The following is a 72,089-nucleotide window of genomic DNA, read 5'->3' on the forward strand; positions in this document are numbered from 1 at the left end:
TGTGAAAGCCGACTTCGGAGTCGGCTTTCCTGCCCCCGCACAACATCAGCTGATAACCTCAGTTAGCAGGCGGGTGTGAAAGCCGACTTCGGAGTCGGCTTTCCTGCCCCCGCACAACATCAGCTGATAACCTCAATTAGCAGTCGGGTGTGAAAGCCGACTTCGGAGTCGGCTTTCCTGTCCCCGCACAATATCAGCTGATAACCTCAATTAGCAGGCGGGTGTGAAAGCCGACTTCGGAGTCGGCTTTCCTTACCCAGCACAACATCAGCTGATAACCTCAATTAGCAGGCGGCTGTGAAAGCAGACTTCGGAGTCAGCTTTCCTGCACCCGCACAACATCAGCTGATAACCTCAATTAGCAGGGGGGGGTGAAAGCCGACTTCGGCGTCGGCTTTCCTGCCCCCACACAACATCAGCTGATAACCTCAGTTAGCAGGCGGCTGTGAAAGCCGACTTCGGAGTCGGCTTTCCTGCCCCCGCACAACATCAGCTGATAACCTCAGTTAGCAGGCGGGTGTGAAAGCCGACTTCGGAGTCGGCTTTCCTGCCCCCCACAACATCAGCTGATAACCTCAGTTAGCAGGCGGGTGTGAAAGCCAACTTCGGCGTCGGCTTTCCTGCCCCCACACAACATCAGCTGATAACCTCAATTAGCAGTCGGGTGTGAAAGCCGACATCGGCGTCGGCTTTTCTGCCCCCGCACAACATCAGATGATAACCTCAATTAGAAGGCGGATGTGAAAGCCAACTTCGGCGTCAGCTTTCCTGTCCCCGCACAACATCAGCTGATAACCTCAATTAGCCGGCGGGTGTGAAAGCCGACTTCGGAGTCGGCTTTCCTGCCCCCGCACAACATCAGCTGATAACCTCAATTAGCCGGCGGGTGTGAAAGCCAACTTCGGAGTCGGCTTTCCTGCCCCCGCACAACATCAGCTGATAACCTCAATTAGCAGGCGGGTGTGAAGGCCAACTTCGGCGTCGGCTTTCCTGCCCCCGCACAACATCAGCTGGTAACCTCAATTAGCAGGTGGGTGTGAAAGCCGAGTTCGGAGTCGGCTATCCTGCCCCCGCACAACATCAGCTGATAACCTCAGTTAGCAGGCGGGTGTGAAAGCCGACTTCGGAGTCGGCTATCCTGCCCCCGCACAACATCAGCTGATAACCTCAGTTAGCAGGCGGGTGTGAAAGCCGCCTTCGGAGTCGGCTTTCCTGCCCCCGCACAACATCAGTTGATAACCTCAGCTAGAAGGCGGGTGTGAAAGCCGACTTCGGAGTCGGCTTTCCTGCCCCAGCACAACATCAGCTGATAACCTCAATTAGCAGGCGGCTGTGAAAGCCGACTTCGAAGTCGGCTTTCCTGTCCCCGCACAATATCAGCTGATAACCTCAGTTAGCAGGCGGGTGTGAAAGCCGACTTCGGCATCGGCTTTCCTGCCCCAGCACAACATCAGCTGATAACCTCAATTAGAAGGCGGATGCGAAAGCCAACTTCGGCGTCGGCTTTCCTGTCCCCGCACAACATCAGCTGATAACCTCAATTAGCAGGCGGGTGTGAATGCCGACTTCGGAGTCGGCTTTCCTGCCCCCGCACAACATCAGCTGATAACCTCAGTTAGCAGGCAGCTGTGAAAGCCGACTTCGGAGTCAGCTTTCCTGCCCCCGCACAACATCAGCTGATAACCTCAATTAGTCGGCGGGTGTGAAAGCCGACTTCGGAGTCGGCTTTCCTGCCCCCGCACAACATCAGCTGATAACCTCAATTAGCCGGCGGGTGTGAAAGCCGACTTCGGAGTCGGCTTTCCTGCCCCCGCACAACATCAGCTGATAACCTCAATTAGCAGGCGGGTGTGAAGGCCGAGATCGGCGTCGGCTTTCCTGCCCCCACACAACATCAGCTGATTACCTCAATTAGCCGGCGGCTGTGAAAGCCGACTTCAGAGTCGGCTTTCCTGCCCCCACACAACTTCAGATGATTACCTCAATTAGCAGGCGGCTGTGAAAGCCGACTTCGGAGTCGGCTTTCCTGCCACCGCACAACATCAGCTGATTACCTCAATTAGCAGGCGGCTGTGAAAGCCGACTTCGGAGTCGGCTTTCCTGCCCCCGCACAACATCAGCTGATTACCTCATTTAGCAAGCGGGTGTGAAAGCCGACTTCAGAGTCGGCTGTCCTGCACCTGCACAACATCAGCTGATAACCTCAGTTAGCAAGCGGGTGTGAAAGTCGACTTCGGAGTCGGCTTTCCTTTCCCCCACAACATCAGCTGATAACCTCAATTAGCAGGCGGCTGTGAAAGCCGACTTCGGAGTCGGCTTTCCTGCACCCGCACAACATCAGCTGATAACCTCAATTAGCAGGCGGGTGTGAAAGCCGACTTCGGCGTCGGCTTTCCTGCCCCCGCACAACATCAGCTGATAACCTCAATTAGCAGGCGGCAGTGAAAGCCGACTTCGGAGTCGGCTTTCCTGCCCCCGCACAACATCAGCTGATAACCTCAATTAGCACGCGGGTGTGAAAGCCGACTTCGGCGTCGGCTTTCCTGCCCCCGTACAACATCAGCTGATAACCTCAATTAGCAGGCGGGTGTGAAAGCCGACTTCAGCGTCGGTTTTCCTGCCCCCGCACAACATCAGCTGATAACCTCAATTAGCAGGCGGTGTGAAAGCCGACTTCGGAGTCGGCTTTCCTGCCCCCGCACAACATCAGCTGATAACCTCAATTAGCAGTCGGGTGTGAAAGCCGACTTCGGAGTCGGCTTTCCTGTCCCCGCACAATATCAGCTGATAACCTCAATTAGCAGGCGGGTGTGAAAGCCGACTTCGGAGTCGGCTTTCCTTACCCAGCACAACATCAGCTGATAACCTCAATTAGCAGGCGGCTGTGAAAGCAGACTTCGGAGTCAGCTTTCCTGCACCCGCACAACATCAGCTGATAACCTCAATTAGCAGGGGGGGGTGAAAGCCGACTTCGGCGTCGGCTTTCCTGCCCCCACACAACATCAGCTGATAACCTCAGTTAGCAGGCGGCTGTGAAAGCCGACTTCGGAGGCGGCTTTCCTGCCCCTGCACAACATCAGCTGATAACCTCAGTTAGCAAGCCGGTGTGAATGCCGACTTCGGAGTCGGCTTTCCTGCCCCCGCACAACATCAGCTGATAACCTCAGTTAGCAGGCGGGTGTGAAAGCCGACTTCGGAGTCGGCTTTCCTGCCCCCGCACAACATCAGCTGATAACCTCAGTTAGCAGGCGGGTGTGAAAGCCGACTTCGGCGTCGGCTTTCCTGCCCCCGCACAACATCAGCTGATAACCTAAATTAGCAGGCGGGTGTGAAAGCCGACTTCGGCGTCGGCTTTCCTGCCCCCGCACAACATCAGCTGATAACCTCAATTAGAAGGCGGATGTGAAAGCTGACTTCGGCGTCGGCTTTCCTGTCCCCGCACAACATCAGCTGATAACCTCAATTAGCAGGCGGGTGTGAAAGCCGACTTCGGCGTCGGCTTTCCTGCCCCCGCACAACATCAGCTGATAACCTCAATTAGCAGGCGGCTGTGAAAGCCGACTTCGGAGTCGGCTTTCCTGCCCCCGCACAACATCAGCTGATAACCTCAGTTAGCAGGCGGCTGTGATAGCCGACTTCGGAGTCAGCTTTCCTGCCCCCGCACAACATCAGCTGATAACCTCAGTTAGCAGGCGGGTGTGAAAGTCGACTTCGGAGTCGGCTTTCCTTTCCCCCACAACATCATCTGATAACCTCAATTAGAAGGCGGGTGTGAAAGCCGACTTCGGAGTCGGCTTTCCTGCCCCCGCACAACATCAGCTGATAACCTCAATTAGCAGGCGGCAGTGAAAGCCGACTTCGGAGTCGGCTTTCCTGCCCCCGCACAACATCATCTGATAACCTCAGTTAGCAGGCGGGTGTGAAAGCCGACTTCGGAATCGGCTTTCCTGCCCCCGTACAACATCAGCTGATAACCTCAATTATCAGGCTGGTGTGAAAGCCGACTTCGGAGTCGGCTTTCCTGCCCCCGCACAACATCAGCTGATAACCTCATTTAGCAAGCGGGTGTGAAAGCCAACTTTGGAGTCGGCTATCCTGCCCCCGCACAACATCAGCTGATAACCTCAGTTAGCAGGCGGGTGTGAAAGCCGACTTCGGTGTCGGCTTTCCTGCCCCAGCACAACATCATCTGATAACCTCAGTTATCAGGCCGGTGTGAAAGCCGACTTCGGAGTCGGCTTTCCTGCCCCCGCACAACATCAGCTGATAACCTCAGTTAGCAGTCGGCTGTGAAAGCCGACTTCGGAGTCGGCTTTCCTGTCCCCGCACAATATCAGCTGATAACCTCAATTAGCAGGCGGGTGTGAAAGCCGACTTCGGAGTCGGCTTTCCTTACCCAGCACAACATCAGCTGATAACCTCAATTAACAGGCGGCTGTGAAAGCCGACTTCGGAGTCAGCTTTCCTGCCCCCGCTCAACATCAGCTGATAACCTCAATAAGCAGGTAGGTGTGAAAACCGACTTCGGAGTCGGCTTTCCTGCCCCTGCACAACATCAGCTGATAACCTCAGTTAGCAAGCGGGTGTGAAAACCGACTTCGGAGTCGGCTTTCCTGCCCCCGCACAACATCAGCTGATAACCTAAGTTAGCAGGCGGGTGTGAAAGCCGACTTCGGAGTCGGCTTTCCTGCCCCCCACAACATCAGCTGATAACCTCAGTTAGCAGGCGGGTGTGAAAGCCAACTTCGGCGTCGGCTTTCCTGCCCCCACACAACATCAGCTGATAACCTCAATTAGCAGTCGGGTGTGAAAGCCGACTTCGGCGTCGGCTTTTCTGCCCCCGCACAACATCAGATGATAACCTCAATTAGAAGGCGGATGTGAAAGCCAACTTCGGCGTCGGCTTTCCTGTCCCCGCACAACATCAGCTGATAACCTCATTTAGCAGGCGGGTGTGAAAGTCGACTTCGGAGTCGGCTTTCCTGCCCCCGCACAACATCAGCTGATAACCTCAGTTAGCAGGCAGCTGTGAAAGCCGACTTCGGAGTTAGCTTTCCTGCCCCCGCACAACATCAGCTGATAACCTCAATTAGCCGGCGGGTGTGAAAGCCGACTTCGGAGTCGGCTTTCCTGCCCCCGCACAACATCAGCTGATAACCTCAATTAGCCGGCGGGTGTGAAAGCCGACTTCGGAGTCGGCTTTCCTGCCCCCGCACAACATCAGCTGATAACCTCAATTAGCAGGCGGGTGTGAAGGCCAACTTCGGCGTCGGCTTTCCTGCCCCCGCACAACATCATCTGGTAACCTCAATTAGCAGGCGGGTGTGAAAGCCGAGTTCGGAGTCGGCTATCCTGCCCCCGCACAACATCAGCTGATAACCTCAGTTAGCAGGCGGGTGTGAAAGCCGACTTCGGAGTCGGCTATCCTGCCCCCGCACAACATCAGCTGATAACCTCAGTTAGCAGGCGGGTGTGAAAGCCCCTTCGGAGTCGGCTTTCCTGCCCCCGCACAACATCAGCTGATAACCTCAGCTAGAAGGCGGGTGTGAAAGCCGACTTCGGAGTCGGCTTTCCTGCCCCAGCACAACATCAGCTGATAACCTCAATTAGCAGGCGGCTGTGAAAGCCGACTTCGGAGTCGGCTTTCCTGTCCCCGCACAATATCAGCTGATAACCTCAGTTAGCAGGCGGGTGTGAAAGCCGACTTCGGCATCGGCTTTCCTGCCCCAGCACAACATCAGCTGATAACCTCAATTAGAAGGCGGATGTGAAAGCCAACTTCGGCGTCGGCTTTCCTGTCCCCGCACAACATCAGCTGATAACCTCAATTAGCAGGCGGGTGTGAATGCCGACTTCGGAGTCGGCTTTCCTGCCCCCGCACAACATCAGCTGATAACCTCAGTTAGCAGGCAGCTGTGAAAGCCGACTTCGGAGTCAGCTTTCCTGCCCCCGCACAACATCAGCTGATAACCTCAATTAGTTGGCGGGTGTGAAAGCCGACTTCGGAGTCGGCTTTCCTGCCCCCGCACAACATCAGCTGATAACCTCAATTAGCCGGCGGGTGTGAAAGCCGACTTCGGAGTCGGCTTTCCTGCCCCCGCACAACATCAGCTGATAACCTCAATTAGCCGGCGGCTGTGAAAGCCGACTTCGGAGTCGGCTTTCCTGCCCCCACACAACTTCAGATGATTACCTCAATTAGCAGGCGGCTGTGAAAGCCGACTTCGGAGTCGGCTTTCCTGCCCCCGCACAACATCAGCTGATAACCTCAGTTAGCAGGCGGGTGTGAAAGCCGACTTCGGAGTCGGCTTTCCTGCCCCCCACAACATCAGCTGATAACCTCAGTTAGCAGGCGGGTGTGAAAGCCAACTTCGGCGTCGGCTTTCCTGCCCCCACACAACATCAGCTGATAACCTCAATTAGCAGTCGGGTGTGAAAGCCGACTTCGGCGTCGGCTTTTCTGCCCCCGCACAACATCAGATGATAACCTCAATTAGAAGGCGGATGTGAAAGCCAACTTCTGCGTCGGCTTTCCTGTCCCCGCACAACATCAGCTGATAACCTCAATTAGCAGGCGGGTGTGAAAGTCGACTTCGGAGTCGGCTTTCCTGCCCCCGTACAACATCAGCTGATAACCTCAGTTAGCAGGCAGCTGTGAAAGCCGACTTCGGAGTTAGCTTTCCTGCCCCCGCACAACATCAGCTGATAACCTCAATTAGCCGGCGGGTGTGAAAGCCGACTTCGGAGTCGGCTTTCCTGCCCCCGCACAACATCAGCTGATAACCTCAATTAGCCGGCGGGTGTGAAAGCCGACTTCGGAGTCGGCTTTCCTGCCCCTGCACAAGATCAGCTGATAACCTCAATTAGCAGGCGGGTGTGAAGGCCAACTTCGGCGTCGGCTTTCCTGCCCCCGCACAACAACAGCTGGTAACCTCAGTTAGCAGGCGGGTGTGAAAGTCGACTTCGGAGTCGGCTTTCCTTTCCCCCACAACATCATCTGATAACCTCAATTAGCAGGCGGGTGTGAAAGCCGACTTCGGAGTCGGCTTTCCTTTCCCCCACAACATCATCTGATAACCTCAATTAGCAGGCGGGTGTGAAAGCCGACTTCGGAGTCGGCTTTCCTGCCCCCGCACAACATCAGCTGATAACCTCAATTAGCAGGCGGCAGTGAAAGCCGACTTCGGAGTCGGCTTTCCTGCCCCCGCACAACATCATCTGATAACTTCAGTTAGCAGGCGGGTGTGAAAGCCGACTTCGGAATCGGCTTTCCTGCCCCCGTACAACATCAGCTGATAACCTCAATTATCAGGCTGGTGTGAAAGCCGACTTCGGAGTCGGCTTTCCTGCCCCCGCACAACATCAGCTGATAACCTCATTTAGCAAGCGGGTGTGAAAGCCAACTTTGGAGTCGGCTATCCTGCCCCCGCACAACATCAGCTGATAACCTCAGTTAGCAGGCGGGTGTGAAAGCCGACTTCGGTGTCGGCTTTCCTGCCCCAGCACAACATCATCTGATAACCTCAGTTATCAGGCCGGTGTGAAAGCCGTCTTCGGAGTCGGCTTTCCTGCCCCCGCACAACATCAGCTGATAACCTCAGTTAGCAGTCGGCTGTGAAAGCCGACTTCGGAGTCGGCTTTCCTGTCCCCGCACAATATCAGCTGATAACCTCAATTAGCAGGCGGGTGTGAAAGCCGACTTCGGAGTCGGCTTTCCTTACCCAGCACAACATCAGCTGATAACCTCAATTAACAGGCGGCTGTGAAAGCCGACTTCGGAGTCAGCTTTCCTGCCCCCGCACAACATCAGCTGATAACCTCAATAAGCAGGGGGGTGTGAAAACCGACTTCGGAGTCGGCTTTCCTGCCCCTGCACAACATCAGCTGATAACCTCAGTTAGCAAGCGGGTGTGAAAACCGACTTCGGAGTCGGCTTTCCTGCCCCCGCACAACATCAGCTGATAACCTCAATTAGCCGGCGGGTGTGAAAGCCGACTTCGGAGTCGGCTTTCCTGCCCCCGCACAACATCAGCTGATAACCTCAATTAGCCGGCGGGTGTGAAAGCCGACTTCGGAGTCGGCTTTCCTGCCCCCGCACAACATTAGCTGATAACCTCAATTAGCAGGCGGGTGTGAAGGCCAACTTCGGCGTCGGCTTTCCTGCCCCCGCACAACATCAGCTGGTAACCTCAATTAGCAGGCGGGTGTGAAAGCCGAGTTCGGAGTCGGCTATCCTGCCCCCGCACAACATCAGCTGATAACCTCAGTTAGCAGGCGGGTGTGAAAGCCGACTTCGGAGTCGGCTATCCTGCCCCCGCACAACATCAGCTGATAACCTCAGTTAGCAGGCGGGTGTGAAAACCGCCTTCGGAGTCGAGTCGGCTTTCCTGTCCCAGCACAACATCAGCTGATAACCTCAAATAGAAGGCGGATGTGAAAGCCAACTTCGGCGTCGGCTTTCCTGTCCCCGCACAACATCAGCTGATAACCTCAATTAGCAGGCGGGTGTGAATGCCGACTTCGGAGTCGGCTTTCCTGCCCCCGCACAACATCAGCTGATAACCTCAGTTAGCAGGCAGCTGTGAAAGCCGACTTCGGAGTCAGCTTTCCTGCCCCCGCACAACATCAGCTGATAACCTCAATTAGTTGGCGGGTGTGAAAGCCGACTTCGGAGTCGGCTTTCCTGCCCCCGCACAACATCAGCTGATAACCTCAATTAGCCGGCGGGTGTGAAAGCCGACTTCGGAGTCGGCTTTCCTGCCCCCGCACAACATCAGCTGATAACCTCAATTAGCAGGCGGGTGTGAAGGCCAACTTCGGCGTCGGCTTTCCTGCCCCCGCACAACATCAGCTGGTAACCTCAATTAGCAGGAGGGTGTGAAAGCCGAGATCGGAGTCGGCTTTCCTGCCCCCGCACAACATCAGCTGATAACCTCAATTAGCAGGCGGCTGTGAAAGCCGACTTCAGCGTCGGTTTTCCTGCCCCCGCACAACATCAGCTGATAACCTCAATTAGCAGGCGGTGTGAAAGCCGACTTCGGAGTCGGCTTTCCTGCCCCCGCACAACATCAGCTGATAACCTCAGTTAGCAGGCGGGTGTGAAAGCCGACTTCGAAGTCGGCTTTCCTGCCCCCGTACAACATCAGCTGATAACCTCAATTATCAGGCAGGTGTGAAAGCCGACTTCGGAGTCGGCTTTCCTGCCCCCGCACAACATCAGCTGATAACCTCATTTAGCAAGCGGGTGTGAAAGCCGACTTCGGAGTCGGCCATCCTGCCCCCGCACAACATCAGCTGATAACCTCAGTTAGCAGGCGGGTGTGAAAGCCGACTTCGGAGTCGGCTATCCTGCCCCCGCACAACATCAGCTGATAACCTCAGTTAGCAGGCCCGTGTGAAAGCCGACTTCGGAGTCGGCTTTCCTGCCCCCGCACAACATCAGCTGATAACCTCAGCTAGCAGGCGGGTGTGAAAGCCGACTTCGGAGTCGGCTTTCCTGCCCCCGCACAACATCAGCTGATAACCTCAGTTAGCAGTCGGCTGTGAAAGCCGGCTTCGGAGTCGGCGTTCCTGCCCCCGCACAACATCAGCTGATAACCTCAGTTAGCAGGCAGCTGTGAAAGCCGACTTCGGAGTCGGCTTTCCTGCCCCCGCACAACATCAGCTGATAACCTCAATTAGCAGGCGGCTGTGAAAGCCGACTTCGGAGTCAGCTTTCCTGCCCCCGCACAACATCAGCTGATAACCTCAATTAGCAGGGGGGTGTGAAAGCCGACTTCGGCGTCGGCTTTCCTGCCCCCACACAACATCAGCTGATAACCTCAGTTAGCAGGCGGCTGTGAAAGCCGACTTCGGAGTCGGCTTTCCTGCCACTGCACAACATCAGCTGATAACCTCAGTTAGCAAGCGGGTGTGAAAACCGACTTCGGAGTCGGCTTTCCTGCCCCCGCACAACATCAGCTGATAACCTCAGTTAGCAGGCGGGTGTGAAAGCCGACTTCGGCGTCGGCTTTCCTGCCCCCGCCCAACATCAGCTGATAACCTCAATTAGCAGTCGGGTGTGAAAGCCGACTTCGGCGTCGGCTTTCCTGCCCCCGCACAACATCAGCTGATAACCTCAATTAGAAGGCGGATGTGAAAGCCAACTTCGGCGTCGGCTTTCCTGTCCCCGCACAACATCAGCTGATAACCTCAATTAGCAGGCGGGTGTGAAAGCCGACTTCGGAGTCAGCTTTCCTGCCCCCGCACAACATCAGCTGATAACCTCAGTTAGCAGGCAGCTGTGAAAGCCGACTTCGGAGTCGGCTTTCCTGCCCCCGCACAACATCAGCTGATAACCTCAATTAGCCGGCGGGTGTGAAAGCCGACTTCGGAGTCGGCTTTCCTGCCCCCGCACAACATCAGCTGATAACCTCAATTAGCCGGCGGGTGTGAAAGTCGACTTCGGAGTCGGCTTTCCTGCCCCCGCACAACATCAGCTGATAACCTCAATTAGCAGGCGGGTGTGAAGGCCAACTTCGGCGTCGGCTTTCCTGCCCCCGCACAACATCAGCTGGTAACCTCAATTAGCAGGCGGGTGTGAAAGCCGAGTTCGGAGTCGGCTATCCTGCCCCCGCACAACATCAGCTGATAACCTCAGTTAGCAGGCGGGTGTGAAAGCCGACTTCGGAGTCGGCTATCCTGCCCCCGCACAACATCAGCTGATAACCTCAGTTAGCAGGCGGGTGTGAAAGCCGACTTCGGAGTCGGCTTTCCTGCCCCCGCACAACATCAGCTGATAACCTGAGCTAGCAGGCGGGTGTGAAAGACGACTTCGGAGTCGGCTTTCCTGCCCCAGCACAACATCATCTGATAACCTCAGTTAGCAGGCCGGTGTGAAAGCCGACTTCGGAGTCGGCTTTCCTGCCCCCGCACAACATCAGCTGATAACCTCAGTTAGCAGGCCGCTGTGAAAGCCGGCTTCGGAGTCAGGTTTCCTGCCCCCACACAACATCAGCTGATAACCTCAGTTAGCAGGCGGCAGTGAAAGCCGACTTCGGAGTCGGCTTTCCTGCCCCCGCACAACATCAGCTGATAACCTCAATTAGCAGTCGGGTGTGAAATCCGACTTCGGAGTCGGCTTTCCTGTCCCCGCACAATAACAGCTGATAACCTCAATTAGCAGGCGGGTGTGAAAGCCGACTTCGGAGTCGGCTTTCCTTACCCAGCACAACATCAGCTGATAACCTCAATTAGCAGGCGGCTGTGAAAGCCGACTTCGGAGTCAGCTTTTCTGCCCCCGCACAACATCTGCTGATAACCTCAATTAGCAGGGGGGTGTGAAAGCCGACTTCGGCGTCGGCTTTCCTGCCCCCACACAACATCAGCTGATAACCTCAGTTAGCAGGCGGCTGTGAAAGCCGACTTCGGAGTCGGCTTTCCTGCACCTGCACAACATCAGCTGATAACCTCAGTTAGCAAGCGGGTGTGAAAGTCGACTTCGGAGTCGACTTTCCTGCCCCCGCACAACATCAGCTGATAACCTCAATTAGCAGACGGCTGTGAAAGCTGACTTCGGCGTCGGCTTTCCTGCCCCCGCACAACATCAGCTGATAACCTCAATTAGCAGGCGGGTGTGAAAGCCGACTTCGGCGTCGGCTTTCCTTCCCCCCGCACAACATCAGCTGATAACCTCAATTAGAAGGCGGATGTGAAAGCCGACTTCGGCATCGGCTTTCCTGCCCCCGCACAACATCAGCTGATAACCTCAATTAGCAGGCGGGTTTGAAAGCCGACTTCGGCGTCGGCTTTCCTGCCCCCGCACAACATCAGATGATAACCTCAATTAGCAGGCGGCAGTGAAAGCCGACTTCGGAGTCGACTTTCCTGCCCCCGCACAACTTCAGCTGATAACCTCAATTAGCAGGCGGCTGTGAAAGCCGACTTCGGAGTCGGCTTTCCTGCCCCCGCACAACATCAGCTGATAACCTCAGTTTGCAGGCAGCTGTGAAAGCCGACTTCGGAGTCGGCTTTCCTGTCCCCGCACAACATCAGCTAATAACCTCAATTAGCCGGCGGGTGTGAAAGCCGACTTCGGAGTCGGCTTTCCTGCCCCCGCACAATATCAGCTGATAACCTCAATTAGCCGGCGGGTGTGAAAGCCGACTTCGGAGTCGGCTTTCCTGCCCCCGCACAACATCAGCTGATAACCTCAATTAGCAGGCGGGTGTGAAAGCCGACTTCGGCGTCGGCTTTCCTTCCCCCCGCACAACATCAGCTGATAACCTCAATTAGAAGGCGGATGTGAAAGCCGACTTCGGCATCGGCTTTCCTGCCCCCGCACAACATCAGCTGATAACCTCAATTAGCCGGCGGCTGTGAAAGCCGACTTCGGAGTCGGCTTTCCTGCCCCCGCACAACTTCAGCTAATTACCTCAATTAGCAGGCGGCAGTGAAAGCCGACTTCGGAGTCGGTTTTCCTGCCCCCACACAACATCAGCTGATTACCTCAATTGGCAGGCGGCTGTGAAAGCCGACTTCGGAGTCGGCTTTGCTGCCCCCGCACAACATCAGCTGATAACCTCAATTATCCGCCATAGGCGGATTATAATGAGGGCAATCCGGGCTACCGCCCGGGGCCCTGGAGGCCCAAAGGGCCCATGGCCAGACTGCCCTCATTATAATGTTTTGTACGGAGGCAGGGGCAGGTTTGGCAGGGGGACCACACAGTACCTGACGCCGGCCGCATCACAGGGAGGCAGACACGCCCCCTGCACGCTGTGTGCTGCGTCTCCAGGACTGACGTCACACAGCAGCGCCTAGAGCTGCATCATCCTGCCAGAGAGGAGCTCATGCAGCAGCCCTCAGTGATTGGCGGTAAATACGGTGTCTGGGGAGTATGTCTGGAGTGAGGAGGGGGCTGAAGGACACTGCTCCCCTCCTGATGATTGCACACAGGATTCCATAGTGCCAGTTCAGTGGCCACTCTGCTGGGCTCTGTATAAGTTATTGCAGGACTTTGACCTTTGCTGCAGATCAGGCCACTCTGGGTCATGCCAGCATCACCAGATCTGCAGGAAAATTCAGAGTCCTGCAATAAATCAGACTGAGCCCAGCAGAGCGACCACAGACATCACATACAGGATCCTATACTGTCTGATCAACCCTGAACCTGCAGGACATCACATACTATACTGCTCCATATATAATATGTGAGGTCCTGTGTGCAGGTCCAGGTGTGATCAGTACGGTGTATATCCATGTACAAAATGTCACATCCAGTATACAGATTAGTATATGGTATACTGTGGTACAGACATCAGATGGATATAACAATGTGTATAGTATATGACGCGCCCCCTGGGCCATGGAGTACCCAGTGCCGGGCCTTGTAATTGCTGGGGGATCTGTAGTCACTGTGGCGGTGACCCGGTACGTGACCCAGGGCGGTCAAACCAGTGGCGGATCTGTTTATGGGCTTTTATGATTATTTAAATGTCCGACTACGCCACCTGTGGATTGCGGTCATGAGGAACCGCCGCTGCGGGGCAGGCCACTGAGGCTGATGAGGTGTGCAGCTAGATGTTGTGACTCCCCACTGGAGGAGTATAGCCTCAGGGCAGCATGAGTGTAGATGGTGGGGGTTATGGTGGTGCGAGGCGACAGTAATGACACGAGGCTTTGAGGTGCACCCAGGATCTACTCTCCCCACCCACACACTACCGGGTTCCCCCTTTCTAGGTGTTCCCTCCCCTTACTCTAGCCAGGGATTAGGGACAGTTGTTCTCACTAGTGGGAGCATTGTCGCCCTGTCCCCCGTAAATGTGGTGTAGTGCATGTGGATGTTAGGGTCCTGAGCCATACTCCTTCCTTACCTGAGAGTGAGATATCACACCTCTGGGTGAGATGCAATAGCTCTGCAGCGACCGAACCCTCAGGGCACTACATATATATCGTCCAATGTCTGTATCACAGTATATCATACTAGCTATTGAATCTGTTCTACACCTGGGACACTAGCATTTTTAGTGGTACATTTCTTAGGCCATTTTTTTTTTAAGACACTGTGTCTGCGAATTCTGATATACAGTGTCTTCAATAAAATGGCGCCGGATAGCGTGGTATGTGCATGCACTGACTCTGGCACCATTTCATTGAAGTATTGATCTACAAAATTAAAGGGATCCTTTAATCAGAAATAATGCTATTAACCTGCAGGTTAAAAGCGTTATTATACTTCCCAGCAGCTGAGTGCAGTGAGGAGAAAATGAACTTTATTCTCCTCGCCAGCATTCGGTTTCAGTCATGGGGGCAGTGCCGGTTTGGTCACCGCTCTGTGTATACAGAGCGTCCGCTGTAACCAAGCCCCCTGCACTGACTGACACTGGCTCTACATTGAGGCCGGCTGTCAGTCAGGGCCAGGATTACAGCGGTTGCTCTCTATACTCAAAGTAATGACTGAAACTGTACCGGGCCAGACCCCATAACTAAAACCGAATGCTCCCCCATCCTGGTACATGCTCTCTCTCCATCCTGGTATATGCTCTCTCCCCATCCTGGTATATGGTCCACCATCCTAGTTCCCCATTCTGGTACATGCTCCCAGTCCCCCCCATCCTTGTATATGCTCTACCATCCTGGTATACAGGGCTGTGGAGTCGGTAAGCCAAACTGCCGACTCTGACTCCTCAATTTCCATGACTCCGACTCCCTCATACATGGCTCATGTGTAAGGGATAAATTTCCTGTAGCACAGATTCATCTCAGCTAAAAGTCCAGACTCTTAGATCAGGAATAGGACAGACATTTATAGGACATTTCATAACTTTCCAAAATTCTTATTAAAAAATATTCCCCACAAACTGCATTGAACTATTGTACCCAATTTATTATATATTTTACGAGTCGGTCCATTTTATACCGATTCCACTAAAATAAGCACCTACTCTAACTCCACAGCCCTGCTGGTATATATTCCCCCATCCTGCTATATGCTTCCCCATCCTGGTATATATTCCCCATCCTGCCTGTTCTGCTGTTCTTCTATCCATACAAAAAAAAACAAAAGCAAAAAAACACTCCTACTCGCCTTTTCCCCTCTCCCTTGCAGCGCATCCTCGAACTGGCTGGAGGAGTGTGGCGCTGGAGTTCGCACCTGCGCATGCATGAACTGGGACGCCACAATTATTCAACCTCACCAGAGATCATGGTATGTGTCCTTTTTTTCAGCATTCTCTGTCTATAGATGTGATCAGAACACACCTAATGAACTGCCCGGGGCCCTGACTACTCTTAATCCACTTCTGATGGGTGCATCTATACAGATGCATAGATATAATGGGTGTGAGTGATGAAACATGTTATTTGTTTTTAACAAAGCGTACACAACAGCGGATATAAACTTTAACATTTTTTTATAACAAGAAAACAAATATAACAACATAAAAAAAAAAAATTAGTGGCTGCCGTGTCACTGTTGGGCCCCCACATACGTTGCCAGCATCACTTCGTGCTGTTTGACAGTTTTAGTCAGTGACGCCATCATCCTCCTGTGTGACGCCAGCATCCTCTTGTGTGACGCCATCATCCTCCTGTGTGACGCCAGGAGGTCGTCTAATGTAGGGATTTCTACGGAGGGAATGGTAAAACTTAAGACTAATAATTCTGTACATTCATCTAATTAACAGGTACATGTTTGTTATTTAACACTTACGGTTTTCGTTTTGCTCGGGTGATGACGAGCTTAAGGACCACCCGGATCCTCTGGCATCACCGGCTAGGGAAAGACACAACACTTCATAGTACATGACAGCCCTATACTTTCCAAGTCGTATGCACCTTATTTTATGTGAAAGAATTACCGGAAGACAAAGCTGCACCCATTTCAAGGAGTGATGCTGTAGGTGACTCCTGCTGGGGCTCCGGGTCACCAGGTGACTCCTGCTGGGGCTCTGGGTCTGCAGGTGCTGGAGAAAAAATAAGTTATTACATACCAAAGGTACTGCACTGTAATTACAGTTGTAACCAATGTGCCGCCATATACTGTGCTAACCTATGTTAACACCTGTGGCGGCAGACCACGGGACTGCTATGGGGCCCGTGAGCTGGGGGGGACCCATGGTATTCGCCCCCCTCCTAGCTCCGCAGCTTGATTGCCACCCACAGGCACTGTCTTCCGGCACGGCCACGCGCAGTGCGCTGTGCGGCTGTGTGTTGTAGTAATGAAACGGCAGGGGTGACACTGCGTCTTTAATTGTGCTTGTCGGCCCTGCCGTCATTACTAGCAGACACAGCCTTATAGCGCACTGCGCGCGGTCATGCCCGAAGATCGTGCCGGCGGTGGCAATCAAGCTGTGGAGCGGGGGGGTGCAGGAGGGGACCCCGATGAAGGGAGGCCCCGAGAGGGGCCCTGATGAAGGGAGGTCCTGATGAAGGGAGGCCCCGGATTTTACATGCGGTTTTCTCGCCAGGTAGAAGCTTTTGTGAGGTGTCTTTGCATGCATTTCTGCATGCGGGTTGACAAGCGCTTTCCACGCGATTTTAGCATCACTTGGAAAGTGCTTGACAACTAGGTCACACTATATAAATCCATGCAACCGGCATGGATTTATATAGTGTGACCGAAAGAATGTTAATAAATAAACAACAAACTAGACTTACCCCGCAGTCTTGCCGCGCTCCTGTCCTGGCTGCCAGCTGATCGCGGGACACTGCACTAAGACCTGCCGTCACATGACTGTGACGTCAGCGCAGGTCCTACAGAGCAACGCGATGTGCCGGCAAAGGAGGAGAAGCGCTGCGGGGACTGCCGGAAGATAAATATAATCTTTATTTGTTATTTTATTCATTTTTTCACAGGTACAATGGTACCCAGGTCTGGATGAGAGTCTTCTCTCCTCCAGACCTGGGTACCATCTGCACATTGAAATGCATATAATCCGCGTGTACCAATGTACTGACACGGATTATATGCGTCTAAATGCAAGTCAATGGCGGCGATTACGCCGCGCTTAAGCAAAATTATTGAACAAGCTGGGGATTTTTGAGCGCAGCATAAATGCTGCGGAAATATCCGCAGCATGGGCATTGAGAGTGCGGCTTGTCATTGAGGACCATGGGGGGGCGGATTACCGCAGCATAAATGCTGGAAAAACGCTACGTGGGCACACAGCCTAACAACTGTGAGTAAAGACCCTGGGACTGCGTAGCACGGACTCTGTGTCGTTACTGCCGCTCCCGCGCACAAACACCACCATCATCTACATACGCTGCCCTGAAGCTATACGTCTCCTGTGGGGAGTCACATCACCTAGCTGCACACATACCATCAGCTTCAGCGGTCTGTTCCGCAGCGGCGGAAGCACACACACACGCACACACATACGCACACACACACACGCCATGTCTGGAAAGTGACAGCACGGGGCCTGATTGGTGGAGCAGCAGCAGCACAACGACCGGACACTGCTGCTGCTGCTGCTGCATGAAGGAGGGCAGGGCTCAGACAGCATCGGCGGACCTGCACAGATGCCGGGGAAGCTGCACGGGCCATGATAACGAGTGGGCCCCAGTGATGGTCCAGGGCCCCGGCACTTACCCGGGTACGCCGGGTGCTGATGCCTGGGAGTTGAGGTGGGGTACATTAGGGTCATCATACTGTGCATGTGGATGAATTCACCATGGGGGTATCATACTGTGTTTGGGGGCACTTTTATTGGCATCATACTTTATGGGGCAATGCAAAAGGAATCTCGGACTTCAGCAGGAGGAAAATTACTATGTAAAGGCTGTAAAGTTGAGAGATCTGCTCTTCTGTGACCCCAACAATTATTTACATTTTTTTTGGAGGGGGGCCCAATTAGAACTTCTGCTTTGTGGCCCCATGATTCCTATGTACGCCCCTGATTAACACCACTCACCACAATGGGACTGGGTCTGTGACCGGATGCTGGAGAGGCGGTCACTCGATCTGTACCTCAGATCCGCCAGCTTTTTTCAGATGTGGGTTTCTCGAACCTTCGGGCCAGGCCCCGACTGATCCTCTGCAGCACCGCCTGTTTATGGAGCACTGGGTGTTCTGAGTGCTCAAGGCACTCATAATCCCGGGAATCCAGCTGTGCTATGAGGTAGCGCACCTCAACATCCCCCCATGGAGTTGCTCTCCTCCTTGCTGCCATTTTGCCACCTCTCCTGATAAGCTAGGCCGCAACTACGTCGTAAACCACGCCCACGACGCATTATCGACATAAAGAACGCCCACGACGCATCAACGTCTCCATAATGGCGCGCGGCTTATTAGAGGACGCTACTGCGCGCGCGTAGGCAGTGGCATGAATTATAGTATCTCCGTCAAACTGGAGACGCTGCTGCGTTTTACAAATGACGCATTATTGATGCAGCGTCTCCAGTCACACGGGAAGACTGGTCTGTTGGTGGTTTTAGGTATGGATATATGTCTATATTTTTAGATAGGTATGCATACTTGTGTGTCTGTGACTATGTATGTGTATATGTAGGTATCTGTATATATATGTGTGTATATGGGTGTAGATTTTTATGTATATGAATATGTATGTGTATATGGATGTATCTGTATACATATGAGTACACCAGTGGCGTACCGCCATTGGCGGCAGACCACGCAACTGCTATGGGGCCCGTGAGCTGCTGGACCCCATAGCAGTCGCCCCCCTTCTGCACCCCCGCTCCGTTGTTTGATTGCCGCTGCCCAGCGCCACTGTGTTCAGACATGGCCGCACGCTGTGTGGCTGTGTCTTGTAGTAATGAAGGCAGGGGCGACACTGCACCTCTAATTGTGCTTGTGTCGCCCCTGCTGCGTCATCACTACAAGACACAGCCACACAGCGCACTGCGTGCGGCCATCCCTGAGTACAGTGCCGGCAGGCAGCGATTAATCAAACAGTGGAGCGGACGATTAATAATAAACACTTATAAACAAATATACTGCCACTGGTTTGACTACCCTGGGCACGGACCGGGTCACCGCCACGGTGACTACAACCCCCCCCATCCTACAAAAGCCCTGTTCCGGGTTCCCCGCGCACACCGCCCAGGGGGCGCATCATGTTCAAATATGTACGTATCTGTGTATGTGCGTGTCTGCATACTGTGTTTGTGTGTGTACGTGCATGTCTGCATATGTGAAGGATGAGTGGACAGCCTGGGCCCTGTGCTGTATACCTACATTTCTCCGCCGTATCTGTGCATCATGAATGGTGTATGTATTAAAGGGGCCACTGAGATTCTTTCGCCCGGGACCCACGAAAACCTGGAGTCGGCCCTGGTTGAAAGCAATGATGGAGGAGGGAACGTCATGTGACACTCCATCTCCCATCATTGCTCCTCAGCTTCTGACTCAGTGGCGTGATGACGCGCCACGCTGTGTCAGACAGTGGAGCTGGCAGCTGCTGTGGTGTTGAGAGAGACGCGCTGCAGAGACTGAAGCAGCGGGGAACGAGGAGCAGTAACTATTTATTTATTTATTTTTGTAAATCAGTGAGTACTGATAATACTGGAGGACTGGGGCTGCCTTTTACCCTATGCTGGGGGCTGCCTTTTACCCTATGGGGGGCTTCATTATACTGCGTGGAGGACCATAGCGAGTGCATTATACTGTATGGAGGACCATGGGGAGTGCATTATACTCAGTGGAGTGTGGAGAGGTGTGGGGGCCATTATACTGTATGTAGGCCCACTATACTGCATGGAAGGCTGTGTGGAGGTCACAGTTGGTGGATTATACTGTGTTGGGGTCACCATACTTTGCCCTGGGAGTTGAGGTGGGGTACAGTAGGCAGGGCTGTGGAGTCAGTAAGCCAAACCTCCGACTCCTCCATTTCCCTGACACCAGCTCCCTCTTACACGGCTCATGTGTAAGTGCAAAATTTACTGCAGCACAGATTCTTCTTCGCTAATAGTCCAGACCCGATCAGGAATAGAACATTTATAGGACATTTCATAACTTTCCCTAATTCTTTTGAAAAAAATATTCCACACAAACTGCTTTGAACTACTGTACCCAATTTATTATATATTTTAGGAGTCGGTCCATTTTATACCGAGTCCCACTCCGACACCACAGCCCTGAGACTAGGGTCATTACACTGTGCATGTGGAGGCTAATGAGGAGGAATTCACCATCAGGGTATCATACTGTGTTAAGGGGGACACTTTTGTTGGCATCACATTTTATGGGGCTATGAAAGAGAAATCTAGGAGTTCAGCAAGGAAGAAAATTGCTATGCAAAGGCTGGAAAGTTGTGAAATCTGCTCTTCTGTGCCCCCAACAATTATTTTCAGTTTTTTTTTTTGGGGGGAGGGGTCCTCAATTAGAACTTCTGCTATGGGGTCCCATGATTCCTATGTACGCCCCTGGAGTACACGTATGTATATACGGGCCATTACTACTGAAACAATGAGAAACAAAGGTTTTGCAAAGAAAAACACAGTTTATTAGACAAATCATTGCAAAACTGAAAGTAGTATATAATTGTCAGTAGTTGCCCACTATAAGTTCTGATGCTGCCAAGGAACAGCACGAGGACCGTTAAAATACTGGCAGTAGTTGTCGCGGCAGGTCTTCGCATCATGGGTGTTTCTGCCATATCCCACTGGTTGAAGGCCTGCAATTGCAGGATCGTTTGCACGCCATTCACCAAGCTCTACTTCCCCATTGGCTAGGTCCACAGAGTCCACGAAGCCAGGCGGACAGTACGTAATTGCATCACGTTGACGAAGAAAGTTGTGAAGCGTGCAACAGGCCAAAACAACAGAGTCTATTGATGTAAGCTTCATGTTAATTGGCGTATGAAAAACTCTGAAGCGGTTGGCCATGATACCGAAGGTATTTTCTACAACACGACGTGCCCTTGACAAACGATAATTGAAAATTCTTCTTTCCTGTGTAAGACTTTTTGGGGGAACGGTTTAATAAGATTGGGATGAAGTGGGAAGGCTTCATCGCCGACAAAAACAAAATTAAGGTTACCTGTAGTCTCTGAGTTGGGAGGCAAGTGTAGGTCACAGTTGTCCAATCGCTCTCCAAAAAGTGTGTGCTCTAAAACACCACCATCAGAAACCCTGCCGTTCATGCCAACATCTACATTTATAAATTCGTAATTGGCGTTAACAAGGGCCATCATGATGATGCTGAAATAGCCCTTATAATTATAAAAATATGATCCGCTATTTGGTGGCTGAGTGATTCGGACATGTTTCCCGTCCAAAGCCCCACCACAGTTAGGGAACTGCCACGGCTGCTCAAAATCAGAGGCAATCTTTTTCCATTCCTCCTCCGTGTTGGGAAACTGTATTTAACTACGTAGACTGTGGTAAATCGCATTACATGTCTCCGGAATTAGAACGCTGAGCATGGGCCTTGAAATGGCTGAAGAAAAATGCAAGTCTTGGAGGGAGCGTCCGGTGGCCAGGAATCTCAGTGTGACTGCCAATCTTTCATCTGCCGGAATGGCAGCACGCATCGCTGTATCCTTCCGTTGAATACGTGGCGTAACTCTTTCCAGTAACAATTTAAATGATTCCTCTGACATCCTCAAATAGTTGCGGAAATCATGAGGATTCTTCTCCTGAAACTCTCTTACAAGTTGCATGTGGGATAATTCAGACCTCTTCTGCAGCCACTCTGGTCCACATGCGACGCTTTCGTTTGGAACGCCTCTGTAGCTCCCTTGCCACATCTTGACGCCGAGCATCCTCAATCAGCAATGCAGCAACCACAATAGCACACTGCCCGTCGTCCATGATGTGCAAACTGCAAACATAAAATGAAAAGATGAGAACACTTTCAACAAAACAATTAACGCAAGTATTTAAACTGTACATGAAAAATATCATGGAAAACCATGTTCCATTCTGTTAGTGAGCGTGCCAAAAAACTCTGAAGCAGTTGGCCAGGACAGCGTGTCAGAAAACGTGCTGTGTGAGTGTGTGTGCACGAGACCCCTAAAATATGTGCCCATGCAAAAGCATATATATACAGACAGAAGCCAAGCCCCCCCTCCCTGAAAAGCAATGATAGCAGATAATTGGTAGATGTCCTATAAATGAATAAAAAATGGAAACTCATTTGAGACCCCAAATAATACCTACCTCGCTAAAGATGCCTGATTTCTTCAAAGTGGAGTCACAGCCGGAGAACGCTACAATGATCCGCAAAAATCAGGACTAGTCGAATGAACGAATATTAACAGCCCGGAGAATTCTGCTAGGATCTGCAATCCAGCACGAGGTCAGAAGCAAAGGATGGAATCGCTATTATGATGTCTTCTTTATGCGCGGGGGGCACGGAAAAGTCCAATTTATGCACGCCTACGTTTCTCAGCTCTGAATCGCTAACGAGGTCGTTGGTTAGGTGTCAAATACTGCGATGCACACTGCCCAGCGGGAGCGCAACGACCCAGGAATGGTCCAGGAAGCTTTGTAACGATCAACGATCTCACAGCAGGGGCCTGATCGTTGCTACCTGTCAAACGTAACGAGATCGCTAGCGATGTCGCTATTGCGTCACAAAACCCGTGACGTATCAACGATCTCGCTAGCGATCTCGTTATGTGTGACAGGGCCTTTAGACTCCAGCACCAATTGGCCACATTGAGTAATTAACCAATTAGCACAAGGCCAGAGCAGGCATTACTATGCTGAATAAACAAACCCATGTTGAACAGAGAGGCCATAAAACAGTGAAAGAGAGCTTTGAACACTATAAAACAGAAAAAAAACCACAGCAACAATGAATAAATACCATGTAATGTAAAAATCTTTATCTTGATTTCTGCAATCTGATGTCCTGTTTCAGAAAAAAAAAAAAATCACATTTTTCTTGTATGTAAATGAGCTGCTAAGATCTATAGGCAGGACATAGATCTCCCTTGGAATCTTCCTCTATATCTTATTTTAAATGAAAGGGGGTATTACTAGTACTAAACATGCAGATCAGGAGAGCAGACAGTCAGTACATGTCTCATACTGCTAATGTTCATTTAAAATAAGCTCTGTAAGCTCTGGAGGAAGATTGTCAGGGAAATTAGTGCCCGGCCCATAGATATCAACAGCTCATTTACGCATAAAATTCTCTGGAATAACACTTCGGATCACAGATATCAAGGTATCATTTTATTCAGTTTCCTATGACCTATATACCCATATGAATGGCTTAGAAGAGTTGATCCTACTGACAGATTCCCTTTAAAGTCTTGTTCTAGGGAATATGGTGTGGAAGGAATGCAGCTCAAAAACATAGCTATAGAGTAAAGTTGGTGTAATTGCTGTATAGGGCAGAAAAAAAAGACTTTTGTCATAATTTATGACAACTTTACTTTTTTTGAGTTTCCCAAGAATTCACCTCACAATCCAAAATTCCTCCATAGAAGCTGTCAGCTAATTTACCTGTAGCTCATTTATAATATGTCATGGCTTTCTGTTCACCTGCCTGGGGATACAAGACAGAAGACTTTCTGTCTGCGATACTTCTCTCTCTTGAAAGTTGCAAATTTTGAAGAAGCAATTATTATCCTTATATACCTTCTCTGCTAAAAATTTGGAAAGAAACATAATGACAGCAGATAGAGTGATGTGTGATGACAGCAACATCTGACTTTACACTGTAATAATCAATTAATGTTGGATTAAGAAATGATAGGTAGTGTACACTGCACTGGTCCACTGGGGCCGAGGAAGCCAAAAAGATCCTCCTGATCAAGGATGCCGTGCTGGGAATTGTAATTGGTCCTCCGTGAGAACACCCAGTGCATTCTTGGATACCCAAACGAGTCTTCATCAGGGGGCAGAGGCTGCGGTTAATTAAAAAATATATTGCACAGTGACAATATCCTACTGAGCATACGCTGGAAGTGACAACCAACATATTCTCAGTAGAGCAGGGACTAGCCCAGCCCTGAAACGAACGTTATTGATGACGCTTTATCTTAGGGTGGGGGCAGAGGCTGCAGTATGGATCCCCTGATGACGACGCGCTGGAGTATCCCAGCATGCACTTGGTGTTCTCAAATAAAGTGTGATCAAACAGAAAGTAGGTGAAAAAAATAAAGCAGCTAAATTAGTGAGGGAGCGATAGGGAATTTTTAATTAAAGTGTATAAGAAAAGAGATTTGATCATGACATTCAATAGACAAACATTTAAGAGTAAAATAATTGTGGGAGCGGGAGTTAGAAGTAACGTGTCCTCTGCTTGTGCACAACCATGTATAGGAATGGGATTTCTTAAGTGGTTCACTAAACAAAGTTTTGATACTGTCAGAGGTGTACTGTATTAGAAAAATTAAAGTAAACTTGGTATTTACTGAGTCAGTAACAATCATTAATACTGTATCCTGTGACTGATCCCATGAATTAGTATGTGCATACAGTATATAGTATTTTTTTCAGCAATTTTTACGAGTTCATTTTCCCACACATTTTTTTTTTTATGGTATGTAATCTGCTTAAATTGTCTATAACCTTCTCCAATGTCAGGCTGAATTGTAACTAAGAGCAGTTTTTGGTACAAAGTCACTCTTTATGTGCTGACTACTTATCATTGCATCACCATGATTCCAAATTCACACCGTAAGGCTATGTGCCCACGATGCAGAAATGCTCCGGATTTTTTCCTGAGCGTTTCTGCATCTCCCTGGCAGAAAAAACGCATGCGGATTGTACATGCGTTTTTCCTGCCAGGGACAAGCGGATGTGAAGCATTCTTCACATGCATTTCCACATGCGGGTTGTCAAGCTCTTTCGGAAGAAAAAGACTCAGGATATATAACCATGCACACCCAATGTTGGAAAAGTGAAAAAAATCTTTATTACATGATTACATTTAGACAACAAAAGAAAAAATGTTTTTAAAAGCATTTAAAACAGACAGAAACATGTGAAATCTTCATATGGGGGAATTCATGATAATATGCATAAAAATAGCAATAAACCCCACTATGTTATGTGCCACAGGTATATTTTACATCACTTATATAACATTCGATTAATGTAGACCTACTAAGCAACCCTGGCTATAAATAGCACAGCACAACCAGTCAAAATATGTGTTTATGACAAAGCAAACCCCCCTAAATAATATAAGTGAATCAAGGAATGAGTAGGAGAGATGGTCTATTGGCAATGGGGGCCCATATTTTAGAGGTATTGGCCAGATTGTGTCACCAAAGTCATATATGACGTGGCACAGTTGATCCACATATAAATAACAAGCCAGACATTCCTGAGTGGTCAAGTCAAGAAAATAAGTAAATAAAAAATATATGGAAGGATAATGACCTGCTGGCACCAGAGACCCTACGCGTTACGCTGCTCAGACGCAGCTTCGTCAGGGGTATGTTGTCTAAGAGCACATGTGTGTGTTATATAGTTGATCCCAAATGGTGTGACTAGTTTCAGGTGAGTGTTTGTCTCCCTATGGCGTGTAGTCAGGCCTGTTCTCATCAGAATGTGTTCCACCCAGTCCACGTGGAACGCAAACGGAAATGGGTTAAACGTCATATCCGGTCCAAAGCAGAGGGCGCCAAATATAGCCCTGAAGCTATTATTGTCAAAGGTGCGTTCCACCCGTACCATACGGTGGAACGGGGGTGGAAGTAAAGTAAACGTCATATCCAGTCAGAACGGTAAACACGCAGAGCAATGAACTATGCACGTAGTCATAATAAAGAAGAGGCTTGCGTTCCACGATGGAACGCAAAAACCCCAGGAGCAGCGCGTCCGCTGCAGAGAATAATAGTGATCACACAAGAAAGTGCTAGCATTGATCAAAAAGAATTGCAGTCCAAACCAGGAATACTAAGAAGTCAGTATATGATCTGAGGACAATCACCAAACATGCATAGATACAAAGATAGATACAAAGATGCATCACATAACAGAATACAGACCTGGACATATAAGACTCACTGACCAGACAGACATAAAACAACAAAAAAAAAAAAAAATCCCATTTAAAATAAAACTCTCTCCTTTCCCTCTTTTTCCTTTTTTCTCTTCCTTTCTTTCTCCCAACCGGCATGGATTTATATAGTGTGACCGAAAGAATGGTAAAAAATAAAAAAATAAATATATACTTACCTTCTGATGGCCCCCGGAGTCTTTATTCGATCCGTCCTGGCTTGCCGGCAGCTCGCGGTACACTGAAAGGACCTGCCGACGTCAGCGGTCGCGTGACCCGTCACATGACTAAATGACTTCATGGCAGGTCCTTCAGTCCACCGCGATCTGCCGACAAGCGAAGACAAGCACACCAGGGGCCATCAGAAGTTAAGTATAATATTTATTTTTTATTTTATTCTTTTTTTAACAGTCTCCTCTCCTCCAGACCCGGGTACCATCCGCACATTGAAATGCATGGATTCTGCATGTATAGATGCAGTGATGCGTAATCCGTGCGTTCCAATGCAAGTCAATGGTGGCAAAAACGCAGTGCTTCCGCAAAATAATTGGTAGTGCTGCGTTTTTTTCCGCAGTGGAAATTTCCGCAGCAAGTGCACAGCACAAGCGGATTATCATTGGGGAACATGGCAGACCTTCTACCAAGCGTTTTTTAAGCGTTTCTGCAGCGGAATTGTCGCTGCGGAAACGCATAAAAAATGCATCGTGGGCACACAGCCTAACTACCATTTCTCTCCTGGCTTTTCAATGTTGGGAGAATAACTGCCATATTTAAATGAAATTTGACATCAGAAAGTGTCCTTGCTTACATTTTTTATGTATTGTTTTTACCTTTTTATGTTTTTTTATATTTCATATCATGAAGAAGGGAGCATTTTTGGATTGTGATGATATATGGCTTACTCTTTACATGAAAGAGCTTTAATTTGCGCTTCTAGTATTTCAGGGCAATCAGTTTTCTAAGACAAAAAAAATTCTGGAAGTATTCCTGAGCCATGCTGTAATTTGCATGACTAAATAAGGCCTGTTTTTAACATGGTGCCTTCTGAAGGCGTGTAGATCACAAGCATCCAATATTGACAGCCATTTTTGTCCCTTCTGCACATGGAGTTCTCCAGAATCTCTGAATCTTTTGATGATATTATGAACTGTCGATAGTGGGATATTCAATGTCTTTGCAATTTAATGTTGAAGAACATTTTTTGGAAATTGTTCCACAATTTTTTGATGCTGCTGTTCACAGATTGCTGAACCTCTGATCATCTTTGCTTCTGAGAACCCCTGCCTCTCTACCATGATCTTTTTATGCACAGTCACATGACTTAGTTGAAAATTGAATGTTTTTCATTAGCACAACTTCGTTTACCAGCCATTTGCTATCCTTGTCCCAATTTTTTTAGCTGTGTTGCTGCCATCAATTTTTAAATGAGTTAACAAATAAGAGAATAAGAAAACAAAAAACCCAAGATAAAAACATAATAAGCAAATACCCTGCAGAAAATAAATAAACAACAAGAGTGAATGAAAATAATATAGAGTGCCTAGTTAACATAATTTTGATAAAAAAAATGGAAAAGCCATCCCACCACATCACAGTGATCCTATTCGGGATGGTTCTAACCTGTAATATTAAAACCTTACCATTTGCCAAGTGAAGTGTACGTAGATAAGGGCAGAGAAGGACTGAGATCTGGCTAGTAGACTCTAGGGTAGTACTTACTTTCGTAAGTGTGTTTTCTTCCCTTGGCACCCATTGATTCTGTTTCTGTATGTAAACTAAAAATGTAGAAAATAATTTAGCCAGATACACACAGATTTAGGGGTCCCTACCTACCATCAAACTTTCGGGATTTTTGCCATGGCCGAGTCCCATTTGCACATCGTCTAAAAGATCTGGTTGTGGCATGACAGCGTGAATTTTGCTTTATATAGCCTGACATTAATAACACCCTCCTTCTCCAGCTTGCTCAGCCAATCAGTCTTGTCCTCTGATGCTGCTCCTCCTTCCCCAGGTTGCCATGGCCATACAGCTCTGAGACCATTAATGTCTCTTACTGAGAAGGACTGTCTGTTTCTGTTTTCATCAGTTCCTGTTCACCATACTCCCTTTACAGGGGTTACAAAAATAAAACATCCAACATATCCGCTAGCACTGCAGTATGTCAAAGCCAACAACCAGAAGCGAAACAGACTTGTGGCTTATTGGACAAATGTCTAATAGTAGTTTATCTTCAACTAAATTGCCATCCGAGAGAGAGGTTATGTTACTGTTCTACTACAAGAAAATGACTAAACAGACAGTTTGTGATGCAGCTCGTTTAAGAGCTAATGATGTTCTTGATGTCTGGGCAAAGGCAGGCATCCCCATGAGATTGAAAAAACATGTCGTTGAAATCTTCAAAGATTATGACAAGCTGAAGAAAAACAAAGAAAACAAAACTAAACATTCTGATAATCTGAAGAAGAAGGAGGAAGAATGGAATGCAGGTTTAGATAACTTGTTTGATATCGCGCATTCTAGGGCAATTGATATGACAAGAATACCGGAAGACAAGGAGTTTTTGCTAGCTCAGAGACAAACTGAACACTATGGAAAAATGGGAGATGTTGACAAAAAGTTTGAGAAAAAACAAAGACATTTTGAAGAAAGAGGCAATTTGCAAGAAAAGAATCGAAAAAGAGAGACAAGAAAGAAGTGCTAGACAGGAAAAGGTGGTGTTGCAGTCATCATCTGATAAAGTAGATACAGATGCGGAAGACGATCAGCAAAATGAGCCAAAAGAGGCATAGTCAGTGTATTAAAGACAAACTACCAGCAAGCTTTGACATGGTCAAAGTTAGTGACAGAAATGCAGCATTAATTCTCACACAAACTCTTCAGCACCTTGGCCATGATCCTTCAGATTTTAATGTAAATCTTTAAAAGTTCGTAGAGAAAGAATAAAATGCCATCAGAAAATGGCTCTAAACCTTTAACAGGAGTTTTAGCTAACTGTACTTTTAACAATTTACTGGGATAGAAAGCTCTTAGAAGACATCAGTGGCAGGAAAACTGTAGACCATCTTCCGATTCTGCTATCAGGAGTTGGCATTGATCAATTGCTTGGAGTTCCAAAGCTTGCCAAAGGAACAGGTGAACCTTGTGCTAGTGCTGTTTATGCTGCATCAGTGACCTGTTACTGACAATGTGAAATGCATGTGTTTTGCCACCACATCTGTTTCAGGAACGGTGCCTGCAAACTTCTAGAGCAGAAGCTTGGCAAGGACATGCTGTGATTTGCATGCTGCCATCATATTCTAGAAATAGTGCTGAAAGCAGTGGTTGTTCATTGCCTTGGTCCATCGAAAGCTCCAGAAAAAATTATCTTCAGCAGGTTCAAGAACAAATGGCATATCATTGACTTGACTATCTTTCAGACAGCAATATCAGACCAAAGCATGTTAACAGCAGTTTCCCACAAAAAAGTTTGGTTTGGGTACTACAATGGTACCCGAACTCGAAGCCGGATCCCATTTACAGTGTCCATTTTAGGACATGATCAGATATCAAAATCAAACATCAGAATGATGTCAGTTTATGCTAAATACCCTGTCTGAGAACTGATTTTGATAAGTGATTCTGACTAGTGATTCTGACAAGTGATTTTGACGAGTGATTTTGATGAGTGATTCTGACAAGTGATTTTGATGAGTGATTTTGATGAGTGATTCTGACAAGTGATTTTGACAAGTGATTTTGACGAGTCATTTTGATGAGTGATTCTGACGAGTGATTTTGACGAGTGATTCTTATGAGTGATTTTGACAAATGATTCTGACAAGTGATTTTGACGAGAGATTTTGATGAGTGATTCTGACAAGTGACTTTGACAGACAAGTGACACTGACAAGTGACTTTTACAACTGTAATAATAAAAAAAAACTGTTCGTTGATGGGACTTGAACCCAAAATTCTGTGTCCCAAAACCAGTGCACTAACCACTGAGCTATAAACTCAGCTGTGAAAACCTAGGAGTTCTATTTGGTTATATGATTTTCAGTGCAAACTTGTCTAAATCTTTTAGTCACCCTGAGTATTTTCATGGTTGATCTCATGAGACAAGAAAAGCTAGTATCACTTGACTTTTCATGTCTTATGAGATTAACCATGAAAATACTCAGGGTGACCAAAAGTCTTTGTGATTCTGATTCTGATGTTTGAAGAAAGTCACACATCAAACTCACACATAAAAATCAAACATCATTTGAATTTGGCTTGCTTGCAGTCTGTGCATAAGTCCCAATGAGTTTTAGACAAGTTTGCACTGAAAATCATATAACCAAATAGAACTCCTAGTTTTTCACAATTGAGTTTATAGCTCAGTGGTTAGTGTACTGGTTTTGCAATATGGAATGTTGGGTTCAAGTCCCATCAGCGAACAGCTTTTTTTTATTATTACAGTTGTAAAAGTCACTTGTTAAAGTCACTTGTCAGAGGCACTTGTCAAAATCAGTTCTCAGACAGGGTATTTAGCCTTAAACTGACATTATTCTGATGTTTGATTTTGATATCTGATCATGTCCTAAAATGGACACTGTACCCATTCATTTGCGTGACAGCTCTGATGAGAGAGTACTACTCCCATCAGCCTATGCTCGCTGTCCCTGATAACACAGAGAGAAGGTGCCTCTGATGGGAGTATGCATCAGGCTGTGCCTGTGCTCCAAGTAAAAATAATAGGAATAGTATGAATTATCTCTCCACTTCGGACAGGTGAGGGATATGGCTGTTTTTTATTTATTTTTTTTTTTACAGGGGATAATGGCTTCATTTGTTTATGTGTTAATGACAGTGTAAATTAGCTTTTTTAGTTTTGTTTTTTTTGCAGGGGACAAATGCTTCAATGGATTAGGTGTTAGGTGAGAATAACTGTGTTTTTTATTTTTAAATAAATGTGTAAAACCGTGTGGACATTTATTTAAAATAAAGGATTGTAATAAGGCTGTGTCTTTATTTCCAAACTTTTACTATGGGATTAGTAATGGGGGTAACTTCTCCCTGTGCAGCGCTGACAGGCTGTATAGCACAGGGATGCTGCTGCATCTCTATGCTATACAAGCGATCAGACTGCAAAAAGTGAAAGTCCCATAGTGGGAAAAAGTGTAAAAGTGCAAAAAGTCTCAGAAAGTGAAAAGAAAAAAGAAAAAAAAATGTAAAAATAGATTAACAAAAAGGAAAAAATAAACCAAAAAAATAAAAATATACTGTACCCATAAATAAATATTATTATGAAAAAAAAACAAAAAAAACCCCAAAAGTACACATGTGGTATCGCCGGGTCCGGAACAACCTGACCTATAAAACTGTCTCACTAGTTAACCCCTTTAGTGAACACGGTAAAAAAAAAAAATGAAGCAAAAAACAATGCTTTATCATCATACCGCCAAACAAAAAATGGAATAAAACGCGATCAAAAAGACGAATGTAAATAAAAATGGTACTGCTGAAAACAGCATCTTGTCCTGCAAAAAATAAGCCACCATACAGCTCCATCAGCCGAAAAATAAAAAAGTTATAGCTCACAGAATAAAGCGATAGAAAAAAAATATTTTTTCTATAAAATACTTTTTATTGTGTAAAGCACCAAAACATAAAAAAATATAAATGTGGTACCGCTGTAAATGTACTGACCCAAAGAATAAAGCTGCCTTATAAATTTTAGCACACGCAGAACGGCATAAAAAAAAAAAAAAACTTCCTGAATTGTTGGTTTTTGATTATTCAGCCTCCCAAAAATCGAAATAGAAAGCGATCAAAAAAGTCACGTGCCCAAAAATGGTACCAATAAAAATGTCAACTTGTCCCGCAAAAAACAAGCCATCACATGACTCTGTCTGCTGAATATGGAAAAAGTATAGCTATCTAAAAATGGCGATGCAAAAACTAGTCTTTGCAAAAAAAAATTTTTTAGTGTGTGACAGCTGTCAATCATAAAAACCCAATATCAATCTGGTATCGCTGTAAGCGCACCGACCCAAAGAATAAAGTCGTGTAATCACTTATACTGCAAGAGGAACGGTGTAAAAAATAAACTCTAGGGTTAGGGATAGGGTTGTGTTAGGGTTAGGGTTGTGCTAGAGTTAGGGTTAGGGTTGTGCTAGGGTTAGGGTGTACAAGGGTTAGGGTGTGCTAGAGTTAAGGTTGTGCTTGGGTTAGGGTTGTGCTAGGGTTGGGCTTGGGTTGGGCTAGGGTTGGGCTAGGGTTAGGGTTGGGCTGGTGTTAGGGTTGGGCTGGTGTTAGGGTTGGGCTAGGGTTAGGGTTGTGCTAGGGCTAGGGTTTGGGTTGAGTTAGGGTTAGGGTTGTGTTAGGGTTAGGAATGTGCTAGGGTTAGGTTTGTGCTAGGGATACGGTTAGGAATGTGCAAGGGTTAGGGTTGGGCTAGTGTTAGAGTTGTGCTAGGGTTAGGGTTGTACTAGGGTTAGGGTTAGGGTTGGGCTAGGGTTAGGTTTGGGTTAAGGTTAGGGCTGGGCTAGGGTTAGGATTGTGCTAAGGTTAGGGTTGGATTAGGATTAGGGTTGGGCGAGGGTTAGGGTTCTGTTGGGGTTGGGATTTTTTCAAAAGTAAAGATAAGAAAAGATGACGATATGGCGACTAGTTTTGAGCGCAAGTGCTCGCTACTTGAGTTTGCATCGGGTGCTCGGGTATGCACTGAGTATCAGGGATGCTCAAGTGACATGTTTGAGTCTCCGCCCCATATGTTTTGCAGCTGTTATACAGCCAAAAAAAACTTGCGGGGATTTGCCTGCCATGCACTAGCAATCTCCGCATGTTTCTTTTTGGGTGTCTAACAACCGTGAAACATGCAGGCGGGGACTCGAGCGTGTCACTTGAGCACCCGCGATACTTTATGCATACCAGAGTACTCGATGCAAACTCAAGTAGCGAGCATTTGTGCTCAAGACTAATGACAACTTATTCAATATGATGACCTAATGTTATAAAATTCTGTGTCGTACCTGGGTTCAAAATGTTCACTATATCCCTTGATAAAATCCTTGAGGGATGTAGTTGCCAAAATGGTGTCACTTGTGGAGGCTTTCCTCTGTTTATGCACATCAGGGGCTCCCTAAACGCAACATGGCGTCCGTTAATTATTCAAGCAAATTTAACATTCAAAAAGTCAAATGGCGCTCCTTCCCCTCCAAACCCTGCCATGCGCCCAAACAGTGGTTTCTCCCACATATGGGGTATCGGTTTACTCTTAATTTTTACAACAAATTGCATGGTGCAATTTCTCCTGTTACCCTTATGAAAATGCAAAATTGGAGGCTGAAAAACATTTCTGTTGGAAAAATGTGAGAATTTTATTTTTACGGCTCAATGTTATAAACGTCTGTGAAGCACCTGGGGCTTCAAGGTGCTCACCACACATCTAGATAAGTTCCCTGAGGGGTCTAGTTTCCAAAATGGTGTCACATTTAGGCACATCAGGGGCTCCCGAAATGCAACATGGCGTCCACTAATTATTTAAGTAAATTTTACATTCAAAAAGTCTAATGGCGCTCCTTCGTTTCCGAGCCCTGCCGTGTGCCCAAATAGTGTTTTTTCCCCACATATGGGGTATTGGCGTGCTCAGGAGGAATTTCACAGCAAATTTTGGGGTCCATTTTTTCCTGATACCCCTGTGAAAATAAAAAAATTGGGTTCTAAAGTAACATTATTGTGAAAAAAGTTAAATGTTCATTTTCTTCTTCCACATTCCAAAAATCCTGTGAAGCACGTGAAGGGTTAATAAACTTCTTGAATGTGGTTTTGAGCACATTGAGGGGTGCAGTTTTTAGATTGGTGTCACTTTTGGGTATTTTCTGTTATAAAGGCCGAAGGCTCAAAGTCACTTCAAATGTGATGTGGTCCCAAAAAAAATGGTTTTGTAAATTTTGTTGGAAAAATCGCTGGTCAACTTTTAACACTTATAACTTGTTAATAAAAAAAAAAATTGGTTCCAAAATTGTGCTGATGTAAAGTAGACATGTGGGAAATTTTATTTATTCACTATTTTGTGTGACATATCTCTCTGATTTAAGGGCATGAAAATCCAAATTTAGAAAATTGCAAAATTTTCTAATTTTTTGCCAAATTTCTGATTTGTTCACAAATAAACTCCAGTCATATCGAATAAATTTTACCACTATCATGAAATACAAAATGTCATGAGAAAACAGTCTCAGAATCAGTGGGATTCGTTAAAGCCTTCCAGAGTTATTACCTCATAAAGAGACAGTGGTCAGAATTGTAAAAATTGGCCTGGTCTTTAACGTGCAAATCACTCTCGAGGTTAAAGGGGTTAAATATTTTTGGATAAATTCTGAAGAAAAATAACTTGTGCCATTTTTTATTTTTTAATATTAAAACCTTACCATTTTATTTTTTTACTTAAGTCTTCTTTCAACCTATGGAACTGTATGTCCATCAAGCTCAACCGTTCTCCACCAATTATACATTTTTTGTTAATAAATTATCTATAACCCACAATGTTATGTGTACTGAAGAAATCATCCAGCCCTTTTTTAACAGCTGTTATAGTCTCTTCCATTACTACCTCTTGTGGTAGAGCATTCCACAGTATGACTGGTCTGACTGTAAAGAACCCTTTCCTATTTAGCTGCTGGAATTGCCCTTTTCCACCGGTAATGATTGCCACTTGGTCCTTAGTGTGGTCTTTGGAATGAATAAGTCATTTGCCAGTCCTTTGTACTGACCACACATATATTTATATATGTAAATGAGATCTCCTCAGAGACCTCTTTTTTCTAAGCTAAAAAAGCCCAGCTTTTCCAACCTCTCATCATATGAGAGGCCTTCTATCCCTTGTAAAAATCTAGCTGCCCACTTTTGAACTGGCTAATTTCTGAATATCCTTTTTAAAATGCGAAGCATAAAACTGGATCCCATATTCTAGATGTGACCTAATAAGTGATTTCTAGAAGAGAAAAAATATGATGGGACCACGGAATTTTATCTCTTTTTATACACCCTAAAATCTTGTTTGCTGTTGCAGATTTTGTTTGATAGTGAGTAGTGTTGAGCGAGCACTAAAATGCTTGGGTGCTCGAAGCTCAGGCCGAGCTCGCCGTGATACTCGGGTGCTCGACCCGAGCAAGGAGCCCAATGTTAGTCTATGGGAGACCCGAGCATTTTTTGCGGCGGCAGCCCCGGCAGTGTTTTAAAAGTCTAACAAGTGCCCAAAACGATAGTGACAGTGCTCAAATGACATGGGGACAGCATGGGGATCACCCCAGGAAGCATTTCTGACCCCCAGGTCACTGCTGTCAGCAACGTGGTCAGAGGTATTAAGCCACTTTTAAGGGCTCACAATAAAACGTTCAAAAATGAAATATGTTAAGGAAGTTCCTTTCCAGGGTAAAGACTTGTGTATAAGGTAAAATAAATAACCCCCCAAAAAAATACTCCTCCACACCTTGGGCTATGTTCACAAGTAGCATTTTTTATGCGTTTTTGCACTTTTATATTGCTTTCAACCGTGACAAATGCATTCACCGGGAAATGTCATTTTAACATTTTACAATCTTATCTGGCCATGTGCTGTGTGACACATGCATACAGTGCAGAAAAGACATGGGACATATTACAAACATTATTCCCCTTATTGGGGAGTGGGTCTCCCATAGTCTTTTCTTATGCCTTCCAAGCAAAAGCTGCCAAAAATTATGAGGAAATGCAATGCCCGTTCGAAGAGTCGTGGAAGTTAGAGTTAATTAAAAACAACATTTCAATGCCCCTTGGAAGAGCTGTGGAGTTCAGAGTGGTTTAACAAGACGCTTTTAATGCCCCTCAGAAGAGACGTGGAGGTCCCAGTAGCTTAACAAGACAGCTTTAATGCCCCTTGGAAAAGTGGTGGAGGTCACAGTAGCTTAACAAGACGGTTTTAATGCCCCTTGGAAGAGACGTGGAGGTCCCAGTAGCTTAACAAGACAGTTTTAATGCCCCTTGGAAAAGTGGTGGAGGTGACAGTAGCTTAACAAGATGCTTTTAATGCCCCTCAGAAGAGACATGGAGGTCCCAGTAGCTTAACAAGACGGTTTTAATGCTCCTTGGAAAAAGTGGTGGAGGTCACAGTAGCTTAACAAGACGGTTTTAATGCCCCTTACAAGAGCCATACAGTACAGCATATTAAAAATATTATTCCCATTATTGGGGAGTGGGTCTCCCACAGTCTTTGCTTATGCCTTCCAAGCAAAAGCTGCCAAAAATTAGGACGGAGGAACTTGCAATGCCCCTTACAAGAGCCATACAGTACAGCATGTTACAAACATTATTCCATTATTGGGGAGTGGGTCTCCCATAGTCTTTGCTTATGCCTTCCAAGAAACAGCTGCCAAAAATTAGGACAGAGGAACTTGCAATGCCCCTTACAAGAGCCATGCAGTACAGCATATTACAAACATAATTCCCATTATCGGGAGTGGGTCTCCCATAGTCTTTGCTTATGCCTTCCAAGCAAAAGCTGCCAAAAATTAGGACGGAGGAACTTGCAATGCCCCTTACAATAGCCATGCAGTACAGCATATTACAAAAATTATTCCCATTATTGGGGAGTGGGTCTCCCATAGTCTTTGCTTATGCTTTCCAAGCAAAAGCTGCCAAAAATTAGGAGGAAATGCAATGCCCGTTCGAAGAGTCGTGGAGGTTAGAGTTAATTAAAAACAACATTTCAATGCCCCTTGGAAGAGCTGTGGAGTTCAGAGTGGTTTAACAAGACGCTTTTAATGCCCCTCAGAAGAAGCATGGAGGTGCCAGTAGCTTAACAAGATGGTTTTAATGCCCCTTGGAAAAGTGGTGGAGGTCACAGTAGCTTAACAAGACGGTTTTAATGCCCCTTGGATAAGTGGTGGAGGTCACAGTAGCTTAACAAGACGGTTTTAATGCCCCTTGGAATAGTGGTGGAGGTCCCAGTAGCTTAACAAGACAGTTTTAATGCCCCTTGGAAGAGACGTGGAGGTCCCAGTAGCTTAACAAGACGGTTTTAATGCCCCTTGGAACATTGGTGGAGGTTGCAGTAGCTTAACAAGATGGTTTGAATGCCCCTTGGAAGAGATGTGGAGGTCGCAGTAGCTTAACAAGACGGTTTTAATGCCCCTTGGAAGAGACGTGGAGGTCGCAGTAGCTTAACAAGATGGTTTTAATGCCCCTTGGAAAAGTGGTGGAGGTCCCAGTAGCTTAACAAGATGGTTTGAATGCTCATTGGAAAAGTGGTGGAGGTCGCAGTAGCTTAACAAGACGGTTTGAATGCCCCTTGGAAGAGACGTGGAGGTCCCAGTAGCTTAACAAGACGGTTTGAATGCCCCTTGGAAGAGACGTGGAGGTCCCAGTAGCTTAACAAGACGGTTTTAATGCCCCTCTGAAAAGTGGTGGAGGTCGCAGTAGCTTAACAAGATGCTTTTAATGCCCCTCAGAAGAGACATGGAGGTCCCAGTAGCTTAACAATACGGTTTTAATGCCCCTTACAAGAGCCATACAGTACAGCATCTTAAAAATATTATTCCCATTATTGGGGAGTGGGTCTCCCACAGTCTTTGCTTATGCCTTTCGAGCAAAAGCTGCCAAAAATTAGGACGGAGGAACTTGCAATGCCCCTTACAAGAGCCATGCAATACAGCATATTACAAACATTATTACCATTATTGGGCAGTGGGTCTCCCATAGTCTTTGCTTATGCCTTCCAAGCAAAACCTGCCAAAAATTAGGACGGAGGAACTTGCAATACCCCTTTCAAGAGCCATGCAATACAGCATATTACAAACATTATTCCCATTATTGGGGAGTGGGTCTCCCATAATCTTTGCTTATGCCTTCCAAGCAAAAGCTGCCAAAAATTAGGATGGAGGAACTTGCAATGCCCCTTACAAGAGCCATGCAGTACAGCATATTACAAACATTATTCCCATTATTGGGGAGTGGGTCTCCCATAGTCTTTGCTAAAGCCTTCCAAGCAAAAGCTGCCAAAAATTAGGAGGAAATGCAATGCCCGTTCAAAGAGTCGTGGAGGTTAGAGTTAATTAAAAACAACATTTCAATGCCCCTTGGAAGAGCTGTGGAGTTCAGAGTGGTTTAACAAGACACTTTTAATGCCCCTCAGAAGAGACGTGGAGGTCCCAGTAGCTTAACAAGATGGTTTTAATGCCCCTTGGAAAAGTGGTGGAGGTCACAGTAGCTTAACAAGACGGTTTTAATGCCCCTCAGAAGAGACGTGGAGGTCCCAGTAGCTTAACAAGACAGTTTTAATGCCCCTTTGAAAAGTGGTGGAGGTCGCAGTAGCTTTACAAAATGGTTTGAATGCCCCTTGGAAGAGACGTGGAGGTCCCAGTAGCTTAACAAGACGGTTTTAATGCCCCTTGGAAAATTGGTGGAGGTCACAGTAGCTTAACAAGACGGTTTTAATGCCCCTTACAAGAGCCATACAGTACAGCATCTTGAAAATATTGTTCCCATTATTGGGGAGTTGGTCTCCCACAGTCTTTGCTTATGCCTTCCAAGCAAAAGCTGACAAAAATAAGGACGGAGGAACTTTCAATAATGGCAACACAGACAACGGTCACCCTGGTGGTATAGTGGTGGTGGAGGCTGAGGATAAGGAGAAGAACATAAAACAGCCGAAATGAGGAAGCATATACCCATGTGTGGGTGTGAAGCGGTGCATGTGAATACTCCTCCCGAAATAACACAGTGGATTAGACTTTATTGTACTCTGTTGTCATTTGGTGGTGATGAGAAATCAGGCCCAATCAAGCCCTTGTTCATTTTGATAAGGGTCAGCTTGTCAGCATTGTCAGTTGACAGGCGAGTGCGCTTATCAGTTATAATTCCCCCAGCGGCACTAAAATCACGCTCCGATAACACGCTAGTGGCAGGGCAGGCCATGACCTCCAAGGCGTACAGAGTGAGTTCATTCAAAGTGTCCAGCTTGGATACCCAATAATTAAAAGGCACAGAGGAATCACGGGGGATGCTGGTACGGTCGGCAAGGTACTCCGTCCCCATCTTTTGAAACTTTCCTCTCCTTGTGAGAGTACCCCGCCCCTCAGGGTCTGTCCGAAGGGAGGGTCTGAGAAAACTGTCCCAGAACGTTGACAGTGCTCCCCAGCCACTGCTGGATTGGAGTTGCATCTCTCTCACATGTACGCCTTGGTTGGGCAACGAACTGTGACCTCTGCCGCTAGCGTGTTCAGATGGGAATTTTTTTAACAGTTCTGCAGCAAGGGCCTTCTGGTACTGCCCCATTTTTGTAGACCTCTCCACCTCAGGAATAAGAGAGTGAAAGTTCTCCTTGTAGCGGGGGTCTAAAAGTGTCACCAACCAGAAACGACTGTCACCCAACATTTTGACAACGCGAGGGTCACGGTTAAGGCAGGGTAACATCAAGTCAGCAATGCGTGCCAGACTGGTAATGGGCAAGACTTCCTCACCAAGATGACGACTGACCATGCTCTCCTCCTCCTCCCCCCTGTCCTCAGGCCACCCATGCTGAACCGACGGTATGACAGTTGTACAGGTACTACCGTCTACAGCGCATGATACAAGCTCCTGTTCTTCCTCCTCCTCCTCCTCCTCTCCCTCATTGTCCCCCAATGCACGTTGGGATGAGATGAGGCTGGGCTGAGTGTAATCGACCACTACGGCTTCTTGATCCATCTCATCATACTCTGGCTGCAATGCCTCCTCTTTAATTTTCTGCAGAGAGCGTTGCAAAAGACAGACAAGTGGAATGCTGACACTAATGATGGCGTCATCGCCACTCACCATCTTGGTGGACTACTCAAAGTTTGTCAAGATGGTACATATGTCAGACATCCAGGTCCACTCCTGAGGTCTTATGTGTGGAGTCTGACCTGAATATCGATGGCCTTGTTGTGTTGCAGCTAGTACTCCACAACTGCTCTCTTCTGCTCACAAATCCTTTGCAACATGTGGAGGGTAGAGTTCCAACGTGTGGGGACATCACACACCAGTCGGTGTGACGGAAGCTGCAAACGCTGCTGCAACACAGCAAGGGCGGCGGAAGCTGTAGCCGACTTGCGAAAATGAGCTGACAGGCGGCGTACTTTGACGAGCAGATCTGGCAACTTGGGGTACGATTTAAGAAACCGCTGAACCACGAGGTTAAGCACATGAGCCAGTCATGGTACGTGTGTGATCTCGCCTCGCCTCAGAGCCGCCACCAGGTTACGGCTATTGTCACACACGACCATGCCTGGATGTAGGTTCAGCGGTGTCAGCCACAGATCTGCCTGCTCTTTCACAGCTGTCCACAACTCACAAGCAGTGTGAGGTTTCTCACCTAAGCTTATGAGTTTCAGCACAGCCTGTTGCCGCTTGGCGGAGGCAGTACTGCAGTGCTTCCAGATTGTAACTGATGTGGTTATATCTGAGATGGAGGCTGAACATGAGGAGGAGGAGGAGGATGATGCGCAGGAGCTGTACACTGTGGGGGCAACTCTGACTGACATAGGGCCCGCAATCCTCGGTGTGGGGAGGATGTGTTCCATCCCAAGGTCCGACTGGGTCCCGGCTTCCACTATGTTTACCCAGTGTGCCGTCAGGGAGATGTACCGTTCCTGGCCACAAGCACTTGTCCACGTGTCCGTTGTCAGGTGGACTCTCCCAGTAACTGCGTTGTTGAGGGCATGGCAGATGATTTGGGACACGTGCTTGTGTGGTGCGGGGATGGCACACCGGGCAAAATAGTGTCGGCTGGGGACCGAGTACTGAGGGACGGCCACTGCCATAAGGTTGCGGAAGGATTCCATCTCCACCAGCCTAAAAGGCAGCATTTCCAACGCAAGCAGTCGTGAAATGTGCGAATTTAGGACTGTGGCCTGTGGGGCGTTGGCTGCGAATTTGCGCTTTCATTCAAAGGTCTGGTATATGGACAATTGAACGCTATGGTGGGACGTGGACGTGGACGTTGATGCTGTTTCTTGAGAAACTGCCATAACAAGTGAAGACTGAGAGGAGGGGGCATCTTTGCATGCAGTATGGACAGGGGATTGCCTTGCACACACAACAGGGGGTTCTATTGCACGCACAACAGCGGAAGAAGCAGTGGTGACACCCGCTAACACTGGTTGTGGACCCTGGGGTTCACTCCCCAAAGTCGGGTGCTTTGCTGCCATGTGCCTGATCATGCTGGTGGTGGTCAGGCTGGTAGTTTTTTCACCCCTGCTGATGCTGGCATGGCTTGTGGTACAAATGGCCTTTTTGGGGTTATCAGCAGAGTCTTTAAAAAAATTTCAGACTCTGGAAGACCTACAGGTTGTACTGGCAACGTCCCCCGTGTTGGTGTTAAGGGGAACTGTTGCCTGCCTTCTGTGTGCGGCCACCACACTGCTTCTTCCTGCCTGTTGGGGTCCTCTGCCTCCCTCACCCTGTGTGCTGCTGGCCTCGCTTTGCATGTCCTCCTGCCACATTGGGTCAGTTACTAGATCATCCTCCTCCTCACTTCCTGGCAATTGTGTCTCGTCATCGTCCACCTCTTGTGACAAATTGCCAGCGTCGACTTCCTGTGGCAGTGGCTGTTCAAATATTTGGGCATCGCTACATGGGATCTCCTCTTCCAACACTTCAAGCGGAGTAGGCGAGGGGCACAAATCTTGAAATGGACCAGTGAACAGCTCTTCAGCTCTGGGATCAGTTGCTGTCTGACGACACTCGGCATGGTGGGAGGAAGGAGCATCAGGGTGAGGAGGAGTATGTGGTCGAGACTCACGGCTACTAAGAGTTGACCGTGTGGAAGACAGACCGGAGGTGGTGGTGCCCAGGTAACTGGAAGTATTATCTGCTATCCAATTAATAACCTGTTCACACTGATCAGTTCGCAATACTGGTGTTGTTCTGTGCTTCCCTAGTAATTCGGTCAAGAAGTGGGAGCGAGAAGATGTGGCTGTTGGTTGTGGCACATTTTCACTTTGGCCACGGCACCTTCCTCTGCACGCACCATCACCAGAACGTCCAGTTCCACGTCCCTTGCCATGCTCCTTGCCCATTGTAAAGGAAGTAAAATAGCTTACACTCGCACTATCAATGGAAAAAGGGTAACAAAAAGTAGATTAGAACCGTGGAATCGGAAAACCACAGTTCTATTTCTCTGGCCTACACCCGACTCTTTTAAACAATCTGAACAATCAGGGAGAAACTTTTACAGTTTTTCTTTACGGAAAAAATACCAAAAGCTTTAATACTAGAGATTTTTTACTGTGGAATGGCAAAACCACAGTTATTGTTTACTGGGGTATACCAGACAATTTTAAATAGATATATTTGCGGCTGAACAGTGAGTGACACACTCAAACTGTTTTTTTTTAGGTAAAAATGGCCCGAAAATGGATAATACAGAGGTTTGAACCGTGGAACTGCAAATCCACACTTCTATTTCTCTGGCCTTCACCAGACTGTTTTCATCAGATATATTTGTGTCTGAACAATCAGGAGACACTATTACTGTTTTTCTTTACAGCAAAAAATGGCAAAAGCAGGATAATACAGAGATTTGACCCGTGGAGCTGCAAAACCACACTTCTATTCCTTGGTCCTACATCAGACTATTTTCAATAGATATATTTGTGTCTGAACAATCAGTAGACACTATTACTGTTTTTCTTTATGGCAAAAGCAGTATAATACAGAGATTTGACCCGTGGAACTGCAAAACCACCATTCTATTTCTCGTGCCTACACCAGACTATTTTCAACAGATATATTTGTGTCTGAACAATCAGGAGACACTATTACTGTTTTTCTTTACGGAAAAAATGGCAAAAGCAGGATAATACAGAGATTTGACCCAAGGAACTGCAAAACCACACTTCTATTTCTCGGGCCTACACCAGACTATTTTCAACAGATATATTTGTGTCTGAACAATCAGGAGACACTATTACTGTTTTTCTTTATGGCAAAAAATGGCAAAAGCAGGATAATACAGAGATTTGGCCCGTGGAACTGCAAAACCACACTTCTATTTCTCGGGCCTACACCAGACTATTTTCAACAGATATATTTGTGTCTGAAAAATCAGGGAGACACTATTAGTTTTTTTTTTTACGACAAAAAATGCCAAATGCAGGATAATAGAGATTTTTTACCGTGGAACAGCAAAACCACAGTTATAATTTACTGGTGTATACCAGACTTTTTTAAATATATATATTTGCGGCTGAACAGTGAGCGACACACTCAAACTGGTTTTTTTTTAGATACAAATGGCCCAAAAGTGGATAATACAAAGGTTTGAACCGTGGAACTGCAAAACCGCACTTCTGTTTCTCTGGCCTACACCAGACTATTTTCAACAGATATATTTGTGTCTGAAAAATCAGGGAGACACTATTAGTTTTTTTTTTTACGGCAAAAAATGCCAAAAGCAGGATAATAGAGATTTTTTACCGTGGAACAGCAAAACCACAGTTATAATTTACTGGTGTATACCAGACTTTTTTAAATATATATATTTGTGGCTGAACAGTGAGCGACACACTCAAACTGCTTTTTTTTTAGATACAAATGGCCCAAAAGTGGATAATACAGAGGTTTGAACTGTGGAACTGCAAAACCACACTTCTGTTTCTCTAGCCTACACCAGACTATTTTCAACAGATATATTTGTGTCTGAAAAATCAGAGACACTCTTTTTTTTTTTTTGAGGGGGGGGGGGGGACACCAAAAAGTTAATAAGTCAGGTATTTGTACAGTGTGAAGGAGGAAAAAAAAAGAGGATTTAGATGAAATAAATGTATTTTTCCTGGCCCCCGAGAACCTGGAGCTAAGTCCAGCAATTTCAGCAACAGGTGCACACAGAACTGTAATGCAGCATTTGCTGGTATAACCACTGCGTCTACTATACAGCCTGCCTGCCTGCCTGATATCTGGGATGGATATTAGTCCTGAGAAGGACTGTTTGTTTGATCTGGCAGCCTTTACAGACCCTACACTAACTATTTCGCAGTATATATCTCTCCCTAAATCAGCAGCGCTGTCCCTACACTGTCTGATCCTAGCCGTCTGTGTCCAAGATGGCGGCGCCCGATTTTAAATACTCGAGGTGACACTGTGCGGCCAGCCAATCTATGTAATGCCCACAACCAACATGGCTGCGGCATTACAGTGACTGGCTGGCAATCCCACCATGTTCATTGGCTCTGTAAAGAGCGCCAAACATGCAGGGCGGAGACCCGAGCTCCCGCCCGAGTAACCCGGAAATTCTCGGTGCTCGCCGAACATCCCGAGTAGCGTGATGCTCGGGCGAGTACCGAGCAGTGTCGAGCATGTTCGCTCAACACTAATAGTGAGTACTGCAGCTTATCTTACTGGTAACCAGAATGCCCAAGTCCTTCTTCTGTTCTGTAGTCCTGAGTATACTTCTATTTATTGAATATGCAGCAGTGTGTTTACTCCATCCTAGGTGCAGTACTCTGCATTTATCAACATTAAAGGGAATCTGTCAGCAGGTTTTTGCTATGTAAGCTGAAGACAGCATGTTGTATGGGGTTAAAACACAGGTTTCAGCAATAGCTCTCTTATCGAGCTCCTGGTTTTGTTTGCGTGCAACGATCGTTTTAACACCAGAAGCTTATCATTGCTGTGACCCAGCAACTCGTGCTTCATGGTCCGGAAATGCCCCTTCCTGTGACAGGCAGCTCACTGTCTATGGACTTTTCATATGGAGAGCCTGGTGTGGCCAGGGGTAGCTTTTCAGCTCTGCTTCATTGCTAAATGTAAAAGCTCTGATTGTGTCATAATGGCTGCACCCAGTAATCTAAGTGATACCTCGTTGGATTCAGTTTCTCTTTGCCTGCTTCAGGCTGCTCTCAGTTGAGTTAGCAAAAACCTGGTGACAGATTTCCTTTAAATCTCATTTGCCAAGTGTTTGCCCATTCAGACATCTTATACAGATTGTTTTGAAATATTGCACTGTCATGGTCAGTTTTTAGTATCCTACATTGTTTGATGTCGTCAGCAAAGACTGACACTTTACTGTCAATACCATCCACATGATTATTAACCCCTTAACGACCACTGCAACGCATTTTTATGGCGGTCATGAAAGTGGTTTTCCCAAGAACAAAAGTTCATTTTAAAAATTGGCTGTGTCTGACCGTGTAGGGAACATACCACATCTACTGGGCTGGGGACAATACAGACATTACAGCAGGGGATCACAGAGGATTCATTTTGTGAGGTAAAATATTGTTTAATAACAGGCAGTGAAATATTTTACCTCACAAAAATTCCTGGTTTTTGTTCATTCTGTGTCTGAAAAATCTGAATAAAAAGTGATCAAAAATTACTATGTGCCCCAAAATGGTATCAAAAAAATCTGCAACTCGTCCCGCAAAAAATAAGCCATCATACAGCTCTGTTGACCAAAAAATAAAAAAGTTACAGCTTTCAGAATATGGCGATGAAAATAACAACTTTTTATATATAAAAAAAAAACATTTTTACTGTGTCACCGCAGCAAAACCTGAAAAAAAAACGATAAAAATCTGTTAGCGCTGTAATCACACTGACCCAAAGAAAAAATCCGCCTTATAACATATCGCACAGTGAACCGCGCAAAAGTAAAAATAAGAACTATTCTGGTACTGCTGTCTATTTCTTCATACTGCCTCCTAAAAAAATCTGAATAAGGCTCAGCTCACGTTTATCCTGCGCTCTCCGCTGAGCACTTACGTTGGAGATTCCGTGTAAATTCACCAAAAACAGAATTCAGACAAAAAAAAACCAGATGGAGCCACTCACTTTTGAGGCCGATGGAGTCCCTTTGGACTGGTTTCTGTTCCGGCGGCTTTCCAGACTCAGGACCGGGTTTCTCAGGATAAGAGGTGTGGAATGAACGAACCAACCAGGGAGCGTTCACCTCTGATGCTGAAACCCACATCCTCTCCTCTGGACCATAACCCTTCCAGTGCACCAAGTATTGTAGAGAACAATGTTGGAGACGAGAATCTACAATCCTCGAAATCTGGAACTTGGTCAAGCTATTCACACTAGGTCTCTGTGAAGAATATTATTAGTAAATTACAGGCCTGCTATTTAAAACCGTGGTTCTCTGTCAGATGTATCTCACTTATAACTGCGTTCCAAAATCAGCCATTTCTAGTGAACATGGAAAATATTGTCCTCCTTTCAAAATGGGAAAGGAGCGTGGCAAGGTACATGGAAGTGGACATGATGGTGATGGTGCATGCAGAGGCCAAGGCCGTGGGCAAGCTGAAATTGTGCCACAACAAACACCCACATCTTGTCGCCTGACCTTCCTGTCCCAATTGCTAGGGGACCGCAGCACAACACTATTGAACCCAGAGCAATGTCAAAAAGTTGTTGGTTGGATAGCAGATAATGCTTCAAGCCACTTTGCCACCACCACTACCACCCTGTCTTCCACGCGATCAAGTCTCGCCTGGCAGGTGGTGCAAATGGCCTTTTTGAGTTTATCTGCAGAGTCTTTAAAAAACAACCTGATTCGGGAAGACCTAACAGTTGTACTGACAACTTCCGTCGTGTTGGTGTTACAGGGATTGCTTTCCCGCCTTGTGTTTGCAGCCACCACACTGCTTCTTCCTGCCTGTTGTGGTGCTACACCTCCCTCCCCCTGTGTGCTGCTGTCCACACTCTGAATGTCCCTCTGCCAGGTTGGATCAGTTACTATATCATCCACTACCTCGTCTTCCACTTCCGCTCCCTGGTCCTCCTCCTGACTTTCTGGCAATTGTGTCTCATCATCATCATCCACGTCTTTCGACAGTAATTTCACTTTCCCACTGTGTTCCCTTCGTGTGACTGTGGCTGCTCAAATATTTGGGCATCGCTACACAATTTCTCCTCTTGACTCGCTTGAAGCTAGCCGGACGAGAGGCCCGAATATACAAATGGAAAAGTGAACAGCTCTTCTGAGTGTCCAAGTGTAGGACCAGTTGTCTCCGGGCACTCAGCATGGTGGGAGGAAGGAGGATTAGGGTGAGGAATATGCGGTCCAGACTCACGGCTACTGAGACTTGACCGTGTGGAAGACAGGGTGGTAGTGGTGGTGGCAAAGTAACTGGAAGCATTATCTGCTGTCCAACCAACAACTTTTTGACATTGCTCTGTGTTCAATAGTGTTGTACTGCGGTACCCTTGCAATTGGGACAAGAAGTTCGGGCGACAAGATGTGGGTAAATCGCAGGTCTGTAATTTACTAATAATATTGTAAGACCTAGTGTGAATAGCTTGACCGACACACTGCAACGAAATGGAAGTCAGAAATGGCTAATTTTGGAACTCTGTTATATGTGAGATACGTCTGACAGAGAATCGCGGTTTTAAATAGCAAGCCTGTCATTTACTAATACTATTCTTCACAGAGATCTAGTGTTAATAGCTTGACCGACAAACTGCAAAGAAATGGAAGGCAGAAATGGCTGATTTTGGAACTCTGTTATATGTGATACGTCTGAAAGAGTACCACGGTTTTAAATAGCAGGCCTGTAATTTAGCAATACTATTCTTGACAGAGACCTAGTGTGACTAGCTTGACTCACACAGTGCAACAAAATGGAAGTCAGAAATGGATGATTTTGGAACACAGTTATATATGTGATACGTCTGACAGAGAACCACAGTTTTAAATAGCAGGCCTGTAATTTACTAATACTATTCTTCATAGAGAGCTAGTGTGAATAGCTTCACCGACACACTGCAACAAAATGAAAATGTAAGCCAATATTTTTCACTTTCAGTTCAATTTTCTGGATTTTTATGGCTGTAATATGGAAAAGATCTGGCTGTATTCTGCAGTGCTAACAAGCAAATGGAGCAGAAAAAATGTGAACTCTGGATTGCTTTTTAAGCAAATAATCAGGATTAAGATAAAAAAAATGGCCCTGGCCCCTGATATATGGGGCTATGTCTACAAATATCTGTAAGAACAGCAGCAACAAGAACATGCTATGGGCCCTCTTGCACTAAATGCACTGCAGTCTGCCACATATACTGCCTGCCTGCCTAACTCCTGCTATCACCTTCACCACTGAAAATATGCTCCTGGATTAGTACTCATAAGGACTGTTAGTTCAGATGGATATATGCAGCAGATAAATGTTGTGGACTACCTATACTAACTCTAAACAAGCAAATATCTCCCTGACTCAGCAACAGCTCTCCCTACTCTGCCTGATTCCGGGGTAGACTGTGACGAGCATAGCGGCGCCAGGTCTTATATAGACCTGATGACGCTGTGCGGCCAGCCAATCACTGTAATGCCACAACCAACATGTCTACGATATTACAGTGCATGGCAAGCAATTCTTGCATGTTCATTGGCTCTCGAAAGAGTGCCAAACATGCAAGGTGGGGACCCGAGTTCCCGTCCGATCAACCCGGAAATACTCGCCGAGAGCTGAGCTTGTTGATCACTGTGATGCTCGGGCGAGTACCGAGTAGTGTCGAGCACGTTTGCTCATCACTAATTATTTCACAATGAACTGACCCCACCCTCAGTTTTACATTATGTACAATCTGAGAAAATGCTTTCTGTGCAAGTGGCGCTGAGTCGATGGCGAAGATGGAAATAGGTTTAGCTAAAGTACAGCAAACAAGACCATGAGTTTTCACAAACTCAGCATAAACCATGCTGACTCCGGCTCCACTGTCAACAAACACAGAAATGTTCTCGGTTTTGCTCTCTAACACCACCTCTGCTGTCAGGACAAAGCGGGAACTGCAGGTTGGCCACAAATGGACCCCTTGTTTATCCAACCCAAACTACAAAAGAGTTAATCGAGGTTCCTTTTGTTTAGGAATTAAAGGACAGGTTCCAACAAAATGTCCCTTTTCCCCACAAAAAAAATACGCCTTTTTTCTTGCAAATCTCCTGGAAAATGTATGATGCAGAGACACCCCCTAACTGCATGGGTTCTTCCACCTACCCCAGTACTGGTTTACCCCAGACCACTCCCCTGGCAGAGGTACATAACCCAGACAAGAAGGCCCCGGAGAAGGTAGTCTCGCCCGTCTATCCCGAAGGCGTCTATCAAGATGTATGGCCAATGACATGGCAGCCTCCAAGGACTGAGGGGTTTCATATACTTCCAAGGCATCTTTCAACCTTTCAGTAATACCCTCATAAAGTTGACTTCTAAGGGCTGAGTTATTGCATTTGGAATCCGTTGCCCATCTACGGAAATCAGAACTGTACGTCTCCACTGACCGACTCCCCTGCTGAGGACAATGTAGCCTAGACTCAGCCAAGGCGACTCAGTCAGGGTCATCATAGATGAGGGACAGAGCACCGAAAAACCCCTCCACAGACTGGATAACCGAGTCCAGTAAAGATAACGCCCACGACTGAGGATCTCCCTGCAGTAGAGAGATCACAATTCCAACCTGTTGCTCCTCATTTCCGGAGGAGTAAGGATGAAGTTTAAAATACAGTTTGCAGGCCTCCTTGAATACAAAAACTTGTCCCTACCTTCTGAAAACCTGTCTGGGAGGGAAACCTTGAGTTCAGGCTGGACAGGCCTACCTGCAGAGACCCCCATATTGGCGATATGTAGCCGCTGCTGCTGCTGAACCTCACCGCAGGGGTCATTCACCTCCAGAGACAGACTGTGCATCCGCTCTGCGAACTCTGAAACTAAACCCATATCAAGGAGAAAGGAAAAAAAACACACACAAAAAACACACACACAGAAAAACAAGACCAAAGTGTCAGTTTTTTTTTTTCCTTTTCAAAATGTGCTTGGCCGGCGATAACGTCACGCAAGGTGTGGGAAAGACTTAGTGCAACACAAGGGAAGGGAAGAGGGAAAGGGAGCCCAGACACTAGGGAAAGGGGAGAGTAGAGACCTCCTAGGCTGATCTAATATCATCGTGTCTCCACTAACGTCCCTATATTGGTTCTTCACAATCGCCGCACGTGAAACTTGCCCTGTCTTTCCCTGGTGTTAGGCCCCGGCTAGGGAAGGGAGGAGGATGAATGCTAGTTGATCCCCACTGACAACTAAAGACAACAAGGGGGAACAAACAAGGGAAGATAGCTTAGCTTTAGTCGACTTCAGAGAGATGAACACCCATTCTCATAGCTCCAGAGAGAAAGAAGTAATGCACTTGCTCTGAGCCTTCACAAGGGGTAATGTGAGTATCACCGGCACATTCCTCTAGCAGACAGCAGGTATTTATACACCCAGGCTAGGGTGTTAAATAGCAAAAGGAAGGTAGCCTAGCCGCTGGGTCCTAGAGAGACAGCCTCTAAGAAGGTGTCTGTAATGCCAAACGAAGAGATCTTCTGTAACCAACTGCAGGGCAACTGTCTGTCATTTCTGACACACCCATCACAAGCAATCGAAAATTATTTACCCCAAAATGTTACCTATAAAACCCCTAATTTATCTGACACAAAACCAGCCCCCTCTCAGGTCCGTCATCTGTCACTGGAACTATAGGGGATCCCACGTTACTAGTAGAACAAACACTCTGGAAAAGCGACGGCTCCCACCCCCTCAAATAAAATACAGTGAATTCTGCGCTCCCAAATCCAAATTCCCCAATGTGCCTAAACTGCAGTAATCGGCCACACGTTTGACATTATTGTAGCTGGGAGAGCACTTAACAATTTACTGGGTGTGTGTCACAAGGAGAAATGTATGGGGGCTCTACAATATATGGGGGCACTACTCTTTATGGGGGTACAATGTATGGACACTAAACTGGCACATTTGGAATTCTCCAGAAAAAAGCCTGGCGTGGATGTTATGTTTAGGCACATCAGGGGCTCCCCAAATGCGACATGACACCTGCAGGCCATTCCATCAAAGTCTGCGTTCCAAATGTCACTCCTTCCTTTCCGGGTCCTGCCGTGCACCCAAACAATAGTTTTCCCCTACTTATGGGGTATGTCCATACCCAGGAGCAATTCCACAACAAATTTTGGGGGCCATTTTCACCTTATATCCTTGTGAAAATAAAGAAATTGGGGCTAAAAGTACATTTTTGTGGAAAAAAATTGATTTCTTAATTTCATGGCTCTACGTTATAAACTTCTGTGAAGCACCTGGCGGTTTAAGGTGCTCACCGCACATCTAGATAAGTTTCCTGAGGGGTCTAGTTTCCAAAATGTGGTCACTTGTGGGTTTTTTTCACTGTTTAGATACATTAGGGGCTCTCCAAACGCAACATGATGTCCACTCTCGATTCCATCCATTTTGCATTCAATAAGTCAAACGATGCTCCTTCCCTTCCGAACCCTGCCGTGCACCAAACAGTAGTTTTATCCCACATATGGGGTATCAGCGTACTCAGAAGATATTGCACAACAAATTTTGGGGTCCATTTTCTCCAGCTACCCTTGTGAAAATAAAAAATTGGGGCCAAAAGTACATTTTTGCAGAAGAAAATTTGATTTCTTATTTTTACGGCGCAAAGTTATAAACTTCTGTGAAGCTCATAGCAGTGCAAGGTGCTCACAACACATCTAGATAAGTTCCCTGAGGGGTCACGTTTCCAAAATGGGGTCACTTGTAGGGGGTTTCCACTGTTTAGGCACATCAGGGGCTCAACAAACGCAACATGGCATAGGCTCTCATTTCAAGACAATTTTGCTTCCAAAAAGTAAAACGGTGCTTCTTCCTTTCTGAACTATGAAGTGTGCCCAAACAGTGGTTTTCCCCCCTATAAGGGGTATCGGAGTCCTCAGGATAAATTGCACAAAAAAATTTGTGATCCATTTTCTCTCGTTACCGTTGTGAATATAAAATAAATTGGGTCTGAAATAAACATTTTATGAAAAAAAGTTAAATGTTCATTTTTTCCTTCCACGTTGCTTCAGTTTCTGTGAAGCACATGAAGGGTTAATAAACTTCTTGAATGTGGTTTTGAGCACCTTGAGGGGTGCAGTTTTTAGAATGGTGTCACTTTGTGGTATTTTCTGTCATAAAGGCCCCCCAAAGTAATTTCAAATGTGATGTGGTCCTTAAATAAATGGTTTTGTAAATTTTGTTGGAATAATGAGAAATCACTGGTCAAATTTTAACCCTTATAACTTCCTAACAAAAAAAAATTTTGTTTCCAAAATTGTGCTGATGTAAAGTAGACATGTCGGAAATGTTATTTTTTTTATTATTTTGTGTGACATATCTCTCTGATTTAATGGTATAAGAATTCAAAGTTTGAAAATTGCAAAATTTTCTAAATTTTCACCAAATTTCCATTTTTTTCACAAAGTAAACGCAACTCATATCAAAGAAATTTTACCACCATCATGAAGAACAACATGTCATGAAAAAACAGTCTCAGAATCAGTGGGATCTGTTGAAGCATTCTAGAGTTATTACCTCATAAAGCGACAGTGATCAGAATTGTAAAATTTGGCTTGGTCATTAAGGACATAATTGGCTCATCCTTAAGGTGTTAAAGGGGTTTTCCCATGGACAAAAGTTAATTCAACCACTTAGTGACCGGACCAATATTTTTAAATCTGACCAGTGTCACTTTATGTAGTAATAACTCTGGAATGCTTCAATATATCCCATTAATTTTGAGATTTTTTTTGTGACACATGATACTTTATAATAAAAGTAAATTTAGGTTGATATGTTCTGCATTTATTTATAAAAATATCATAAATTTGAAATTTAAAAAAAAAAAAATTGCAATTTTCAAACTTTGAATGACTATCCCTTTAATCCCAATAGTCATACCACACAAAAACATTAATGAATAACATTTCCCTCATGTCTGCCTTACATCAGCATCATTTGTAAAATGTGTTTTTATTTTGTTAGAATTTTAGAAGGTAGCAGTAATTTTTAATTTTTTCAAGAAAATTTACAAAACGTATTTTTATAGGGACCTGTTAAGTAACTTAGAGGGTCCTATATGTTGGAAACCACCCAAAAGTCATACCATTTTAAAAACTGCACCCCTCAACATATTTAAAATTGCTTTCAGGCAGTTCATGAACCCTTCTGGTTCTTTTCAGGAAGTAATGAAAAGTGGCATGACAAGAATGAAAAAGTTTATTTTTACCACCTAAATTTTGATAACTTCTGAACAAGCCGCTATAGCCAGCAGACTGCAAGGCCGTTATTTGGCCATGAACTGCCATGCAAGCATCAGGACCACACCATCAAGATCTCAGGGTGCTGATGAGGTTAAAGAGGGAGCCCTCACACTCTCTTAACTATTTAGATTCTGTAGTCACTGTTGACAGCAGAATCTAAGGGGTTAAACATCCATGGTCGGTGCCAACACTGATTCAAGGCTGATGCAGCAAGTTGTCAGCTATAGTGTACAGGTGACAGTTATAGGATTGTCACCTGTCGATGAACGCTAGTCTCTTATATCGCAGGTCAGTAAAATGATGTCTATTGGTCACTAAGGGGTTAAAAAATTGGCTGTGTCTGACCATGTATGGAACATACCACAGCTCCTGGGCAGGCGAAGAAGCAAAAGACAATACAGACATTACAGCAGGGGATTCATTTTTTAAGGTAAAATATTGTTTAAAAACAGGCAGTGAAATATTTTACTTCACAAAATGAATCATCTGTGATCCCCTGCTGTAATGTCTGTATTGTCTTTTGCTTCCTCCCCTGCCCAGAAGCTGTGGTATGTTCCATACACGATCAGACACAGACACTTTTTAAAATTAACTTTTGTTTGTGGGAAAACCCCTTTAATAGAGAATTTAAAAAGAATCTGTCCTAGTACGGATCCCTGCGGCACCCCACTGCTGACTATATCCCATTTAGAGAATGTACCATTTACGACATCTCTTTGTTTCCTGTCTTTTAGACAATGTATTACACATTTGCATATAGATTCCCCCGGTCACTGCTTCTAGTGCTTCAGTATAAGGCTGTTATGTGATACAGTATCGGATGCTTTTGCAAAGTCCAGATAAATCACATCAGCTGCACTATCAACATCCAAATTTGCACTTACCCTCTCATAGAAACCCAACATGTTGGTTAGACACGACTTATATTTCATGAATCCATGCTGGTTGTCAGTTATTATATTATCATCTGCAATATATTTCTGCAGCTCATCTCATATGATGCCCTCAGAAACTTTGCACAATACTAATGTTTTATCTTTCTTAAATATCGGTACCACGTCAGCCATCCTCCAATCCTGTGGCTCCAACTCTGTTACATGAGAGTCTAAGAAGATGAGATACAGCAGTCTGTCAATTACTGAGCTCAATGCCCTCAATGTGCGTGAATGAATGCCATTTGGCCCGGGGGATTTGTCAATGTTTAATGCTGAGATGCAGCTGTACTTCTTTTGTGTTCAACTAGTTATAGCAGGTGGTTAACTTTAATTTTTACCTTGTTGAATGATTCTGGAACAGTCAGTTCAATGGTGAACACGGATGAAAAGTGTCTGTTTAACATCTCAGCCTTTTCTTTGTCCTCTATAATTATCTTGTTGTTATCATCTTTTAAGGGGCCGATACCATCCACTTTTTTCTTTTTGGCATTGATGTAATTATACAATTTTGGGGATTTATTTTAATGTCACTGGAGATTTGTGTTTCAGTAGCTAACTTTGCTAGCTTGATTTATTTTTTACATTTCCTATTGAGATTTTTATACTCCTGAAATGCTATGTCTGTATTCTCAGCCATCAAGATTTTGAATGCCCTTTGTTTTTGCCTTATTAAACGTTGTATTGTCTTGTTTATCCATAATGGTTTCTTTCTATTCCTGGACATTTTATTACCATAGGGTATACGTTTTCTACAGGATTCTAGTAGTATATCCTTAAAGATGCCCCATTTATGTTCGGTATCCCCAGTTACTGTGACATGGTCTCAGGTTACACGATTAAGCTCTTCCCTTAATTTGTTGAAATCAGCTTTCTTAAAGTTCCAGGATTTTGCATTTCCCCATTGAAATGTTTTATTGAATATTACATTGAAACTTACCATATTATTTTCACTGCTGCCCAAATGCCCTCCTATGCCAGAGACAATTGGACATCCTGGTGGATAGAGAAGGTCCTCGTGGACCTTCGGAAGAAGGTAGAAGGTTGGGATTTTGAGGAATTTTGTGAGGAGACCGTCGAGGATTTTTTTGGGGATAACACCAGCATCAAATGCACCAAGTAGAATTTTTGTCTAATTTAAAAGGTCTCCTTCTCATATTTCTCTCTTGGCCAGATAACGACATTGCCCCCCTTGTCTGCTGCCTTAATGACAATGTCATCAAGGGATTGTAGTTCTTTAAGAGCCTTCCTTTGTAGAGAAGTGAGATTATCACTACGGATACTTTATGGGATTTTTTTGAAATCCTCTATCACCAACTTACAAAAAATCTCCACCTGTGGGCAGAGGCACAAGGGGGGGAACGTCGATGACCGTGGCAATACTGATTGTGGGAACATACCTCCAAGATCAGGTTGTTGCTCCCTCAGTAAATCCTCCAAAGTTGCCAATGCTGGGCGTTCAAACTCACTATCCAGCCCCGTGTTGGTACCAGATTGATTGTAGATTTTTTTGAGAATCAATTTATGATAAAATAGATGTACATCCTTTAGGGCTGTAAAGAAATTAAACCCACTATTTGGTACAAAATTAAGGCCAAGTTTCAATAGGTCACATTGTGATTCAGAAAGAGGATTGGGAGATAAATTGATTACCTCAAAGCCGTCTGATTTAGATTTTTTCTCATTGCGGGGAGGAATTGATTTTTCTCTTAGTAGTGGAACGTCGTCTATTAGATCTCTGGTTAGTTCTATTATTTGGCTTGTCATCATACGCCAGACTAGTATTGTCAGATGTCATATGTGGATCCTCAAATGAGACACAGGAGGATATAGATTCTGAGCGTGTACGGGATATTGAATGTTCCCTATTTCCTGAGGATATCCATTGTATATCTTGTTCTGTTGGAAATCCAAGATAGCTCTCTGGAATTTTTGGGATTTGGTGGTGCATATATCTTGTTCTCACTTATAAAGCTAGTATCGAGCTCTGTATTTAATTCGTTAAGTGCCTCTGTGGTTAGCTCAGTTTTAAGTCCAGTTTGTATGGTGTTGATTTCATTCTCTAGTTCGAGTAGTTTGGTGTCCTCAAATTTAATTAATAACTCCATAAATCTATGAGAAAATTTAGTGGCAACCTCCTCCCACCCTGTTCTGAAGGTATCTTTATCAATGACAAAAGAGGGGAAGATTTGAGGGGAAGATTTTGGAGTTGGGCCAAAAAATGGCAAATGGGGTTCAATGCCGATAAATGTAAGGTCATGCACATGGGAAAGAAAAACAGCAGTCACCCATACATATTAAATGGGAAACCGTTGGGGAAATCTGACATGGAGAAGGACCTGGGCGTCTTGGTTAATAGCAAATTAAATTGGAGTGCCCAGTGTCAGGCAGCAGCTGCGAAGGCAAATAGAGTCATGGCATGCATCAGAAGAGGAATAGGGGCATATGATGAGAACATTGTTCTTCCTCTGTATAAAGCACTGGTAAGGCCGCACTTAGAATATTGTGCACAGTTCTGGGCTCCGGTGCTCAGGAAAGACATATTGGAGCTAGAGAGGGTACAAAGGAGGGCGACTAAGGTAATAAAGGGAATGGAGGGACTAGAATACCCAGAGAGGTTGTCAAAATTAGGCCTATTTACGTTGGAAAAGAGAAGGCTTAGGGGAGACCTCATAAACATGTATAAATACATCAGGGGGCAGTACAGAGATCTCTCCCATGACCTGTTTATACCAAGGATGGTGACAAAGACGAGGGGGCACACTATGTGTCTGGAGGAAACGAGGTTCCTGCACCAGCATAGAAGGGGATTCTTTACGGTCAGAGCCGTGAGACTCTGGAACTCTCTGGGAGAGGAAGTGGTGATGTCCAACTCACTTAAAGAGTTCAAGAGAGGCCTGGATGCCTTTCTTGAGAACAATAAAATTACATCTTATGCTTAGTTAATTAATCCAGGGATTTAATCTGACTGCCAGATTGGTGTTGGGAAGTGAATTTTTCCTCAAAGATGTAAATTGGCCTATACCGCATGGTTTTTTTTTGCCTTCCCCTGGATCAACGCTGCGGAATAGCTGCAGTGCACAAGAAATAGGCTGAACTGGATGGACGCTTGTCTTTTTTCGGCCTTATAAACTATGTAACTATGTAACTATGTAACGCAACTCGCATGGAATTAGACCATTGTTTAAATACTTGTCTAGAAATGCCTTGTTCCACCAGAGTCGTGTCCTTCTGTGCAACAATTCTTTTAGTCTCATTATTTGTTCTCTTGTATCCTTGCAATTAGAATATAAATTAAAAACAGAATCCTCCTTAAAGGCATCATTAATTTGCGATAGCCAAGATTGGTCGCAAGCAAGGAAGTTCATGTGCTTAGAACTAGATGCTGTGAACAGCACAGTAAAAAATACAAATAAGAGAAAATTCTTATAGCACAGAATCATTATTCAGGTAAAGGACTAGAGTTTAACGTCCTACCACACAGTAAATCAATACCGCAAAATCAAACGGTGGAGTACTCCAAACATAATGAGCAAAACAAAGGGAAGAAAATTAGCATAACCATAAGCCACCAATAAATTTTAAAAATTCATTATTTATTGAATTTTTTTAAAAAATAATAACCATCAATAAGTACATATGTCAAGTAAGGAGGAAAAAATGGTGGAGAGCAACAAATGGATCCAACATTTCAGACTGCACTTAAATGTGCAATACACCTATACAATCAGTCTCAGCATACCATACAGGTGCTTTTCACAAAATTAGAATATCATCAAAAAGTTAATTTATTTCAGTTCTTCAATACAAAAAGTGAAACTCATATATTATATAGAGTCATTACAAACAGATTGATCTATATTTCAAGTGTTTATTTCTGTTAATGATGATGATTATGGCTTACAGCCAATGAAAACACAAAAAAATTAAATTAAATCAGTAAATTACAATACTTTATAACAACAGCTTGAAAAATGTTTTTAAAATCCGAAATGTTGGCCTACTGAAATGTATGTTCAGTAAATGCACTCAATACTTGGTCGGGGCTCCTTTTGCATCAATTACTGCATCAATGCGTCGTGTCATGGAGGCGATCAGTCTGTGGCATTGCTGAGGTGTTATGGAAGCCCAGGTTGCTTTGATAGATGCCTTCAGCTTGTCTGCATTGTTGGGTCTGGTGTCTCTCATCTTCCTCTTGACAATATCCCATATATTCTCTATGATGTTAAGGTCAGGTGAGTTTGCTGGCCAATCAAGCACAGTAATACTGTTGTTTTTAAACCTGGTATTGGTACTTTTGGCAGTGTGGACAGGTGCCAAGTCCTGCTGGAGAATGAAATTTGGCTGCACTGACTTTGGTCTTGATAAAACACAGTGGACCTACACCAGCAGATGACATGGCTCCCCAAACCATCACTGATTGTGGAAACTTCACACTAGACCTCAAGAAGCTTGTATTGTGTGCCTCTCCACTCTTCCTCCAGACTCTGGGACCTTTGTTTCCAAATGAAATGCATTTACTTAGTGTGTAAATGACTGCCTTCTGGACATCTGTCAAGTCAGCAGTCTTCCCCATGATTGTGGAGCCAACTGAAACAGACTAAGGGACCTTTTTAAACGCATCGGAAGCCTTTGCAGGTGTTTTTTGTTAATTATTCTAATTTACTGAGATAATGACTTTTGTGTTTTCATTGGCTGTAAGCCATAATCATCAACATTAACAGAAATAAACACCTGAAATAGATCACTGTTTGTAATGACTCTGTATAATATATGAGCTTCACTTTTTGCATTGAAAAACTGAAATAAATTAACTTTTTGATGATATTCTAATTTTGTGAGCAGCACCTTGTGAAGACCTGGGGTCTTCCATGGGCGTAACTCTACTCAGAAAACACAGGGTGAGAGTAAAACAGCATGGCAATGTGTTATTGAACCACAAAGCGGACAATAAACACACAGAACAGTCCAAGCAAATTCCCAAGATGGTACAACATTACACAGTCTCACCCTTGCTTCTCCGCCCGCCTGGGATAGAACAGCTGCTATTTTGGAGACTTCAAGGGCCGACTACCTCAATTAGTGGCCCCCTGCTTCTGGTGGGCCCCCACAGAGAGGAGGCAGCGGCAAGTTTAGGAAGCTAGAAGTCCATCGAGGTACAAGACCAGGAGACCCAAGGGTTCCACCCTGGCCTCTCTGAGAGTTTCCATGGGGCCAGGCGACTGGTTGGTCCCTCCTGGCAACTCCAAATGTCTCCATGGGTTCTAGGCGACTGGTGGGTCCCTCCTAGCAACCCCAAAACAACATATCCATGGGGTAAGGTGACTTCTTCATCCTCTCCTGGACTCCCCAAAATGTATGCATGCTTCTCTGATGGTCAATGGAGCAGATCCGAATCTTTCCAGTCAGGGTCGGTACCCTTAGGCTAGAATAATATAGAATTCAAATCTGTGTCTCATTAGATGCCATGCAATCCATCTACTTTCCTGAAGATTGTCTCCCATTCTCCTTCCAAAGTCCTTCTGACTCTGCTTGACTGTGTCTCAAGTATCATTCTGTCTCCAGCACTACAGACATCCCTGTTTATATTTACATCTGTGTGAAGTCATCAGGCAGAGGTAAAGGTGCAGGGCTCGAGTATCCACAGCTCATCCCCGAAGATTGACTGGCAAACACCCTACAATGGTATTTAACATATCTAGCAAACATTCATTGTTCTAGCTAATCTATTTACATAGTTTGTATAATAGGGGATCTTGTAAATACACAACATTGTTTCAGAATCAAAGAGCAGATTACATTCAGGGTTATACAAATAATAGTCTGTGTTAATCAACTAAAGAAGAACATCAGAAAGTATGTCTGGCATAATTAAGATTTTTCTCTGTATTGCTACACACCTGTATATAATAGAAGGCAGAATAGCCATATACATAGGACGAGACAGAGGAAACAGGTTATAGATAATGTTGCTTACCCATGGTGAGGTAGGATCAATATTGAGCCCGACATGCGTTTCGCGTGTAGCTTTCTCAAGGGGAGGTGTCAGAGTCATGGTATCCTATCATGTATTTATATTGGGTCCACAGGTGCCAGTAAATTAGGTGCATGGGTGCTGTTGTTCACGCTATCTATACCGCTATCGCCCACAGCCATCACAGCGGTGCATGCGTGTAGGCCAAAAAGGCCGTGTAACGTTATATACACATGCGCGTCACCCCATAGATGACTGGACAGAGCGGTGAGGCAACAGAACACAGCGTGCATGTGAACCCGGCGGCCATATTTAACAAATCCACAGTAAATGGCCATTTGTGCGACCATCAGCAGATCAAGATAAAAGAGATGGAGATTCATATTGAAGGGACTGTGGGGTGTAGAGAAATATAATAAGGAGTATGGACAATATCAAATGCATCCAGTATGAATACAATAAGAAAGTGATAAGTGCATTTGAATAAAAATAAAGTGACAAGTGCAAATATAGATTTCATATTAAATAGAAATGAAGATAGAGTGAAAAGTGTGAATGTGTATGCTATTTTGAAAAACGAAAAAGAGCAATTCCCTACTTCAGCATGTTCTAAAGGAATCAATCCAGACAAAAGTCAGTGCAATAATAATGTTAGGATACAGCAAGGAATTGACAATACCAATGCTGTAAATATGGGTAGTGAAAGTGAAAAAAAACACTGCTGGGATACTCCAGAATGATGTCCAATGTTATACACAATGTGACATAAAAATAGACCCCTATACAAAGCCCGCCCCCCCCAAAACAGTAACAAACATCCCACGTATATCCTCTTGCGAGGGCAAGTGGCATAATATACCACAAATGCGGTATTGTAAGTAATGTGGTGTTTAATCCAATATTCCTGAATCCCATCAGAAGAGAGAAAAGACATAGACCATATCATGTTGGTTTAAGCCACATAGTGGCCGCAGGGATAGAAGCCCAAAGTAGGACCCCTGGTGCCAAAAGGATTGATGGTTTTTGCCATATAGTGGCTATGCACCAGGTAGTCCTTCAGGCTTTTACCCCTGCGGGGTGTCATCCTTGGTGTTGGCGGTAAATTCTTAGCCAACATGTTATCTGTATGAAAGATCGGCCAATGTTTTGTTAGAATGGCGCGGATAGATTTCCAATGGCAATTTGAGATGGAGATAAAGCTAATAACTACATTCTTTTTGTAATTTTTTAGTGAGTTGCAAAGTAGATCATTACGTGCTCTTGCCTTAGCTTTTCTATATCCAAATTTGATATTTCTCCTAGTGTACCATCTACATTCTAAGCTCTCCTTCAGAAAGGAAGACTAGTATTCCAAACTAGCATCAGTCAAACAAATACGTTGGGCCCTTAGGAACTGATCAACTGAGATGGCTCTTATTACTGGATGGAAATGTGCCGAGGAGGCATGGAGGAAAGAATTTACAGATGTTTCCTTGTGAAACAGATCAATCTGTATCAAACCATTCCCATCTACGCATAATTGTATGTCCAGGAACTCAATCCTCGATTTATGCCATTTGTAAGTGATACAATAATTGAATTTGTTGACATTCAAAGTATGCATCAACTGTGTGAGTTCATTTTCTGAGCCCTGTCAGATCATCAGGACATCATCTATATAGCAGAACCAGCCTTGTATTGGGTTGGGTTGGCAGCGTGCACTCAGTCGCCAAGGAAAACCTGTGTTAGGCGTTTGCTTGATTCGAAATGGGTTGAGAACCTTCTGTGGTCTCTCATTATGGTCCAGCCAGAGCTGATGCTGCTCAGCATCATTGTCAGTCCCAACACCTAGCTGGTCCACAAGCCATGCAGGCTGTCTCTCAGGTCTTTGTGCCTAACAACATGAAGCATAGTTTGCGGAGGGAGACAGGGCTGCTAAAACCTAAGTCCAGGATTCTCTGTACTGAGCATGCCCGTGACATGGCGGACCGTGATTGGTGGTTTGGGAGTCAGCTGATCCGGTGACCTAGCACCACCTGATTGGTCGCGGGTGACGTCACCAATGGTGCAACGGTGGGCAGGGCTTAATCTTTAAAAAGCCCGCCCACAAACATGGCGGCACGCTCTGATTATTGAGCTGTGATTGTGTTGTGTGGACGCTTGGTCGTTTGAGCTCCACGTGTGCTTTAGTGGAAATAGGCAGGTAGCTTCGGCTGACAGTCTGGCTCCGACTAGGGGGTCGCCATACACCCCGAGCAGACTGCAGACCCCATATTCCCGGTACCACCTGTAAGCCACGTGGAGTGATTCTCCTCAGTCCAGTAGCACGCCGGCTGAGAGCACTTACACGCCGGCGTGAGTCACACACGCATCCTAACGCCAACTGTGTAGTCCCTGTGCTGCAACAGGACTACAGATACTTTATTTATCACACATCTCTCGTGCAGTTAACGGAGATAGTGCGAAATCCTATTCCCGGTCTGGTGTGCTATAACACGGAGGGGATTGTTATTTAAGTTGGTTGTTTTACCTTCTTACCTGGAAGGTGTTCGGCAGCAGTCCACCAGGCTGCATCGCGGACCCCGGGGTCGGTTGCGTTCCATTATAATAAAGTTGTTTGCAACCGTCCCCTAAACAGTATCAGAGCGCCAGGGTCTTGCTGAACATGGCTGACAGCCAGAAACTGCAGCGCTATATACAGCAACTTGAGACCAGACTTAGGACTCTGAAACAAGCTGACCCGGTAGCTGATATCACTACAGTAGCTACCCAGGTGGCTTCTCAAGCAGCCAATCCGGTGAACTCGGCTGCAGTAAATGCTGCGGCAGCTGCAATTGCTCCATTACCCCGTTTTGCTCTCCCGGAAAAATTTTCTGGTGACAGCAGATTCTGCAGAGGTTTCATTAACCTATGCTCCATTCAATTGGAGATGATGGAGGCACGGTTCCCCTCCGAAAGGGCCAAAGTGGGTTATGTCATCTCGTTACTCTCCCACAGGGCTCTGGAGTGGGCTACTCCTCTGTGGGAGCGCAATGACCCGGTAGTGGCTAATGCGGGTCTCTTTCTTAATGCCCTAAAGAGTGTTTTCCTACGTCCTCAGGTCACGCATGATACGGCTCTTAAGCTTCTTGCGTTGGTCCAGGGTTCGGTCACCGCCAGCCACTATGCCATCCAGTTTAGAACCTTAGCGGAAGAATTGGATTGGTCTGAGCGGTCTTTAATCCCGGTGTTCTGGAAGGGTCTGGCTGGGCATATTAAAAATGCTCTATCTACCAGAGAGATTCCAACCTCCCTGGAGGAGTTAATATCTCTCGCTAACCGAATAGATTTGCATCATGCAGAACATAAGTTAGAACTGGAGGTCACCAGACCTCAGTATCGGTTGGCACCATCCTTCTCTAGACCCATTTCCAAACCCGCGACTCCCGACCCGGAGCCTGAGGCTATGGATATATCCCAAACTGAGTCTAGCTCTTCTCATTCCCGACCTGCACATCTCTTGGAGTCCCCCGTTAATAAGGGTTCCAAGCAGTCAGGTAAACGAGTGTGTCTAACCACCGTTGAAGGAGGTGTGCTAGATTCTGGGGCTTCTTCCTCCAAATTATTGTATAATGTGACATTGTCCTGAGGAGCATCTGCAGTTACTGCCAAGGCGTGGGAGGATTCTGGCGCCGATGGCAATTTTTTGTCATCTACGTTTGCCCAAAGGCATGCCATCCCTATAGATTTACTGCCAAGACCAATGGTCATTAGGATGGTCAACGATTCACTCCTGGACACACACATCACCCACCAGTTGATTCCCCTCACCATGTCATTTCCTCAGGGTCACCGGGAGGTTATCTCCTTTCTCATTATTCTCGGTGGATTAGATGAGGTGTTATTGTGTCTTCCATGGTTACGTTGTCACACTTCACACATTGACTGGAATACGGGAAGAATTTCTTCCTGGAGTGAGAATTGTGTGTTTCAGTGTATGGTTACAGTCACCCGGAGGGTAGTCTCTGAGCCTTCTACCGTTGTTGCCCCAGTGTCATTAAACCAGGTTCCTTCGGGGAGGACGTTCGTTCCCCCTAATCTACAAAATGAGGTGCTCTCCTGGGCTCATGCCCCTAAGATCGGAGCCCATCTTGGGGTCAAACGTACCACAAAGTCCCTTCAACGGTCCTATTGGGGGCCCCGGTGGTGCCAGGACATTAAGGAATATGTTCTTGCATGTGCCTTCTGTACGAAAGATAAATCATCCCGTCAAAATCCGGCTGGCCTTCTCCACCCGTTACCTGTGGCGGACTCCACAGATAGAGAGTCGGCTGACACTCTTCGTCTTCCTGCTCCCGTATTCTATCCGAGCGACAGAGTGTGGCTCACGGCTCGCAATACTAAAGTATGCGGGGAATCTGCTAAGTTTTCCCCCCGCTTTATTGGTCCTTTCAAAATTTTGGCCCAAGTAAACTCTGTAATGTACCGGTTACAGTTGCCACGACACCTGAGGAGTCACGACACTTTCCATGTGTCGCTCCTTAGACCCGTTCACCTGACAAAACTCGCTGAACCCCAACCTGCTACAGACACGAGGGGTGATAATCTCGAGGTGCAGGCTATTATGGGGTCTAAGATGGTTCGTGGGAAAAAAGGTTACCCAGTGCACTGGAGGGGCCATGGACCTGAGGATCATCCCTGTGAACCGGTGGACCACATTCATGCTCCCCTGCTCATTGAGGAAAATGAGCGTCAAGTGTTAGAGGGGGGGATAATGTTAGGCGTCGGCTGGATTCAAAATGGGTCCAGAACCTTCTGTGGTCTCCCATTCTGGTACAGCCAGGGCTGATGCTGCTCAGCATCATCATCAGGCCCAACACCTAGCTGGTCCACGAGACGTGCAGGTTGTCTCTTGGGTCTTTTTGCCTAGCAACATGAAGCATAGGTTGCGGAGGGAGACAGGGCTGCTAAAACCTAAGTCCAGGATTCTCTGTTTAGTGGAAATAGGCAGGTTAGTGGAAATAGGCAGGTAGCTTCGGCTGACAGTCTGGCTCCGACTAGGGGGTCGCCATACACCCCGAGCAGTCTGCAGACTCCGTATTCCCGGTGCCGCCTGTAAGCCACGTGGAGTGATTTTCCTCCGTCCGGTAGCACGCCGGCTGAGAGCACTTACACGCCGGCGTGAGTCACACACGCATCCTAGCGCCAACTGTGTAGTCCCTGTGCTGCAACAGGACTACAGATACTTTATTTATCACACATCTCTCGTGCAGTTAACGGAGATAGTGCGAAATCCTATTCCCACTCCGGTGTGCTGTAACACGGAGGGGATTGTTATTTAAGTTGCTTGTTTTACCTTCTTACCTGGAAGGTGTTCGGCAGCAGTCCACCAGGCTGCATCGCGGACCCCGGGGTCAGTTGTGTTCCATTATAATAAAGTTGTTTGCAACCGTCCCCTTAACAACCTGCCTCTCCCAAATAGTCCCCCATATAGTATATGGGCCCCACATAGTCCTCCATACAGTATAATGAACCCCACATAGTCCTCTATACAGTATAATGAGCCATATATATTCCTCCATACAGTATAATGGCACTACATAGTCCTCCATACAGTATAATGGCCCCACAAAGTCCTCCATACAGTAAATTAGGCCCCACATGGTTATCTATACAGAATAATGTGCCCCACATAGTTCTCCATGCAGTATAGTGGGCCCTACATAGTCCTCCATACAGAATAATGGGCCCCACATAATCCTCCATACAGTATAATGGCCCCACATAGTCCTCCATACAGTATAATGGGAGAGCGGTGCCGCATCACGGGCCAAATATAATCTCACTGCAGGCCAGATTTGGCCCACGGGCCAAATTTTGACATGTGTTGTCTAAGGCAGTCTGTAAGCCACAAAACAGAGAACAGTAGAGTAGGGAGACTATGGCTCTTTGCTCTATTGCAGAGTTTAACTATATAAGCATCCTGTGCACACTGATACTGTTAAGAATGGTGATATCTCCTCTGCCCCTTGGTAGCTATGCTACTGTTCTCATGACTTTCAATAATCAGCAGATTTGAGCACTTGGTGCAGTTATTACCCTAAAGTATAGGCAGTTATCTTCCATACCAGTGTCGTATAATCGTATAATGTAGCAAAAAAATTCTTGGACAACTTCCTTAGCCACGTTCATATTTCTTATAAATGGTGGACTGTCTCTCATTAAGTCATGCTGAATTATCAGCAGATCAAGGTCCAATAACTTTTGCTGTTTAAGATAGGCAAACACAAGTCACTTGCAAACTAGTACTTACAGTTATATACAGAGGTAATAATAAAATTGAAACAAGATTTTAGTAAAAAGTCAAAAATTAAATAAATCAAAATTACTTACTGTAAAGATCTGAGGTTGTGGGTTGTAAGTAATCACCTAGGCAGGTTAACGATGCAACAATATTTTATTAATCCCAGCCATGGTAATAAAGCAATTCCAGGTAAATGGCCAAAATACAGTTCTCTCAGTCCTTAAGTTCTCAACCTGGGTTCAGAAGTTCCACTGGGTTTGTATAAGGCCATACTCACTGTCTTCCAACTTTTGGTTGGCCCACAGATTTCATATCTCCAGCCAGTATAGTCAGTAGCCACAGTCCATGATCCTCTATCCAGTAGCAACAGTTCTTGTAAGAAATTTTAAATCCAACCGACATAATCCTTAATGGTAACATGTTTATCCACCCATCCTTCCAAATCCACAGTCTCCATCCTCTTCCTTCAATCCTTCCACCCAACTCTCACTAAAACATGTCTGTCCTTTCGCTGGGATCAGACCCCTCCCAGGTCAGAAGTGATCACCCTCCCCCTTAAGCATTTACTGTTAGCTAAAAACAATGAAGAATATTCTAGAAGCCTTCATCTGAGACTGCATGTAAGACCCCCTGTGGTGATGGCTCCACTGTGTCTACAATCTACATACACATAATGAGATTATTGGCTGTTGGAACAATGGTTAGATACTCCTGAGCTACAGATATCTTGAGATACAGATTAGTGGAATGCTGGACATTTTACAAGTGAATCTAGTGCACATACTGACAAGTTCGTAGAGCTATATAAAACATAACAAGTAAATCACTAATAAAACACAATAATAATATTGACAAAAATGGTGGTCCGTGCTAGAAAAGTATCATAGTTTTTATTAAGTGCGCAGCTCCACACACTTACAAATTGCAACTGAGATAATAGACCCATGCCTAAAAGAATAGCACTATTTTTTATTTCATGCAGTTGTTGCATGCTTAAAAACTTGCTCAATTGTTTTTTAATCATTAAGAAAAATAAATATTTGATATCCAAATTATTATTAGGAGATGATAGATGTATGGATAAAGGTGATTAAAGATATTTCACATTTCGCATGTCTTCAACAATTTCAATATATGTTACTTATTATACCTTATTTGTTTGTTTTTTTTAACAACAAATCACCCAAAGGTATGACTATTTACGGTACCTTGAAAGGTGAAAGAGCTTCACAAGCAGAAGACAAGTCATGTTTATATTCACTGAAACTTTACTTAATGAATCCTATTCTGACATGCCTGTAAATATGTTTTCCATTGTAAGGAGGCTTTCTGAGCATTATAATAGGGACCAATTTCTGCATTATACTTTCATGAATGATTTTTTTATGCTGAAACTAATTCAGTCCTTCAATAAATAATGAAGTTTGCTCCAGGGACTTATATGCTGGTGCGATCAGAGGCTCAGATTATTCAAATCAGTTAATACATGAATTTTGTAGGGAAAAGAAGACAAAACCTTGAGCTAGAAGAAATGTTTTACTGACTGTTGGCAGTCTGACCTTGTGAAACTGAGTTGAAGAGATGTGGACTTTGAAAATATTTTTATGCTGAATTATTAGCCGATCAAGGTCCAATAACTTTTGTTGTCTAAGATAGGCAAGTCACTTTTTGCCTAATAATTGCAGTTATATACAGAGGTAATAATGAAATTGAAATAAGATTTTAATAAAAATTACAAATTTAAGTAAATCAAAATTACTTACAAATTGCAACTGAGATAGTAGACCCATGCTTAAATGAATAGTGCTATGTTTTATTTCATGCAGTTGTTGCATGCTTAAGAGCTTGCTCAATTGTTTTTTGATCATTAAGAAAAATAAATATTTGATATCCAAATTATTATTATTATTTTTTGTATGCTCTTAAAACTTGTAGAACAGTCCAAACCTCATCTTCAGTATTTATATGTTTCAAATTCAAAGGACAAAACTAAACCTAATATTAGGCTCAGTTGCCATTAGAGTAATTGCTTGTGCTTATAATGAAGCCGTGATAGCTATGATGGATCTGTTTTTAAACAGTTCCTAAAAATCTTGATGTAAGCTACTTTTACTAATAATAGACGCAATCAAGTTTTTCAGATTTTTTTTTCTTTTAACAGCAATAAAAAGGGTGCAGGCAATGTTATTCTTTCAGTTTTAAGAAAATGGAAATCAGACCAATAACTGTAATGTGAACAGAGCCTAAATCTGATCTTCATGAGAAATTTATATGCAGATCATTGGCAAGTCCATCTTATGTTAGCTGTATTTGCTCTTAAAGGGGTTGTCCACTATTTTCCGCCCATCATCTGTTGTCGGTGCTGGCGGCGGTGGTCGCCGGCTGGTAGTCTTTACCTGCAGTACTTGGCCGTTCATCTGTAGTGGCCACCGGGGGGTACTACACTTCCGCCTCCCATTCAATTGAATAGGAGGCGGATGTGCAGTAACAAGCGTCGGCCACTACAACTTGACGGCCAAGTACCGCAGGTAAGGACTTCCGACCTGCGGCCTCTGCCAGCACTGATAACAGCTGATTGGCAGGGGTGCCACTTGTGGGACCCCGATCGATCATACATTGATGCCCTATCTCGCCGATAGGGAATCAATGTGAAAGTAGTGGACAACTCCATTAAAGGGAATCTGTCAGCAGATTTTTGCTATATAATCTGAGGGCAGCATGAGGTAGGAGCTGAGATATTGATTTCAGGGATGTGTCACTTATTAGCCTGTGTGCTGTTGTTTCAGTATGATGGGTGTTTTATCAACCGGAGATTATCACGGCCCAGCTCAGGAGTTTCCTTGTCCAACTCCGCCCCCAGAGCTGATTAGCAGCCTACTGTCGATATACAATATACATAGATGGTGTGGGCGGGGTTAGCTTTCTGAACTCTGCTGCATGATACATCTAAAAACTTTGATTGTATCACAACTGCTACACAGAGTAAACTAAGTGATACATCATTGAAATCAGGGTCTCTTTCCCTACCTACATTATGCTACTCTCAGATGAGGTAGCAAAAACCTGGTGACAGATTCCCTTTAAGGCCCCATACACATTACATAAAAGTTGGCTGAATCCACCAATACCAGTGAGATGGACCAAACTTCCATTTTGTAAGTGGTGCTCCCAACTCTCCCCTGACAGATGATGCAGGGGGATATAAGTGTAAGGAAGTTTGAATTCTAATAGTTTTAATTCTCCATGAGATAAAGGATGGGGTCCCACTAGTGTATGGCATCCGATGCGATAGCATCAGATGCGATATGCAAATGACACTTGGCTCCTGCTCAGCTGCGAGTGGGAGCCGAGTGTCAGTGCTCTGTGCTCCAATGTTCTCGCACAGAGTGGATCGCAGCACAGCTGAGAATGCGGAGAAAGTAATTTCTCCATCTCCTCTGTTGCTGGCATCTGCGGGAATCACACTGCACTCGGGTGATATCCAACAATATAAAACATTAATTCATTAAAATAATATGACAAACATATCCTGATCCAAAAGATCTGGTCTATCAAAATATAGAATTATTGAAACCATACGTTAAACTCCAAAAAAGAATCAAAATGCCAGAATTGCAGGTTTTCAGTAACCGCACTTCTGAAAACAAAAACAATAAAAATCAAGTAATATATTTTATGTAACCGAAAATGGTAGAAATAAAACATGAGCTCAGCACACAAAATCAAACACTCATACAGCACTATGGACAGAAAAATAAAAAAGCTAAAGGTCGCAGAATATTTTTTACAGAATCAACTTTTTTTTCTATGAATTTTAGAAATTTTTCCATCACTAAAATAACAAAAAACTGAATGTTTGGTATCTTCATAATCATACAGAACTGAAGAATTATTTTGCCAGGTCATTTTACCATGTAATGAATGAAGTAAAAACAAAACCTATAAAAACAATGGAAGAATAGCATTTTTTTATCAATTTCACCGCACTTGGAATTGTTTTCCCATTGTATGGTAAAATGAATAGTCTCAATACTTCAACTTATCCGACGTAAAAACAAACCCTTATACAGCTATGTTGATGGAAAAATAAAAAAGTTCTCGCTCTTGGAAGAAGGGGAGGAAAAACAAAAGTGTAAAAACAAAAATTCCAAGACCATTCAATAAAGAGTTACATTAAAAGCTTGCACTTATCATTTCACTGGTATACACTGATTTTGGTGGTGATATTTAATAGTTAATTAATCAATTACAGTAGAATTCTGACTTCAAAAAGTCGCTTGTATTGCATTGTAAGACTACAAATTGAATTACAAAATAATAATATAGGATATTTCATTACCTGAGACACTGTTAAAGAGTAAAAGTGAGACCAAAAGCTTTTGCATTTGTTAAGACATTCAAGTCACATTGGGGGAATGCATTATTTTCATGGATCAATTATCTCAAAAACTAGAACAAATTCAGCAAAAGTAATGGAATTTTTAAATTCTGCACCCTCAAAATATCCTAAATCCATTCAAAAAACCTTGGCACCTGGGAATTTTTTTTTTGTAGACTATGTCTAATGTTTTAATTACACATACAATTAAGTACAATTATAATAAAACCGTGTAAACATTTATTTTGTGCTAAAAAGCTAAGTAAAAATCTACCCCAAGAAAAGCTTGGATAGTGTCCTCTTTTTTTACTAACCTCTTCAGGACTGACCATTTTTTGCTCTTTCATTTTAGTAATAATAATATCCTGAAAAACAACAAAAATATTCAAAGTGGTGAGAATTTGAAAAAAAACAAATCCAATTCTGCCAATTTTCTCGGGGTCAAGAATCCTCGTGATGCAAATTGGCTGAATTTGTCCTGGGTTTTTTGCTTTCTTCCGGATCAACAGATTTAGGCAAAGGGATTTTAGTAATACAATTACTAGAACCCCAAGAGTAATACTAATGTAAAACTAATAAAAAAATTATAAACAGGTTCATTTTTAATTGTAATAGTGCAGCAATAATAAAAATGGTAATAATACATTTGTGAGGCCTAGACCCAGTAAGTTAGTATGTTAGTGTAGGGAGTACAATTGGGGGAGAAAAGTTGAACTGGATGGACCTAGGTCTTTATTCAACCTATGTCACTATGTTACTATATTGTTTTATTGGGTCTCCTTCTTACGGCATTCAATGTGTATTTATAATGACCTGACAAATCATTTTGCCAGTTTATTTTTATTACATCCAAAACAAAAATATATTTTTTTAACTAATTTAGGGGTTAAAAAATTCTGTACTTTGTAAAAAAAATTACCCATAACTTTTTACATTTTCCATCAACAGAGCTACAGTATGCGAGAACTTGTTTTTTGTATTTTGGCGAGACATACTTTTTATCGATACTATTGTGGGGTACATATGACACTTTAAATAATTTCTAGTGCATATTTTGGAAAGGTGTAGTGATTGAAAAACAGCAATTTTTGTGTTTTTTCTTATTACTCAATTTACTGTTTGGGCTAATAATTAAATGTTCATTGTGTAGATTGTTACAGATTCAGTGATACCAAATATGAATATTTTTTCATTTTCTAATTTATTTAATTTTGAATAGTTTTGAGCCACCCCCGTAGTGTTCGGGTTCGGCTCGGTTCGTCGAACACCGGGATGTTCGTGGATCTGTTCGTCGAAAACCTTAGAACACCGTCGAACACCATCGAACACCGTTAAAACCAATGGCAGGCAAACAAAAACACATAGAAACACATAGAAAACACCTTCAAAGGTGTCCAAAAGCTGACAAACTGCTCAGAAGATACTCTCTTTAAAAAAGCCGGCCGGCAATTCAGCACCGGCATACACCGGTACCCGACAATTTAGACAAGAAGGAATAGAGCATCACACAATGATTAGATAGATAGAAACATGTCAGTCA

This window comes from Phyllobates terribilis, unplaced genomic scaffold (assembly GCF_046119375.1).
Source record: "Phyllobates terribilis strain yellow unplaced genomic scaffold, ASM4611937v1 Scaffold_1__5_contigs__length_1240528914, whole genome shotgun sequence".
NCBI lineage: Eukaryota > Metazoa > Chordata > Amphibia > Anura > Dendrobatidae > Phyllobates > Phyllobates terribilis.